This window comes from Pleurodeles waltl, chromosome 1_1 (assembly GCF_031143425.1).
Source record: "Pleurodeles waltl isolate 20211129_DDA chromosome 1_1, aPleWal1.hap1.20221129, whole genome shotgun sequence".
Lineage (NCBI taxonomy): Eukaryota > Metazoa > Chordata > Amphibia > Caudata > Salamandridae > Pleurodeles > Pleurodeles waltl.
Window position 1 is genome coordinate 779,635,460 of NC_090436.1, and position 72,089 is coordinate 779,707,548.

A 72,089-nucleotide genomic window follows, 5' to 3' on the forward strand; every position below is an offset into this window, starting at 1 on the left:
ATACACTGGTCTCCAAATTTGGCTTGGACACTCGTTTTTTTACGCTGGCTAGCATGCAGCTATGCTGGTCCACAAGCTGGGGTCAGAGTCAATGGAATGATGTATCAACCGGGTGGCAGGGCGTTGTCCACTGTCCCTGTTATTGTTCGCCCTTTATATAGAGCCCTTTGCGGAACACATAAGGAGACATCCTTAAGTAGCAGCATATGATTGGGAGGTAGAGAGCATAAACTAGTGATGTATGCCGATGATGTGATTCTTGCTGTGGCACAGCCCTTTATTTCCCTCCTGCAAATCTGGCTTGAAATGTAGGAATTCGGACAAGCTTTCAGGTTTAAAATTATTCTGCAGAAGACACAGGCACTTAACCTCACTATCTCCCAAAACGACCAAGCCAAGCTCGAGCACTTGTTCTCCTTTGAATGGGCCACTCAGAGTCAAATATCTAGGCCTACAGATGCACTCCACTACCGGGGGCACCTCACTGGCTAACTATACCGCCCTCCTCTCAAACATTAGATCTGATCTCTCATCTTGGAAGAAATATATTATATTGTAATTGGGAGGCTAGCAGCAGTCATGATGACCTTGCTCCCTAAAATCCTTTGTCATGCAAACACTACCTTTGCAACCTCCTGCACACATGTTAGACAAATTACAACACCCATAACAATTTTGTCTGGGTCTGGAATATCGGAGATGCAGGCTTATTTGAGTCAGGTGGAAGAAGAATTGGGCATACCCCATCTGAAATTATATTACAAGGTGGCCCAGCTTAGATATCTAGCGGAATGGTCTAGAACAGAAACAGAGAAACATTGGTGCTTACTGATCAAGCTATCGCGGGACTACACATTTGGAAGGTATCATGGCTCCCCAAAGGGTCCCGCCCTCATGGGGTTTATGTTTCGCTAATCACGAGAGACACAGTAGGGGTTTGAGATAGGGTGCAGGAGGCGTACCGCCTTTCCTCCTGAACATCGCTTCTGACTCCTTTCATAGAAACCCTGACTTTCCTTTAGCACTCCAGGGATCTGTTTTTATACAATGGCAAGAAGCCAACTGCAAGAAGGCGGGTGACTTTCTAATGCAAATGGGATTTTGGACTTCCCCCAATTCTGAGAGAACTAAGACCCCCCCCCCCCCCCCCACACACACACACACACAGAGCTTATTGGCGATACATTGCCATGGAACACGATCATGCTAGCCTTCTCCTCACTCGTTTTGAAAAATGGCTCAGCACACGCCATTTGGATAAACACATCCTCCTGGATACATACACTGTCTTCTGTACTCCTATGACCCATAATGAATCTCCAGCACAAAAAAGATGATAGCAAGAATGTGAGTGCCCCTTCACACCAAAGGAATTGCATGATATTCACAGAGCATAGGCATCAGCATGCAGCATGTCAGGTAAAGAATGTTTCTCATTATAGTTCACTACTGGTACTACACTCCAGCTAGGGTGGCTCAGGGGAGACTGGATTGAAATTCCAATTGCTGGAGGCAATGTGGACAGACACGAACTCAGAAGTATTTGCTTTGGCAGTGCTCCCAAAATACAGCAATTGTGGTCAGAGGTTCCGGCAGACAGATGAAATGCACAACCCTGGACTGCCACGATTCCCCAGTTAATTCCTATTGGGACTCCCAAATGACCTGACCTATCCCTTGAAATCAGCAAGGGGGCGCTATCACACTCACAGTGGGAGTGGCAAAGCAAGTTCTGCTGTTCCGATGGGGTACAGATGCCATCCCGACAAGGCTAAATTGGTTACACCAATTGTTGGACCTTTTAGTAATGGAAAAACGGATAGCAGTGGCCACACACACACTGCCTCAGTTTGAAAAAACATGGGGACCCTGCATATGATTCCTGTTAGATGAATTTAGGGAACTGATTCGCCCACTCTAGCGATGTATACTTCGACATACGCTGCTGACACACACAACTTCTTCATATGGAGGACAGATTCTCTCGCTCCCTCTCACACAAATGATGACTTCTAAATAACCAAAGAGAGAGAAAGGTCAGTCGAAAATACTCGGGTCTGGATGGGGCCTATCTCGCAAAGACTGATGATGAATCTGATGACTGTGACATCGATGAGCCTCCATGAGAGCAGGGCAACTGCAAAAGGGAAGACATTTACTCAAATCACTGAAAAATGTTTAAATGGCAGCTAGAGAGCTAGGGTAAAGTTCAGAGGATATTCTAGCCTTAGGCCTCATGCTGACGCAGAATAAAAACCACTGTAGCTTTCGACATAGGGTAGTGAGGATAGGGTAGCAATCAAGGAACTAACTGCTTCACAGTGAGGTTTCAATCTCTTTTCTTGATTTAGGCTAACGTGGTGCGGCAACACTGCAAAAATTTTACTCCTAGCTCTGGCAGTTGGCATTTCTGTTTCTTTGGATGGATGGCTGTTGGACATCTTACTGCTAGATGGAGAGATTCCTCGTACCCCAGCAAACACCTTGATTAAACTTGCTGTCAGTAAGTCAGCGCAACATAACAGTTTCATAAATCCCACAGCATGAGAATGTTTATAGCTATAATTTTTATTTTCAATTATTATTCGAGTCTGTGAAATTTATGCAGATAGAAGATTCATATGTCTGCTCCTACCTTCCAGCCTCTGCAGCTGTAGGGGTGTCGTAGGTTGGCCGATCAAGTACACCAGACTGCTTGTCTATTTAGGTAAGTATGATTTATTGTTCTTTTTACAGAGTAATTTTCTTTTCTGTTGGGTAAGTCTGAGGTAGGTGGTGGTAGATGTCTTCTCTCGTCTGGGCGCTAATCTCGTCTTCTTTCTTTCCTCTCCATAGGCCTCTCGGGAAGAGGGTGGAGACAGAAGAATAGGTACGGTAAGTTATTGTTTAAACTCTCTCTATCTCTTCTCTCCACTCTAATGGCTCAACACTTATTTTCTCTGTCTCTCTTCGTCTCTTCTGCCCTTATCTCGTCTTTTCGTACTGGTTCTTCCTTAACCCTGTTTTCCTTGTCTTACTCTTCTTCCCTGTTTCCTGTGGGGAGGGTTTCTTTTTTCTCTCTTCTCCCTGTCTATTTGCATAATTCCGCTACCCGGTTTTTTCTCTTCTCCTGTCTCTTTCTTTCTTCTCCTCTTTCTCTTTAGTTTCTGGAGTGGTCTGTTTCTTCATTAATATTCGCCCTCTTTTGTTCCCGCCGGGTCTGCTTTTGTTTCCTTTCCTCTCATTCTATTTCATGCTCATAAAATCTTCCTGTTTTTTATCTTTTCTTCCCTCCCCTCCTTTCTACACTATTTTCTCACCCGTCCGTGCTCGTTGCGTTTGTGCCCGTGTATCCCCTCCTTCTCCCGCCCCTTTACCAGTGTTGAACTCTGTACCTGGCTTGGCCATGCTTCTCCTGAAGCGTGGAGGGTCCTAGGCGTGTGCTCCCCGGGGCCAGCGGTCTTCGTCCCAGGGTCGGGACTGTGAGGGTGTCTGCTCCGGACTGCTCTTCTCCGAGGAATTCCGGACGTCTCCCAATTCTGCTCTTCCGTGGTCGCTTTCCGTCTTTCCGATCCTCTCGCCGGTCGGCTCCTTCAGGATTCTCCTCCTGATGGTCTCTCTCTGACATTTCGGGGCCTCCCCTTGTACGGCCCATCCTCCCCGCGAACACTGCTGGCAGCCAATAGGAAGGCCGGCTCTTCGGGCTGCTTCTGTGACGCTAGGGGCAGAGACAGCACAAGCCGCATTGGAGTGCGGGTCGGCCTGGTCCGACCTGTCACAAGGGGTGACATTTTAATTTGCCTTTGTCTTTCTCATTTTATTGTTCTGTGTTCTTAACTTATATTACCAGCAGAGCTCAGTTAAATTATTTTGTTCTGATTACGACAAGCCTCTAAATAATGCACCAATTGTGACAGATGGCTACTAAACATGTTTCTTGTTATTCCAAAGCCTTTAAATTAAAGATCAGCATGAGCATATGATGAAATTCTTTACTCCATTAACTAACATGAGTGCTAACCAAAGCATGCATGATGTAACCTGTAGAATCAACAAAGAAAGATTTTTTGTAAATAAGTTGAACGAAAGAATAAGATCAGACGAGAAAGGGGAAAAGAAAATTGGTTCAGAGCACATTATTGGGAGAGGAAATTAGATTTTAAAGGAACCATCTCCTAGGTTAAGCAATGATGTTGCCAAGACAGGATTCTTATGTACACTAAGGAAGTAAGAGGGAAACCAGACTGCTGACATATTGGAATGGAGTGAGTGTGAGCATAGTTACTTGGCCAAAGGCAGAATCTTTGTGGAATTAGAGGTATTAAAAATTGAAGGCATCTATTACATATGTGTTAGGTCAGCTTACAGCCTGTTACCACATAACTGGGTAGGTATTTATGCCTCTTTAGTGTTCCCTTGAATGCATCACAAGAACGAACTAGATGTTCTGCTTGATCGTTACATTAAACGAAGTAAGGGAAGCTTTAGACATATCCTTAGCAATATATTCGGAGCACATACACCTTCTATAGGAGTTGCTCTAAGCAATGTTAAGATTAGAAAGCTATCAACACTAGTATATAGTCTTGCCGCTAATACCGCAGGAGCATTAACTGTTAAAAAAAAGAAAAAAAAAAGGAATTGCTTGCTATGAGAGCTGTGATAATGCAGAACAGTTTTGCACTAGATTTGTTTCTCACAATGGAAGGTGAGAGTCTGAAAGGTCATTCATGCAAGGGAACGTTGTGCATATATTCTGAAAATAGATAATCAGCTTGATAGTTACATCACTCACATTAAATGTGCAGCTTGATAGTTAGATCACTAATATTACAAATATTATGCATGAATTAAATGAATTGAAAGACAGGTGCGTGGGAAGGAATAGGCTGAATACTTGGATCAACTGGAACAAGATTTGCTAAGACAGGTGAATGGTTAAGGAATGTGGGTGGAGGAATACTGAAATTGCTTTAAACTCCTATCTTGATTATACTAATTGGCATTGCATGTGTGCTTCTCTTCCTAAGATTTTGCAAAGCAATGTCATTGAGCAGTGGTTTTGGCTGTGGCTATAAGAAGCTGTCCGTAACAATAGGGAAAAAAGAGAACTGATGTTAAGGCTGAAGAAATGCAAACTGAAATCTATTTGCATTTGGGAAAATCCAAAGAGAAGAACCCCATGTTGATTAAATCTGTGTTGTAATGAAGATGTGATGATTTAGATATCAGAGGGGGTGCTGTGAACATTTGTTTCATTATTTGTGCTTCTAAAATGGTTAAAATCTAACCAGTGCTAACATAACCCAAGATGTACTGTCCTCCATTTTGAAGTGATGCTGTACCATATGTGACCATTGTTGCTATTTCTCTGCAAAATAAAGAATTACGAGCTTCCCTTTTGAAGGCAGGGGGTGCCCAGGAACTTCACCATGTTGTACCCAACCAACGACATCCCAACTGCCCCAAGTTGTTATTTAGAATGTGTCAACTAAAATTCTTGAATTCTGTGAGTGACCGTATTCAATGTAATGATATGAGAGAAGCTTCAAATGTATTCTGTAAGAAAATCTTTCTTATTTTTCTTTATTGGTGCATATCCTGAGAAGCATGCATTAGTAATGTATGAAACCCTTTGTCTAAAGTCCTGAAAATGATGTACTTTTCCTCTGTTACTAGGATACCCAATTCCCCACTTTGTAAGGTAAATCTATGCAGGACTTTGCATTGAATGTTAATGAGCTCTCTGTACTTATGATTTGTATTCTTTATTTCTAATCATGCTTGTGAGATACTTCGTGTATTTTGCTTAACGATACTTTAGATAAAACTCTTGAAATCTTGACCTATGTCTGTCATTGTTACTCAGGAGGCTATAATTCTGATTCTGGTATTGGTCTGTATAAAAGAGCAGTGTCCAGTTCGGGAGCACCAAAGTCTGTCCAAGGACAACACCACTCCCGGTCCGAGCCGCTACAGTGCCCTTGATAAGGCTACAAGACCAATTTGTGAGCTTACACATGGCAATGTGCCATTTGGCACACAAGAATGCATGGCAATATGGTTTCCAATGTTCTGCTTTTTTTTTGGTGAACAGACAAGGGTTAAACAGACCCTTAAGCAGCTAAGTGGCAGGGGGGTAAGAGTGCATAGATGTTCTTTCATATGCAGGCAAATTGTATCATAGCTAAGCAGGCTAATATTAAAACTCCAGGTAAAAACAAACAGGCATGCTAAAAAGAATAACGTATATGCCTCAACAATGGGAGCAGCAGCTGAACGTGTCTAAAAAGACTGAGAAAAGAAAATCAATGTGCTGGCACCCTTTTCCCTGAGCCCATCTTCCTTAGAGGTTGGTGGGATTTAGGTGGCGATCCTGCGACACCAGTGATGATGCCGCCACCTTGAAGAAGTGAAGATTGTGCTGCTCCCTGAGGGGCCCCAGTGATCTACCATTTCGGACCATGAAACTTTACATCCCGGGTGATCAAATCTAAGTGAGAGAATTGTGATCAGGCCCCAAAAGATAATTAAGAATCATAATACTAATCACTAACATGAGAATGAATCGCTAGGCCCAAAACTGTTGTTACTTAAAAACATTTACAAGCATTCTCTGAACTGTGTGTAAATCGTGCTGCATGTTTCTTCTATAACCTCTTTTTGACTTGAGAAATGATAAAATTTTCTTTCAAACAATAGAACCAGTATTACTAACAGCCTTACCCACCCACTAAACTGCTCTGGAATGCGCTGCCATGTATTTAGAAAATATAATTTGCTTAATGAATTGAAACACTAATACTGTATGAATGATAAAAGTAGGCATTATACTTATGTATATAAAATTGTTCTTATAGAAGTCAAAGGGGTATGGATAAGGAAGCACATGTATCCGATCCTTGCCATTTAACAAATGATGCATTGCCTACTGTTGCAACATCTCAAGAGTTTCATAACATTAACAATGTTATCAAATTACATAAGGTGTACTAGGGAAAGGGAAGGGGGGGCAGATCTTCAGAGGGTCGATTCGAGAGACCCATGATTTGACCAACTGAGAGACAGACGATTATCTGAACAATATATAGGTAATGAGGAGAGACTTTAGAGAGACTATACTGAGCTTATTTCAGCTGCTGAGGGAAATAGGATCAACTTTAGGAAGAGTTGTTGTAACTGTCCAGCTACTGAGTTACTACATACAAAAGTTATTCATTCTGCTGCTGAGATTGTATTGGGTCTTAGAGAGAGTTGATAAATTGTTTCAGAATAGTATGATAGCTATAAGCACACGAGACAGATAACCATGAGAATCTTGGTTAATGAAACAGACTGAATGTTCTTTCCTAACTTCCCCAGACTCGGAAACAGTATCATTTAGACATACTACAATTGTGGGACTAAGACGAACGGAGTGGGGACAGATTCAGGACACACTTCATGTGTTTCTGTAACTCAATATTTTTATAAACTATATTCTTTAAATAAATAATTAAAAACTATTAGGACTGCATTTGACTCAAAAGGAACCAAATTTTTAATTAAGTGACTTATTGCAGTTTATACATTTTGTCAGCCCCTCTCAGATTAAGTTCCATACTGAGGGTCCAGCTAAAAATGTGAGATTTAGAAAGGTGAACTGTGTACTGAGCAAGTGAAATGAGCCTGCTGAAAGGGTAAAAAAGAACCATAAAACACATGACAATTTTCAAAAGACAATGACTCGCAAAACAAAATCTGTCTAGAATTTAAGCCCTAGACTGGGGCATTCTTTTCAAACCTATCTGGTCCCGCCCAATAAACCAAGTCACTCCTTAATCACCAGCTGTAATGCCATTAGCTTTTATTAGTCTTGGTGTGTGATCCCTTTAAAGGGTAAATCACGTGTGAATGGAAGGCGAAAAAAGACGTTTTATGACAGGGCGCGCGGGAAACATATTCTTGAGTCTAACTGCCGTGCTCAGAGGCTCGAGTACGTCTCAGGCCCCGTCAGCGTTCACAGCACGCGACCGCCTCTCGTGTCGACCCCTTGTCGCCCCCACTAAACACAATATAATCGATTTAGGTGGCCCTAATTTGAACACAGGCACCGGCCAGCCCCCTTCCAATAGAGGCGGACAACCCTGCCTCCTCTCCCACACGCGCAGCAACAAAACATGCTTCTCGACACGCCCACACCATACATGCCCAAGCGTATTGGCTTAAGGCTGCTGTCAGTCACTTGACGGGCCCGGCCCACGACTTAGCGCCAAAGGTGATTCGTTCTTGCCGGGCGCGAAACGTAGCGCGGGAAAAGGGAAGAGGTGAAGGGAGCTCTGTGCTGCCCGCCAGCCTGACCTGTCAGAGCCGCCGATCACCGCTTGGCTCGCCCGCCACCACCTTCCACCTGTCAGCGCACAGTAGGGGAACCCAAGTGCCAAAGCGGAAGAGAAGCGCTTGTGGACAACTGGGGTATTCGATCGCCTTAGAGGCACAGGTGACAAGAACCGGCGCGGGACAATCAGTTTGAGGTAGTATTTCACTCGGATCGACAGCTGCCGGCCGAACAAGTGCAGCAGACAGGCGCGTCTGCACTGGAGAATGATGGCTGAGCTGCCGCCCGCTCCTCTCCAGCCACCGGTCGTTTTCTGCCACGATTCACCGAAGCGAGTCTTGGTGTCTGTCATCCGGAGCGCCACCACGCCCATCAAGCCCAAGCGGCCGGCCGAAGCCCCAACCAGCCCAGGCTTCAGCGACTTCATGGTGTACCCGTGGCGCTGGGGTGAGAACGCGCACAACGTGACGCTCAGCCCGGGTCCACCGGGAGTGGTGGCGCGTGATCCTAGCGGCAGCGCGAGTGGACCGACGTCGACTGCCAGCCCCTGCTGCTCCCCAGAGTCCTACAGTCGAGCACCTCGGGGAGAAGGGAGCTGCGTGGAGGGTGATTCTGCCAGCAGCCCAGACAGCGCCAGCTACAAGGTAAGACTGTTGCCGGCGGTGCCTGATTATTCTGTTTTTTTTATTTTTACCGTACGTGCGCCCTTTTCGCGGGGATGAATGGATTTAAATAATGTCTGTGGGCGGTGTTAACTGGGTGTTTATGATGTCACCTTCGCGCGCCAAATCACTCCAATACATCTGCGCGTGTTGTCTGGTTGCTATGGGCGTTTTCTGACAGGTTCCGGAGCCAGGAGCATACACACCAGAGCCTGTGTCTGTTGAGAGGCGTCACAACTGTGCGCCTTCCTGCTAACACCAGGAGGGGGCTGTAAGCTCCGTGAAGCAATTGATAAGCGAGTTGCTTTGGTATTAAAATTGATGATAATGGCTTTTAGTTTTACGGTGTTAGTATATAGGGGTGTAATGCACTTATTCTGTGTTCGGTACGTGGACGAAGTTTCGTATTATATATTTCCCTCGCCGTCTTTTTTGTTTTGTGGTACGTTGGTTGTGGTATGGGTACTAGTGCACCTAGGGAGACTGGTAGGCCTTATTTACCCCAATTCCTATTTTTATTTATTTCATGTAGCGCGAACACCTGAAAGAGTTTTGTGTGGTGTGCGAATCAGGTGTGTTAAGAGAGAAACGTGTTCACAGATCCGCAGGCACAATCGGCTGTTAGGGAAATTCGACGCCTTTAGGTATTTATGAGATGCTAGTTCAAAAAGAGACCTACTCCACTCAAACAGCAGTATACGGATTCCAACTTGGAGGCTGCAACAAAGCAGTTTGAGGGCAACGGGCAATGTAGATTATGAACTCTATTAATGTACTGCAGAGGTCTGTGTACGTGACCGGAGGGCCACAGAATTGGATCCTTGTTTGTGCGGTGGAGAATAGTGACTTGTGTATGGTTAGTGCCACAAGGTCCCAGTCTGGCAGAAAGCGCTATGATTATGTAAGTCATTATTTTAAACTTGCATTACACACAGTATACTATCAGTGCTTTAAATGGAAAAATACAAGTGCAGGTACTCTGTACCAGAGTACCTGCTTGTTTCTGAGAAGTGCCGGTACTCTCCAATTAAAAGTATTACGTTTTTCTTGAGATATGCCGGTTCTCTCCCTCTCAAAATAAAAAAGTGCCGGTACTCAGTACCGGAGAGTACCGGCCCATTTAAAGCACTGTATACTATAGGCTGCTAAAATGATTAGGTTAAAAAATGCTTCCAAAATATAGATTTTTAGTAGTACCCGAACTGTATGTAGTGCAATTCTTATAAATGTCACTCCTTATTCCTAGCGATAGTGTCCTGCTTAAAACACATGGTGGTTGGTTATTCAGGAATGGAGGAAGGCATGACCGAGCCCGCTCTATATCCGGTCATAGCGGGGCTGGGCAGGCCAAAGTTCATAAGGCAGGCAGCGGCAGTGAGGATTAACTTAAACCTCCTAAATAAAACGGGTGGTGGAGATTTTGGCATTGAGGTGGGCAAGCCATTGAAAGCTTAAGCCAGATTCCTGTCTCAGCTCAAACTCTTTCTTTTCCTGTCTCAGCTATGGACTCCTGAACATAATTCGAGCTGAGCTTTCACATGGCTTTTGCCTGCCAACGACGCCCTAACCTCCTGCACCAATCATCACAGCATTAGCTGTAAAACAAGAGAGAGAAATGGATATCCATCTAGTGGCTGAATTGCAAAACGTGAAACTAGTAAACCTATGATCAATCCTGGCTTACCTGCATGAAAAAACTGTGGGATCTTAGGCAATTTCTATTTCGCTGAGCTTCCTTTTTCTTTATTATCACATAATAGAGCTCCTTCAGATACGTAAGTTCCAAATTTATGAGGTGCCAAACAACTGTTTTATTTAGTACGCTATAATCTTTCTCCACGTATACACATAATCTGTGTCACATTGAGTGTACATAGCTAACTTCTTAGCTTACTAATGGCATTTTCGTTAGTTAAGGGCCGAGAGCTTCAAGCGCAGCCAATATTATAATGAATTGCAGCACTATTTTTTGGAGGGGCTGGGGCAGGGTGCGTAGAACACAAGTCCTAGATATGAAGATAGATATCAAAATGATGAGAAAAATGATAAACTGCGGCATGAACATGCACACCAAAGAGCTTTTATAAAGTTACCTTGATTAACAGACTCCATTTATCAGGATTCCACAATATGCATCACACAGCCAACATGAACATGCAGGCGGGTCAATCTGTCAGTCCGAGAGATTGGAACAGCTCTCGTCAAAAAAAAAATACCCCTCTTTAAAGATTTTGTTTTCGGCTATGCCTCATGTACTGTTAGTTTCGTCTAATCTCTGCTGGGGTGGCCACCTAATGCACTATGATCAGCATTATAAGAGGGTTATTTGTTTACACTTCATGTGAGCGCTGTATGGCACTAAGCCATCGGAGCCCTATGCTTCATTCATTTGGCTGCAGTCCGCTGGCAATATTTAGCACAGCAATTCAGACACTGGGTCACTCAACAGATGGGGCCAGTAGCGGGGGACCTCTCGTACTGGAGGAAAAAAAACTGACGCCGTCGTGTCATTTTTGTGGCCTGCTTCAACCTACCGTTATCACGACCCCTAATCCCCACGCTCGACAAAGGCAATACATGGCATGTTGTGTCTGTGCATCTGCATACCTCATAGGTAACCCCAACTCCTCGATGGCATAGTAAATCAGAAAGTCAAAATGTTACCTGAACTCCAAGGTGGCAGCATAGGACCATATTACACATTACCCAGTATGTTATTTTTTTCATGTTTATTTTGGGGTCTGCTACGGGAAAACGCTGTTTTCTCCAAAGTACAGCTAACAATTGGAATTCATTGGAATTGCAATGTTTAGGTTTATCTTAATCAATACATGGTTGATAAAACAATGTACAGTGGGGAGTCCCAGCGGGTTTAAGTGATTCTTGTGACATATCCTTTACCACATAACTATGAGTTTGACCTTTACCACATAATTAACATACTTGGACTAACTCACATTTTTACCTAAAATGGATGAAAATAAAACTGCAAGAGAATGTCAAACATAATTTGACGTTTGCCACATAACTATGATCCTAGTGTCCCTGAAAACGGTAAAGCTCTGCAGAATGGGTTAGGTGCTCTCATTATTATGAGGAAACCTATATTTCACAAGGTACTTTGAACTATTTTCCAAATTTCAGGGTTTCTAATGAGAGGATATCAATTAAAGTCTGCTAACTTGCTGGAGAAGCTAAAGGTCTGCTTATCCCCTAGAAGCCTGCCTGCTCAGAGAGGGTAGGGAAATGTCTGACCCTGCAGGAGCAGATAATTACAGAGAAGAAGCCACCAGTGTTCCTAATGTGAAGTGAAACGAAAAGTTGCTGACTTTCCCTGAGAGTGCAGCTGCCCTGCATTGTACTCCGAAATCAATCTGTTCTGTCAGGCACCATTCTGGTTCATGAAGACTTGGTGCTGTTCTGTACAACCCCCCCTCCCTCTCAAGTCTCCGCAGCTAAACCTAAAGAGGAGTTGACATCACTACAGGGGCCGGTCCTGGAGGTAGCAACTGCCTGATGAAGTACCTTCCGATGCCTTCACCCTGGATGAACGCAGCCTGGAGACCACAACTACCAAATGGGCATATTTTGGTTTTCAGTTGGAGCTGGCACCTGCTGGTCATCCTGTTGTGCAGCTCTCACTGTGTCTTATGTCCCACGCAAAACCACCACCCTGTGCCAACAGAGAGACCACTGAGCGCGTCAGCGCAAGGAGCACCCACCAATAGCTACTGACCATTGGAACATAAGCAGGCAACTGGGCCTCAAACGAGACTAAAGCAGACTTGTTAGACATCATTTTCATGCCAGTAGCATAATATTTATCTGGGCTTACTTTCGCTTGGATCTGGGAAGGGTATCAGCTCGACTGGAGAAGCTGTTGCTTGCTAGTGTCCGTTTTGCTGGTGTTTGGTTAGTGGATAATTTGTACAGTGTTTAAGATTCGAAATGCTTCATTGATGTGCATGTAAAGTAACTTTGATTTAAGAGGCTCTTTGTCGTATGTGTAGACAGTTGTGCCAACTCTTTCTTTCAACTTTTGGGGAATCCGTTGTTCTTCGATCAGCAGTGTATGCAGGGCTTTTTTTATTGTAGTGGTACATTAGATCAGTGACATGCAATTCATGCTTCTACATGTGAAGTTGTTTTAAGCTAATATTACCTGCATTTTTCGAAAGTCTGAGTTGGTGTGGTTAATGGCTATGCCAGTGATTTTTAGGGTGCTTTGCCAGCCATGCAGCTTTGTAGTCGTGTTGTGCACATGTGGGTGTAGGGTCTATCTAAGATGCGTTTTGATTCTGCTGATTATTGGGGAGGAGTACAATAGTAGTACATGTTACAGTTGACTGTAGAGTACTGTTGGGTAACAGATAAAGGCCCGAACGTTTGTTGTGGTTTTTTTGTGTGGTAAGCGATGTCCATCTCCTTTTGAACGCAAATTGTGTTTAGTTTTGAACTTGAACGGTTAGAGTAGTCCTGTATAAATCTAAAGTCTCCAAAAGAGTCACTTTTGTACATTTGTGCGGTATTGGTTGGCACCCCTTCAGAGTGAGTAGTTGAGAAATCTGCCCTGTTGAAGAAAAGCAGGAGGTGCAGTGCAATCTTCAGTCATAGATATACAAATCCCAGCGCAGTCATGGTCAAATCGTTAAACACTGAATATGTGATATCGAGGCATTTGTTAAAAAAAGAGAGTTTGAAACCGAGAAAGAGAGGTGTCTGTGTATCTGACTGAATACGAAATTGTTGGAGAATCAACGTTTAGCTAGACTACTGGTTGGCTGCTTAGCCCAGTTGAGTCCTGGAGGAATAAGATACAATGACTCGTCCCTCTGCCTGTTCCAGCTGCCTTTCTTCCTTTGACATATTTGCCTATGGGCAGACCCCCTTACATCCTGTGATTTTGGTGTCATGGGGTGCCAGTGGAGAATATTATGCACCTTCAAGAGAGAGAATGCGTGCAGAGCAGTGCAGTGAGTCTCCTAAGTTGGTAGGACATAGCCCACAATGCTAGAGGTCTGGTAAAGACTGTAACAATAATTTAATTACACATCAGGTCCACTAAATTAAATGTCAAATTAACTTAAAGATCAGAAGCTTTTCCCCCATACTAAATTACTTCAACAAACCTGAACAAAGAAGTAGCAGTACTGTGTCAACAGTTTAAGAAGCAACGTTCACATAGATAGGGCAGTTTGTTGCAAATGTAAGCATCCAAAGTACACAGAAACGTGCATTTGATGCATGCAGTATGAGCATTTATATTATTATAATGCCATTATATCCTCTTCGGCAGTTGATGATGCATCCCCAGTAGAAAGCAAAGAGAGTGAACTTGTATTGGCATAAGTACGTTGCATTAACATGTTCTACATTTTGGGTCCACGTTTTCACCTCTGCAGAAATTGGCACTGTAAATCAATCCAGGACCTGGAGATTTTGTCACTGTTTATGCACTGAATATTGTGGTACACATATTCAAAGCCTCTGCATTGCCAGTAACGCCTTGACTATCGAAGTCAAATAATGCTGACACTTCTGTCAGTGACATACCTATTGATGGTTTGGCTCGCCAACATATTGTTGCAAATTATTGCCTAATAATTGTAACAGCATATGCAGGATCAGTCTCATCGTCATTCTGCTTTCTGTACCGTGCAATAGAAAGGAAATGTTAAGAATCCAATCTCTTGCGCGCACACATAACTTAACTAACTCGCAGCTCCCGTATAACTGTTCAGTGTCCAGAATCATTCCTTGCCATTTGAATGTGATTGATCAGCTATGGTCAGATACATGGCAGGAATTTTCTATTTGGACCAGCCCCTTCCCCTTGTTTTTGTGTTCCTTTTCCCCGTATCATCCTCTATTTCTATTTAGAGATGAACTGACTGGAATCCAACAAGGAAGAACATAGTGTAAATTAGTACTATGTTTTGGGAAAAGGAACAGTTTTCATTTGCTCTCCTTTTTTGTTAAGCAGGATGGTACTCGCCGGGGCAGACCAAGAGCAGACACTGTTCGAGAACTGATAAATGAGGGGGAGAATTCCTCCAGCAGAATCCGTTGCAACATCTGCAACCGGGTGTTCCCACGAGAGAAGTCACTGCAAGCTCATAAAAGAACCCACACCGGTAAGTCGAGCATGCCTAGTACTAATGCCAAAAGTAAAAGCGTGTACTGCAAGCATGCAGTCCTAATTGACTATAAATTGTTGGAATGCTATGTAACAGTGTTAACATTTTCTATGCTAGAACCCACTTGAAATCTGGGACTATATTATGCGAAGTGCAGTTATGCCATACCAAACGATCCCAGGGCAGTCTGCAGACACACTTGTAGCTCCTTCTGTTGCACAGATTGCAGCGGCGCACATAGATAGTGGCAGTGCAGCCCAAATGGGCCTGTCCTTCCCTAGTTGATGGTGTGGCCCCAAGAAAAGGAGAAAACGCTGTGCTGCTGTACCCACTCATTATTGACAGTTTGAAGACCCCTGCTTTAGAGCATGGGCATATTCATGACTGCCCTAGTAACCATACATTATCTGTAGTAGGGTGTCCTGACCAAGTCAGTGCCTGGTGCACCCAGTTAAAGATGTCCCTCAACGCACACTGGAGACAGTGCACCCTATACATAATAGGGGCCTAAGTCATTTTTTTTTTTTTTAATCTACTTCTTTTGTATATGGGTTCCTGGCCTATCAAGTGTTCACAGCTGTGCTTTTCAGATTTCGAGATGGAATGCCTTCCTGCCAGATTTAGAGATCGCTGCCTGCTTTTTGGAGAATTCTGCATGCCTTTAATGCATCCACTTGTATGAAGACTGAACTGAAGACAAAGTTGAATGGGAAGGGGCCACTCAGCATACTGATCTCAGAAGGTTGGAATTTTTTTTGGAAAAAAAAAACAGTGGCCCTGATGCCAAGGGAATCGCCTCTTTGTGAATCAAGGGCCAGCGTTTGTTTGCTCTGCCCAGATCTGCTATATCTTGCATGCAGGTTCTTTGGTTGGAAAATTCAAGGACTGTTGGCCTTCCCTGAGTAGGAGGGGCGGACAGACTACTTGCTAATGGGTCTTCGCAAGTAGAGCTGAGCTAGGCTTCATCAGTAGAAACCCATCATTTCGCCACTGCTAAAAGGGACAGGGGACCCACAGAGTTGGCTGACTGGGCATCCACCATTTTTAGGTCTCGGCTCTAGGCTGTGCCCATGCACTGTCTCGAACCCAGACATGCTGTATCTACTTCATGGACTTCAGCCTACCCATAAGCTTCTAAATTGCTTGCTCCATTGTCACTCTGCTAATCTTGCTCCTCATTTGTTATGGCATGCATGTGTCATGCCTCTTCCTGTCTTTATCCCTTCACCGAGAGTGGGGACCCAGACTACCAATCATCCACTCCTCCCATTTTAGATTAGTGTTTATGGACTACTTTATTCCGTTTTTTTTTCAGCACTCAACACAAGCGCTTGTGCTTGCAGCCACTCTACGTGAATCCCATTGCTTCTCCTGAGCGCTCAGCATGAGTGTCTGTCTTCCCCGTCTTCGGCCGAAAACACAAGCGCCCAGACCAAGTGCTGAAAACACACCAAACACTGTTGAGAACTTGAGTCTATGACTTTAACCAGACACTTTTCAAACCCGAAGCGTCTGACTCACACACCCTAAGTCACATTTGAGGGGTCTGTAGTTACTCTTCAGCGGGCGTTGCATGAACAAGCCGGGCTGCCTTTTAAAATCACGGTGTAAACACTGCCTTGTCTAGTGTGGCAGCCTCGCATTGCAAGTTGGACTTGTTCGGGGCTTCTTTTGGCAGGTGGGTCTAGTTGCCCCGACGGAGCCTCTGCTCCTCTTGGCATGCTCTGTCTGTCCCATCACACTCCTTGTGCTGCTGCTGGCAGAAGTGATTCCCGGAGACCATCTTGCTGGATTTATGCCGCCTTGAACTTTTTATCTGCGTTCCACAAGGGAAAAACGACAGGCGGATTTAACGTTGGCCAGGCTTGTTTGGAGAAAGTTTTGGGTACTGTAATCTTGCGCGCAGACGGACCACTGGAAGGAGAATGTGGCTGACTATGATTTAGGATCCAAGAACTATAGGCATTGACTATGTTAATGCATTGTGTATATTATTAAAATCAGCCCCAGAGCTGTACACAAATGCATTCACATTGGCAACGGCTATAGATCTTGGATTGCCAAGACCTATGGGCACTGCCAATGCTTTTTGGTGGATGCCTTTCATCTGACAAATTGTGTGATTTCTCCCACCCCCAAAGGTCGTGGTTTTGCCAGTTTGTGTTGTTAAGTGCATTGGTGCTTTTGTACGACAGTTCATCACTCTCAAGGACTTTTCTAACATAATGGTGTAAGGATGTTTCCAGCTTTAAAACTTGCCCTACCAGCAGCCCAATCTTCACGTCTACCAGAGGAACACTATAAGAGGGAAAGGATGATGGCAACTGTCCTCCGCAGAAAAGCTCTCCTGTAGTTTTGAAAAGTAGCAAAATTACCGAACTACAAATTCATTGTTGGTGTGAGCCCTGAGGTTCAAAGCATCACTTTCAAACTTCCCTCCCACAAAATCAGAGTAGTTCCTCATACTTACAAAGTTAACCGGCGATAAAATAAGCGCCAGTGGCATCACAAGGACAAAAGTATTCGCTTGTGTTAAGTCCTGTTAAGAAAAGGGGGCAACAAAATAATAAAGTAGTGTCATGACATTAATAACTGCTAATAAGCCAGTGAAGAAATGAGTGGTGGTTAAACTAAAAAATGAAGGGCTCTTAGTCCAACATTACCTATGTGTTCTCCTGCAGAAGGGCAACTTGTTACACAAAGTATTTCAACATTGTCAGGCATCCCTGAGAGCGGTGCAAAGCCTTGATCCCCATACGGACTGTGACAAGTTGAAACTCTTCTCCTTTGCTGAAAATATCCTACTTCCATTAACGTAAAGCAAAAACGTGTCCTTCTGAGGAGTGACCTGACTTACTATTACATTAATATTCTTTTCATTCGGTGAATCTTCGCCATTATTAATATTTTAATTCTTTGTTGAAGGTTGACTGTACCCACAGAATTACAGTAGCAGAACAGCTTTCCTTTTTAGTTTCACAGCGTCAGGAAGAGTTGAGTAAACACAGTAGAACTTGGGACTTTAAACTTGCCGCGTGTATTGCCAATCACAAGGACACAGAACAGACTCTGATTAAATAATACCGTAGATTTAGAAATTTCAGCCATAACTGAACGTTCCACTATACTCTGTCTTGGCAACCCACACGTTCAGGTGGGGTGCAAAACCAAGGTATGATTCCTCTGTCACAGCCACATTTATGTGTATATCACACATTGAGTCGGTCTTACTCGACATAGATTTCTATTGCCATATTTACAATGTTTATCCATAATTTTCATATCCAGACGCCTCAGAGACCCTCCCTGATATTCAGTGTGTTGGGTATGTAGCATTTGCCAAAGGGCATACCCAGTGCTAGAAAACAACCTTAGCAATTGAGAGCAAACCTACACTGTTCAACCTTTACCTGAGGTCCTTTTCCAATTTTGTTCTCATTTTCCTTCTTGGATCTTCTTTTTATTCTATTTGCTGTTCGTGTTTCCCCTTTCTTACTTCGCCTTCTCATCAGTCTGTCATCAGTTTTCCAGAGCACCTTACTTATGCCTCCCAGTTCTCTCTTTAACCTGTGATTAGCTCTTGTCTTTTCATACCCCAATTGTCACCTCACATTTTGGTGCACCAGCGCCCCTCGCCCTATTTCATCTTATGTTTACATCTTATCTTTCCTTGCATCTATCCTCCATATTCTGTTATCAGTTTTTGGTAAACTAAACCTATTTGAAAGAACTGCCTGGACTATCTTGAATACTGTTAGACCACACACTTGAAGTTATTAGGCTGGTGAAATTGGAAGACACCTTCCATGGTCCTCTTGTTCAAATGATGGTCTGTCAATCAATCAGGAATTTGTAAAGTGTACTACTTACCTGTCAGATCTGCCTCCAGTTGTAGTTCTGCCGATGTGTGGGACGGTTGCGAGGTCGGTGGAGCGGAGATGCCGGGTTGGGGTGTAGGAGAGCCATCTGAGGCATTCTGGTCTGGTGCTGTGCACAGCTTTGTGAGCGTGGGTGAGGAGTTTGAAGGTGATTCGCTTGTTGACTGGGAGCCAGTGCAGGCCATGTCAGATGGCCTGTGATGTGGCAGGGGATGTCCAGGATGAGGCGTGCAGATGTGTTCTGGATGCGTTGCAGCCTCTTTTGGAGTTTGGCCGTGGTTCCTGCGTAGAGAGCATTGCTGTAGTCCAGTTTGCTGCTTGGGTGACTGTTCATATGGTTTCAGTGGGGATCCATTTGTAGATCTTTCAGAGCACGAGGAGCGTGTTGAAGCAGGAGGAGGAGATGGCGTTTACTTGCTGGGTCATGGATAATGAGGAGGCCAAGATGAATCCTAGGTTGCGTGCGTGGTCGGTGGGAGTCGGAACAGCTCGGAGAGTGGCAGGCCACCAGGAGTCAATTCATGCGGCGGGGGAGCCGAAGATGAGAACTTCCGTCTTGTCGGAATTGAGTTTGAGACATCTGTTCTTCATCCATTCGGCGATGGCCTTCATTCCTTCGTGGAGGTTGGTCTTGGCGGAGTCCTTGGTGAGGTAGAGGATCAGCTGGGTGTCATCGGCGTATGAGATGAGGTTGTGGGATCGGACGATGTTAGCGAGCGGGCCATGTAGACGTTGAAGAGGGTCAGGCTGAGGGACGAACCAGGGCGTACACCGCAGATGATTTTGGTGGCCTCTGAGCGGAATGGGGGGAGGCCGACTCTCTGGGTTCTGCCAGTGAGAAAGGAGGTGACCCAGTCTAGGGCTCTGTCGCGGATTCCTGCATTGCTGAGGCATGAGCGTAGGGTGTGGTGGCAGACGGTGTAGAATGCGGCCGAGATGTCCAGAAGGATGAGGACTGCGGTTTCGCCGTTGTCCAGTATGGTTCTGATGTTGTTGGTTGCGGCGATGAGGGCAGTTTTGGTACTGTGGTTGCTCCGCAAACCGGATTGGGAAGGGTCTAGAGAGCTGTTCTCCTCGAGGAATCAGGTTTGTTGTCTGTTGACATCCTTCTCAATGACTTTTGCCGGGAAGGGGAGCAGGGAGATAGGCTGGAAGTTCTTGAGGTCATTTGGGTCCGCCTTGGGTTTTTTGAGGAGGGTGTTGATCTCTGCATTTTTCCAGCTCGCTGGGAAGGTGGCAGACTCGAAGGAGCTGTTGACGGTCTTCCCTAGTTGGGGTGCGATGACGGAGCTTTGCTTTGTTGAGGATGTGGTGAGGGCAGGGTTCAAATGGAGAGCTGGAGTGGATGGTGTTCATGATTTCGATAGTGACGTTGACGGGGGTCCAGGAGAGCAGGAGGTTGGTCGGAGGTGAGTCTGTGGTGTTGGTAGTTGCCGGGGGGGGAGAGTGGGATCTGGGTGCTGAAGCTGTCGTGGATGTCTGCAGTCTTGCAGTGGAAGTAGAAGTCGCAGAGGCCTTGAGATGGTGGGATGTCGGCTGTAGCTTTTATACCTTGCTGGTGACCAGAAAGCTAACATTCTGATGGATACACCTACCTGTGGATTCCTCCCCTAAATAATTTTCCCCAACGTGCCAGCTTCGACGGAAATTTTTCTTCTAGCTCTGCACGTCAACGACGTCACAATCGCCCGACTCCACGCGACGCCGTATGACATAATCCAGGCAATAAGAAGCCCTCGTCGACGTGCAGACGTCAGTTCCCTTTTTTCTGTGCCTTCGAGTAACGTTTTTTTCGTCGAGGCTACCAGGGAGCTACAGTTTAACTTCGGTGTAACTATGTCTCAGCGGAGGAAAATCTGGTTTTAAACCTTGTAACCAGTGTGGGGGTCGAATGTCGGTCACTGACCCCCATGGAAATTGTTATTGGTGCCTTAGTTCCGACCATGAGGTCGAGTCATGCGGCTTATGCCAACGCATGAATCCTAAGGCCCTTAAGGAACGATAGGCAAAATTGTTTCTTGCCTGTTCGAAGAAGAGGAAGGAGAGGCGTCATCGGAGAGAGTCTTCTTCGTGATCTTCGAAGACTCATCAACATCATGGGGACTCTCGGCGTCGTCACAAATCAGGGTGCCGATCGAGCAGGGACCAATCCAGATCTCTGCCAGCTCGGCGCCGGCCAACGTGGGAGATTAGCCTGACTTTCACGCCTCCACCTCTGAAGACTCCGGCTTCTACGACGTCTCCTTTGTCGGTGTTTGAAGTCGAGCCTCATCAGGAGCCGACGGCTTCTATGGAGCAGGAGATGCCTGGTTCATCATCGGCTTCTCCTCCGGCGCCGGTTCCTCAGACTTATCTGGCTTTCCCGGCGCCGGGTACGGATCCAGCTGCATTTTTAAATGCAATGTTTAACATCTTTGCCACCATGGCTCCTGGTGGAGGGCATGCGGGTCCGTCAGGTCCTTTTGCCTTTAACTTGGGTGCTCCGGCTCCTTACAAGCCCTTTCTTTATGGGCTTTCTTCCTTCTGGAGCTGCTTCGGCGCCGATGCCCTTTGTGTTGCCCAGAAGGCCTGTGAGTCCCGGCGCCGATGGATTCACCACGGATCCCGTTGTCTGTGAAGTTGCCTGTGGCGCCGGAGGGTCCGGCGTCGGATGTATCCGAGGAGCAGCGCCGGTGCCTTATCGACGCCGGGGCTCAAATCCAGACTCCGATCCACGAGATTGGCTTTACGACTCCTGGAGGAAGAGGAGTATAGCAGGCAGCATTTAGAGGAAGGTGAGATCATGGAGCCTTCAAGGGATCTACAAGGCTTAGATACAGCAAGTGGCCTGGACACTTCCCCTGAATGGGATCTGGCCTCCCCAGGGCGGTATACGGAGGAGGCTGCTTCATTTCATGCTGTAGTGAGGAAGGCTGCAGACTTTTTAGACCTTCCTCTTCTGGCTGCGGAGGTGAAGACAAACCTTCTGACCGAAGTGCTGCATCCAGTGTTGGTGATGGCAGAGCCTCTCTTGCCCTTCAATGAGGCTCTTTTGGACCCCATTAAGGACATCTGGAAGAAGCCAGTGACTTCAGCAGCTGTCAACCGGGCGGTAGCGAGACGCTATCGTGTGGCCCCGGGTGATCTGGACTTTCTCACCAAGCATCCAACTCCGGAGAGTTTGGTTGTTCAGGCATCGTGCTCCTCCCGTTCAGCTCCTGGTTCGTTCCCCGGGGCCCCTGCGGATAGGGAGTCTAAGAAAATAGACCAGGCAGCAACAAATACCTTTTCTTCTTGCAGCATGGCATTAAAGTCTACCAATGCGACTTGCATTTTGGGACATTGTATTCATGCCCTTATGGAGGAGGCTAAGGGTCACTCTGGTTTGCCACAGGAGGTATTGCACCTATTGCTGGACGGTCAGGCGGCGGCGGCAACCCAGGTGATTCAATCTGGGCTGGACACCTCGGATTCAGTGGCAAGATCTATGGGCACATCCATAGCGACGAGGCGGCAGGCTTGGCTGCGTTCATCAGGCTTCTCCCCGGATGTATAGACTGCTCTCCTGGACCTGCCATTTGACGGATATAAACTTTTTGGGGCAAAAGCCGATTCTGCTCTTGAACGCTTTAAAGAGAGTAGAGCCACGGCGAGGTCGTTGGGACTTCAGGCAGCCACTTCCTCCTTTAAGGAAATGTAGAGCTTTTGTTTGTTGCACCTCCTTTCGTGGCAGGCTCCATGCGGCAGGACAACAACCTGCAGGAACCCTACCATACAGATCCTTCAGGGGCAGGGGTAGAGTACGAACTAGAGGAGCTACCCAGCAGCACTCTGCCTCTTCCTCTTCCTCAGGAGGGGTGCAGCAGGGAAAGCAGCCTTAGTCCTCCACCACCCCCTGCTCACATGTCTCTGGTAGGGGGAGACTTGCCCATTTTCTTCCCACGTGGGAGTCTATAACATCAGACTCCTGGGTCATCGGCATCGTGAAGAAGGGGTATGCTCTTCCCTTTCGGGAATGTCCTCCTCCCTTCGGGCAACCATTTTCTGTTATTGCAACAGGAGGTAATGTCCCTTTTGTCGAAAGGCGTAGTGGAGTTGGTTCCAGAGCAGGAGAGGGGGTCAGGGCTGCTATTCAAGGTACTTCCTGATCCCCAAAAAGGATGGTCGGTTACGTCCAATCTTGGACCTGAGGATTTTGAATTGGTTCCTCAAGCAGGAAAAGTTCAAGATATGCTGACCCTTTCACAGGTTCTTTTGGTGTTGAACGAAGGAGATTGGATGGTGTCTGTCGTTTTGCAGGATGCGTACTTCCACATTCCGATCCTCAAGTCGCACAGGAAGTATCTCCGGTTTGTGGTGGGGTCGAAGCACTATCAGTTTGCGGTCCTTCCGTTTGGTCTTACTTCAGCACCTCGAGTCTTCACGAAGGTGATGGCGGTGGTTGCAGCAGAGCTCAGAAGAAGGGGGATAGCAGTATTTCCTTATCTGGACGATTGGTTGATCAAAGCCAAGTCTCCAGAGCTCTTGCGGCGTCACCTGCAGTCGGCCACTCAGTTGTTGTTCGACCTGGGATTTTCAGTGAATGTGCCCAAATCTCACCTGGAGCCCTCTCAACGCCTCCTGTTTATAGGGGCAGTACTGGACACAACATTGAATCGGGCCTTTCCTCCGCCCCAGCAGGTTCAGGACATTTAGGCGTTGATTCCAATGTTTCGAAATGGAGCGGTAGTTCCAGTCCTCAAGGTCCTTCGTCTGCTCGGTCTGTTCGCTTCTTGCATTCTGCTGGTCACTCATGCACGCTGGCACATGACGGCTCTTCAGTGGTGCGTCCGCAGGCAGTGGTTTCAACACAAAGGAGATCTTGAGGATTCGATCACGATCTCCAGAGACACTGCAGCGGATCTTCGATGGTGGGGTGCGGTCGGAAACCTGTTGCAAGGAAGGCCGTTCTCGCTGCCTCTGCCAGTGGCCACAGTTGTAATGGATGCTTCCACTCTAGGGTGTGGAGCTCATCTGGGGGACCTGGAGATCAAAGGCCTTTGGTCTCCAGTGGAACAGAGGTTTCACATAAATCTGTTGGAATTGCGGGCGATACGTCTGGCTCTAAAGGCCTTTCTCCCTTCCCTTCGCAGTCAGTCGGTTCCGGTCCTGACTGACGACACTACTGCGATGTGGTATACAAACAAGCAGGGAGGGGTGGGGTCGTATCTTCTCTGCAGAGAAGCTCTTCAACTCTGGTCCTGGCTTCAGGACCACAAGATTTGCTTGGTAGCAAATCATTTGGCTGGAGTTCTGAACGTGCATGCGGATGTTCTCAGCCGACTCATCTTGATCGATCACGAGTGGCGTCTTCATCCGGATCTGGTTCTTTATATCTTCCAGATGTGGAGATACCCGCAGATCGATCTGTTTGCCACTCGGGAGAACACGCACTGCCCGTTGTATTGCAGCCTCCAGTATCCGGTGCAAGGAGCTTTGGGGGGCGCTTTTCAGATGTCCTGGAAGGGTCAGTTGCTTTACGCGTTTCCCCCCCCCCATACCCTTGATTCCTCGGGTTCTGAGGAAGATCCGTCAAGACCGTGCCCTAGTCATCTTAATAGCCCCGCATTGGCCAAGAAGGTTGTGGTATTCAGACCTTCTCCAACTCTCTATGTCCTCTGCTCCGTCTCCCTTACAGGGCAGACCTCCTCTCGCAGTCGCTGGGGCAGGTTCTACACCCCCACCTCCAGAGCCTGGACCTTCATGCCTGTAGATTGAACGGGGCAATCTGAGTTCCTTTTCTCTCCCGCCGGAGGTGGTGGGTGTTATTTTATCGGCCAGGCAACACTCTACCAAATCGATCTATGCAAGCAGGTAGGCCAGGTTTGTCAGTTGGTGTGGGGAGAACCAAATTAATCCCTTGAAGGCTCACTTGTCTGACGTATTATTTGCTCTTTCCGTGGCACAGAAGGGTTGTGCAGTTGCCACAGTTAAGGGCTATTTATCAGCACTGACGGCTTTTCTGTGCCTCCCAGACCAGCCCTCTGTTTTAATCACCTTTGGTATTGAGGTTCATTAAGGGTCTCACGAATAAGTTTCCGCCCACTCCGTTTGTTATGCCACAGTGGGATCTTAATTTAGTATTGACATTTCTAATGGGATCGCCATTTGAGCTGGTGCACTCTTGTTCTTAACGTTTTGTAGTTTTAAAGACTGTTTCTAGTGGCCATAACATTGGCCAGAAGAGTGAGTGAGCTCCAGTCTCTTAGTGTAGAGTCCCCTTATCTTTCCTTTTTAGAGACAAAGTGGTGTTAAGGACCAAGGCGGCTTTCCTCCCGAAGGTTGTTACACCCTTTCACTTGGGGCAGTCTATTACTCTCTCTTCCTTTTACCCTCCGCCTCATCCATCCAAGAGGAAGAGAGGCTTCACCGGTTGGATCCACGAAGAGCATTGAGCTTCTTTGTCGACAGGACGAGGGAGTTCAGGCAAGACGAGCAGCTCTTCGTTGGCTACATAGGTAAGAGGAGAGGCAGAGCAGTCCACAAGAGAACGCTGTCCAGGCGGATCATTCTCTGTATCAAACTTTGTTATTCCTTAGCAAACAACGAACCACCTGTGGGGCTTCAAGCTCATTCCACCAGAGCAAAGGCTGCTTCATCTGCCTTGGCTAGGGGTGTTCCTGTGGTTGACATCTGCAAGGCGGCAACTTGGGCATCCCTCCATACTTTTGTCAAACATTATTGTTTGGACTCTGAGGTCAGGAGGGATGGCCATTTTGCACACTCAGTGCTGCAGGATTTCTTGGTTTGACCATTCAGGTACCCACCTCCGGAGGTAGTACTGCTTTGGGACTCTATTCTTTAGGTTAGTAATCCACAGGTAGGTGTATCCATCAGAAGAACAAGTTACTTACCTTCGGTAACTCCTTTTCTGGTGGATACATTAACTACCTGTGGATTGCTCACGGTCCCACCTGCCTCCCCGTTGCCTGATTGGTCTTACCACGAATTCCTTGGGTGAGCACCGTTTTCTTATATATTTGTATATAATGATGACGTATAAATGTATTTCTTTCTATATATGGCATTTTTAAAAGGAAACATGTTTGAACTTAAAAATATATGGCTTTTGTCATTTTACAGCTCGGCAAGGATGACACTATGTCAATCCTATGCTTAAAGATTTTGCTGTACAAATGGCAAAAGACTTTGTCACTATCTAGCTCGGCGAGGATAGCACTGTGCTAATCCTATGCTTAAAGACTTTGCTAGATAAGCAGACATTTGAGGTGAGCAAATCTAGAGTGTCGCTGGTGTTGCAGGGTGCTCCTTACTAGAGCAGCTCTCCACCTAAAATTGGGAACTTCCCAGAGTTCTCCTTTGTTTTTTGCATATATATATATATTTTTTTTTTTTCTACATGAGGGTGTTGTTGCCATTAGTTTCATGTTCTCTTGTTGCAATAAATGTTGCTATATAATTTTGCTTGATGTAATTGTTTCTCTGCAAGGTCAATGTTCGCCTCAAAGGCACGTAAAAAATGGTGATAACTGACGTCTGCACGTCGACGAGGGCTTCTTATTGCCTGGATGATGTCATACGGCGTCAGGTGGAGTCTGGCGATTGTGACGTCATCGTCGACGTGCAGAGCTAGAAGAAAAATTTCCGTCGAAGCTGGCGCGTGGGGGAAAATTCTTTAGGTGAGTAATTCACAGGTAGTTAATGTATCCACCAGAAAAGGCGTTACCGAAGGTAAGTAACTTGTTCTTTTGTGCAATTTAAAAAAAAAAATATATATATATATATATTTTTATGGTTTGCGATGAAACTAGATTGAAAAGGGAGACTTTTATACAATATAGCGACTTCAACTTGTTTGCGTTTTGTAAAACCCATATCAAGAATGGACCATGTTGCATTTCGGATGCCTACCCACACATTTTGTAAAGTTAGCTGTGTTCTTCACAGTTCTTTATTTCAGTACATTTGAAGCCATCATAGCTTTTGTTCATTAGTGTGATTACAATCCAGCAGTTGAATAGATGGTCTTGGTGTTAAGATATGGTATGGTGCCAGAAACAAGCCAATGTTGCAAATCTCCATACCGATGTCTATCACTAAAGGATCTTTTTATGATGTCTTCGTTGCCCAATTCGTTGTACTAAAAAGAATTGATAGGACAGTCTTTAGTGTGCTGTTAAGTGGAGGTACTCATGTGACATACTAAGTGTAAGATTAAATAGACGACCTGCTGAGTTTTAGGCTTACTAATATATATTTTTTTCTTTTCTCAGGAGAAAGACCATATTTGTGCGACTACCCAGACTGCGGGAAGGCCTTTGTGCAGAGTGGGCAACTCAAAACACACCAGCGTCTTCACACGGGGGAAAAACCTTTTGTTTGCTCTGAAAATGGTGAGCTGTTTATAAACCCTAGGGGGGGGTGTGCGTGTGGGGGGGGGGAGGTTGGAAGGGGAGGTGTGTGTGTTAAGGGCAGCCGTATTTGTTACAGGCTCACCAATTGCACTATGAACTGGATATGAGTGTTTTTAAGGGCTTGATTACTGGACATTATTTATGGTGGTTATGGCCTTTCGTACTACTGCACGGTACTACTAAAGAAGTCACTCCTAATGGACATTTAGCACTCCATGGGTAGTTTAGTAGCTGAGGTATAATCCTGGAGGTGAGTTAAATGTGGCATAAACTAATTTTCCAGTCCTTCATTCTGAAAACATCTGCATTTCCATACAAGTTAAAACCGTTCTAAAACTCATCGAACCGTGTATGATCGACTTAGTGGGATAACTTGGAATACTGTGGTCTGGAAGGACAGGGGTAGGAGGCCCCGTGCACAGTTCAAACGTGAGTCCAGTTTGAGAACTAAGTATTCTTGCCATCGGTGAGCTGGATACTAGTTGGTAAAGGCACACACAATGTTCCCAGAGTGTAACCAATTTGTGGGGGTGTCAATATTCAGTAAAATTGAATTTTGTTATGGTGTCTAAAAAGTAGGTGGGCCTGAGAACGTGTCAGAAAGAATTGGCACTTCTATTTTCTTCTTGAAGTGCAGTTACCTGACATTACCACTTAATGGGAACTTCTTTGTCTGGCAATTTTTTATTTTTCAGCGATGGGACTATCTCCTCGGTGGACGCTGCCTTCAAAGGCCCTCGCTGTAAGTCCTATGCTGAATCGTTCAGACATATACCGAAATGCAAGGAATGTGGCCATACCCCATTCATTTTGCTGTCCACCCTGGACACTTACGGCCCTGGAATTCTCATCAGTACGTTCTACAGAATTGGGCCAGTTTTTCACTTAGACCTGTTAGTTCCTCAAGTGCCAGTGAGGCCACTAAGATCCTTGCCATCCGCTTTTTAAAATCTCCTGCTTTAAACGTTCCGTTTGTGGAGGTAGAATGTTTGCCGCCTTTGATCCCAGACTATGGAAGAGTCTTGCATTTGAATTTTGCATTGGGGGCCACCTACAGTTTCTTGGAGCACTAAAATGCATCTGTTCTCTTAACTTTGGTTAAAAGTTGTTTGTTGTTTGGTTGTTCTCTTCGGTCTGTCCTAGAGCCATAATGCCTGAGGGCAGTGGCACGCTTTATAAGTAAGTAAATAAATCAATTCAGTCTTAAGTACTCGATCAGATACACTGATTGATCTACAAGTACTCAAACTCAAGATACGTTCTTTGGTTAAGTTAGAGAATCGTTGTTGGCAATTTTTTTACATTTTGTAATTAGCAAAAATTCTTGTGTTGCTGGCAAGGCTTTAGATCATGAAGTGCTAACATATTTTTTTCCACAGAAAAGATGGTAATCCATAGAAGCCCGTTCAACGACAGTAGGTATCCCTTTACTGACCACTTTTTTGACTGCACCCTAGGTGGGTCATTTTTTTTTTTTTTTTTGTGCAATCACATATTTTGTTCATTTTTATGGATATGGAATATTCCACTGTGTGCATTGTATATCTGACTGCAGTCCCTCTCCAGTATATCAACCTATAACCTCGTTTCAGTATACGTTTTGTTGGCTTCATCTATTTTGTGCAATTTTTCTTGTTACAAATTTCAAAACATCTTTCGTAGTTGTGAATGTTTTTTTCTCTAAAGAATATAGACAATTAGGAGTTACATAACGTCTCTTGTGGACTTTTACGATCTAAAACAAATTGCTAAACAGTAATTGTCCTCCGGATTGCTATTTCAGATATGCACATCTATAGTTTATTCATCCAGTTGAAATCATTGCAATTAAGTACATTTTCTTTCTTTTATTGGCATCTCCGGACTCTGTGGCTTGTGTTTTCTTTCATATTTGTAAGTGATTATTTTTATTTTTAGTTAGGATGCTGGTGTGATTAAATTTCTCATGCTGCAGTTTCTCTTTTTCAGGTTGTTTCAGCCGTTTTACTCATGCAAATCGGCATTGTCCTAAGCATCCCTACTCAAGACTGAAAAGAGAAGAGCCCACTGATGACTTGAGCAAAAGCCAGTCAGCCGATAATAAGGCTGTTGCTGAATGGCTGACAAAGTGAGTCAATACTTCGTGTTTGTTTAAAGTTGTCTCTGAATGTTCTCTAAAAATGTTAGTCACCTGACCACCTCCACTCCTCACCATCTGAGCTAATACTGTTTATCACTGTGGTACTGAGCAGTTATCAAACAATGGCCGCCTTCCACCAAGGAGATAATTTAGTCATTAAGTGCACAAAGTACAATTCCCTGTTTAGTCACCAGTCGGATTGCTTCATGAATTATTGTAGCTCCCCATTTAACTCTAAATGATACCTATTTACAATTTTAGTACTTTCTAGTACCTCAGTTGTAGTCTTTGCACCGTGAAACCGGACCAACTCTTTGAATAGAGGCTCCGTTTCCATTTCTATGTCCACCTCCATGTCGGTGTCCTAAATATGAAGGTGGTACTTCGTTGTCGAAAGGTTTCCCATACTGACAACTACGGCTCTTACCGTGGAACTGGATGGCACCCATGCTCTCTGTTTGTTGGCAGGCAGAGAAAGTGTAAGAGGGGAAGTGTGGTGTTTTTTTTTTTTCTTTTTTTTCCCAGCTGACTAAGAAGAAAATGTCACCTTTCATCATCCTAATCCTTCAGCTACCTTGCCAGCTATTTTCGACACATGCCCTTGTAGGGCGAACAAGGCCTGTAAGAATGAGTGTATCACCTGCTTCATTTGCCTTTCATATTAACTCCATTAAGAACTTGCAGGTGGCTCTAGGATAGGGAAGGTCTATGCCTTAAGGCTAAATGGGGAAACTTGGGATGAGTCTTTGTGAGCCACTAGCTTCTGCAGTTAAATGAGCCATCACAAACGTCATCTGTAATGGAGAGAGTACGTGTGACTTCTATTACCAAGTAACCCCCAGATCTTTCTTCATGTCACTGGTGCTCCAGATTTTTGATGACCTTGAATTATTCACTGTAAAAGCATTCTACAAATAGACTCTTGAAATTGAGACATCGGGCACTAAGTTTCAAGGATCTCTCCATCAATGCGGAGTTCTCTTGCTTTTCAGAAACATTGCAACCTTGAGCCTCTGAGTCCAGGAGAGGGTGTCCCTGCCACCTTTTAACAACCAGGGTGGTTATCGGACATCTAATTAAAAGAGGAATCTGGAGGCTCATCATAAATGTTCCTCCTTTGATGGCTCCACAACCCTCTTCAGAATAAGTGAAGGCCATTCCTTGGGTGGAGGATGACATCGCAACTACGTGCTTTGAAGAGGGTCTTACTACTGCAGCATTATCTCCTTCTACATTGCACAGTATTCAACTCCTTCTGCAAAAGAGAATAAAAGGGTGGACTTTTGTCAGCAGTTGCTGATACAGAGATTTGACACACACTTTAGACCATGACCCATTACCTAGACAGCATTGGGATAAATGAAAGGGCACATTTAAGGATGGCATGATAACGTATAGCCAAACAGAACTGCCAATGATTCGGCTGCCTGAGAAGCATACTTTACCTGTCGGGGTCACTTTACTAGATGTTCCCAGTGGCTTGGATTCATGATGTTGACTCTTACAGCCCAACAAAAAAAAGTTTTTGACACTTCTTTGTCTTCCACCTGTATGCTAAAGAAATCCACAAACCATGAAGATGGAGGTATGAGTCCTGAAACCGGTGGGTCTTCAGAAACGCAAGAATTTTCCAAGGTTCAGTTTTATGAATGTGTTCGAATTAAACAAAGTTATCAAACTGCTTTTTTGGCAAAGACTGCACAGCTGCCTCCCTAGGAATACCAGCCTCCTCATAGGCAGCATTTCCAAAGGCAGAAAGCAGTCCTTAGCATCCTCCTAGAGCTGCGGACAGGATTTCCACCTCCAAACTACTACTGTGACTATGCCAGGGCACCGTTGGTGCATGTTGAGTACACAAGGAGGCAAGCAACTTTTCTCAAAGGGACTCTCTGCTGCCAGTTTGTACACTATCCCTCGGAAATTGAGCTCCTTTCTACCCCTTCTCATCCTGGTAAAAATTCACTTTTTGGGGCATTCTTGTTCTCAAAGACGTCCCATACATGCCATTCTGTAATAGCATCCGGTCCACAGTTATGTCTGCTGAGTTTGTACCCACTCTGCAAGAAGCGAGGGCACATCTGTAGTATTCTTCACACGTGCCTTTCCAGGATATGTATGGTTTAGCTGCTGTATCATCTGCGTTCTCTTGAGGTCATTGTTGTATACAGGTATTCAAGTGCTGATGTTGGCTTCCGTTCAAGTCCTCAGAAATGTCTGCTTAGTTGATTGGTGCCTGATGCCATCGCCTTCTACCATTTCACACTGTCTCGAAATTCCCACCATGATGTGGAATAGAGACTGAGGAAGTCCAAGTAAGAATGTTACTTTGTAGTTACTTCAGTAATCTCTGCTGCCATTCACTCCAAATTGCATTCGTTTTATTTTTTTCTCGAAAAAAGATGCCTACATCTTTATGTTGGTCATGAGTAGTGGCCTTTCTGTGCATGTTATTTGTGCGTGGTTGTGGCTTTTTTTTTTTTTTTTTTCTCCCTCTTTTGGCTTTAGCATATCGGTTAAGTGTGTAAACAGTGAATATGGGCAAGTAAGAGCTTACAAATGGGGGAGCGGGGTTTCTCATATCTGAATTAAATTTACATCTGAGGAGATGGCTGATTCTGTTGTATTGTTATTGTTGTTCCAGTTGTCATTATTATAATTATACAATGGGTTGATCAAGTTCAGATTCGGCTAAAATGTTTTTATATGGTTTCCAACAGGTATTGGGAAACTAGGGAGCATCGCACACCGACCATGAAGGAAAAAAACGACCAGAAAGCTGACCAGGAACAACAGGATCCTATGGAATACCTTCAGTCAGATGAAGAGGAGGAGGAAAAAAATGGTGCCCACTCGGCTGCCCGTCGGCGTCTCCAGGAGCAGCGGGAACGCCTCCATGGTGCCCTTGCTCTTATTGAGCTGGCTAACTTGGCTGGTGCCCAGTTGCGCCAGTAAGCCAACAAACTGAACATAAACAAATTTTACTGCCCATTGGTTTCTTGGCCGCGTAGAATTTGGGCACCAAGCTAAGCACCTTATTTGCTTCTCCTAGGCTGCTATTCTGTAGAATTATTATGAAGAATGTTGTTGTCTCACAATGTGAGGCGAGAGAATTGCACTTTTTTGTATGGTAAAAGATAGATGTAAAGTTTAAGTATTTTGTAAATATTGGAAAAGCAGTGTGGTTAAACGTCACAGTGTTGAAAGCTAGGTTTTGCAAGCTTAATGCGTTCATTTATAGCGGCCCTTGTGGGGGAGGCAACTGAACCAAAAGCACTGCTACACATAGCAAGGACGGTACTTGTGACCAAAGAAAAATGGCACAGTATAAACGCTATTTATGTTTTATCAGTTCTGAAAGTATTTCTAGTACTAGTCATAGCAGGCATTTATAGTTAATAAAATAATCTGAATGACAGTATCATCTATGCAGCAGTAATGACATGGCTGTATAAAAGTTTATAAATTGCCACCCACGTCTCACTTATGATCACAAAACACATTCCTCATCTTCTGGTGTGGTGGAATGTGAAGAAAGTCAGACCCAAAGCACTTAAGACTGAATTTGTTATTGTTCTGGGATGATGGTCATTAGGTTGCTTGAATTTCACAGAAGCACTTAAAATCCCAGCATTTTAAGCTAGGAAGTATTGCACATGTCCAGCAAATTCAAGGTTGTTAAAAACTGAGGAATTAGGCTTGCAAAGTCGATACATGATAACAGTGTTGGCACTTGTTTTTTGTTTTTATAAAAGGGTCTATATACAGGGTAGTATGGATCGAATAGTAAACTATTGTAGATTTTGTTGCCGAACACTACATTTTATTGCATTGCTTCTTTAGGAGTGTCCGCAAATATAACCAGTAAAGTGTGCATATCCTCACCAAATACTTAGCTCAAAGATAAAACCCCAAATCATTTTGTGGTCACTTCTTTTAATGTACCTAATACTTGCGCTATTTGAAATATTCTGGCTTATTTACATAGACGCCGGTGTCCCAGAGTCTTTATTTAATATTTCACAGTGTACACAGTTTTTTCCCCTCAAGTCAGTAAATTTTTCATCTTCATAAGACCTGGGCCCAAACCAAATATACAAATACGCAGTCCACCTCAAATGCATTCTTATAACTTGTCATGACATTTACTAGATAGTCTCAAAACTTACAATGCAAACACCTCCTTTGCCAAAAAACATATAGACCCCTAAAAAAAATCTCAAACATATATTTTTGCCGAAATTGCGATTGGTGCCTAATCCAACTATCCCGCATTTGCCTTGGCATATGCTAGTACGGGAGTTAGAAAAAGCAAATTAACCAATCCATATTATATGGTGGAAATAAGTTACTGGTCGAAGTTTTTGTAGGGATCTGTTTGTGCACGCTTGGGATTTTGGCAAGGTATATTTTGTAGCTGATGGTTTTGTAAAATTACTTTCTAAGTCAGTTTTCATAAAGAACCTCTGAAACTGCCGTCAGACCTTTGAAGAAAGCACATCTAGGAAACATTGCTTAATACTATCTGACTGTAAAGTCGTTATTTATCAGACCAGTCTCAGTTGCATAGACCTGGATAGACTTCTGTCTGTTTTTTTTGTGTATATAGTGATGGTTAAAGGCAAGTGGAAAAGGAGGCATGTGTCCGGTGTTTGTCTTAATAGGAATGACAATTTTAACAGACCTAATTTTAAATGTAAATTGCCACCTGTGCCTCAAGTGATGTATAACCCAGCCGTTTAGGCGCATGACAGTTGTATGCCAAAATGTTCAGTTTTGATCACAAATGAAACACTTACAAATTATTGATTTGGACCCGTCCATTCATGTGTACAAACATTTGACTTTTTAGATTTTGAAAAACGATGTTTATCATACTGAAATACGATTGAGTTTCACCTAGCCTGTGCTGGGAATCTGATCATTTTGGAGCACTTAACTTAAAACATTGTAAGATTGTCTTTGGAAACTTTAGTGACATTTCTGGAGGCTTTAGTCCTAGCAATATATTTTACACTGAATAGTTAACCCGTGGTTGTTACTGTTTTTAAATCTAAAAATGTTCAAAATGTTTCAAATTTCATAAATTGGCAGCGCTACTATGGAAAAGTCAACGTTCTTCTCTGTTACCTTTTTATTTTCATAGAGCACAATTTGTTTATCCGTTTTGTCTCATGTTGGACACAATATATTATAAATGTAAAAGATGGGTACTTAATCCCTGCACCCCTTTTTATATACTATACAAGTATAGTAAAATTAAACTATGTATGAATTGTCTTGTCAAAAAAAATCTAATGTAAAAAAAAATATCGGTGATTTTTATAAGACTGCTTTTTGTTTTAAAAATGTGGTTGTTACCCAAGTAAACTGTTTTATCCTACCAATGGCTAAATTGTAGTTGGCATTATTTTTTTATGCAATACAACAGTCATCAAGTGTTGTATTCCCCACAAATGAATACACAATCCTTCGAAAGATCACATGCAGCCCTAGCAATCACCACATTTATTTTCTTAGTCCCATTCTTTGTCCTACAAGGCAGGTGTCTGTTAACAAACACCGTGTCATATGGCAGTACCCAAGCACCCACTATTAAGCCCTCAATGCTTCACTGATTTAAAATTATTTCTACAATTATGACAGTGACTGGTTCAAATGTCTTCTCTGAAATTTTCAGGGTTTAAACCCAGCTGTAAATGCAATAAGTGGATGTCTTTATCGGGTCCACATGACATCTGTATGTGGCCTGCAATTTGTGTTCTCTGATGGCACCAGAAGGCCATAAGGAAGGGCGGGGCTAAGTTGTATGTGCCCAAGCCTCAGAGGGGCATAGCTAAGCATACCCAGTTAAGTATTCTGTGATGAAATGCTTTGTCCAAAAAGGGTTAACAAAAAATGGCATCATAGGAAGCAAAAGCCCCCTTCCTTGAAACTCCCATTTTCAAGTCCTTCAGAGTTGCTGCGCTGTTCTCAGAGCCTGAACTTTCTTGAGCAAATTCAAAATTTGCAGAGAATTCAGCTGAAATTTGAAACTCTTCCGAAACCCATCCTGTTGAGGGGTTCCATCAGGCTGTGTTAGACATCTTTAGAATGGCCCCAGTACCCTGTGGTCCACCACCCAGTGGTTGAACCACTCCTTTGGGTCTTGCAGGTCTGATTCCTCTTTACTGTGCTCCTCCACTGGCTCCAGTCTCAGTGTCTACAAAGAATCCCCGTAACACAGCATCTCCCCTGTCCAGCCTCAATGTTTCCCACAAAGCCAGTCATTGTTCAGCCTTTAGAGTCATTACCAGCGCTGTCCTCAAGCTTCCTTAAGTTATCCAGGTGGGAAAGAGATCAGAAGTTGTATTAAAGAACAGTCTCTCCTTAGGACCCAGAAATTTGCTTGAATGGAAGAGTTGGCAGACTGACGACCGCCACTTACTGTTAAGGATTATGGGTGTACAAAAGATTACTCCGTCATCTACAATCTTCTTCCGCCGCACTCGAATGAAGAGCTTCCTATTGATTTACAAAATGTCAGCGGCCTGGATGCCTCCTGAGAAAAAGAGGACTTTTACTGGGGCCCAACAGAGGAATACCATTCTTTACAACAGAGGTTTCTGGTTTTACTTCCTTCTGAGGTGCCCAAATCTAACGTCTTGAGGGAAACCTGGATCCCATTTAATGAGGCTTTACTGGAGCAAGTGTCTTGGGAGAAACCCTTCGTCCTTGCAGTCCACAGTCAAAGTTCCAGACACCATAAGTTAACTTAGGGGCAACCAAAAATTCTTGTCCTCGCATCTATTACCTGAAAGCTTAGTAGTGCAGGCTTCATCTTGTGAACTGAATTCCAATGCCTTATCTGCAGCTTCTTCAGACCGAATCTAAAAAAACTGGATGCCATAGGCTGGAAGGTTTTTGCTTTAGACAGTCACACATCATACAGCAAATGTTAAATGCCTACCAGGCAGCTATGTCCATGCCTGTTGAGAATTGCTCAAGCGGCTGTTGCGAGCCTACCAGAACTCATCCAAAAACCCTTTTCTAAATTGCTCAATGATAACTTGAATGCCGCAAAACAGATACTGAAATACAGCTAGTGTTCTGTTGATATCGTGGCCTTTTCTATGAGCATGGCAATAATGTTATGATGGTGTGCCTGGATGCATTCTATTGGCAATTTTGAGGTGTCTCTAATTGATATACCCTTCAGTGTGAGGAGCGTTTTTGTGAAATGTCCAACTTCTCCTGGGAGCACCTCAGAAATAGTAGGGCTATGACCTGCTTTCTGGACCTGGCTTCTCTTGTGACACCTCCTTTTAAGACTGATGAATAAAAAGGTCGCCATCACCAGTAGCCATTGCAGACCCATTTCTATCTTCTGCAGAATATGCTATATCAAAACCTCACTGACTCCTCCACTTAGACCACCTTCTGTGTTCTGGGGGATTGGGACAGTTCTTGAGCTTTTCTCCCATTTGAGAGTTTATCATGATGGGCCACTGGGTCATTTAGTTACTCCACAAGGGCTAGCCCTCCTCCCTCTTCCACCCCCCCCCCCCCCAAAAAAAAGGACCAGTACTGTGGCTCACATCTCAATTATGAGAGCAGCTGACATTGCTGAACTAAGAGGCCAGATAATTGGTGCCGCATTGGGCATATTTTACTTCCTGGGCTCCAGGAAGAAAAGTCTGAGACCCAACCTTGATCGCTGCCTTTTGAACTTGTTAGTTCTGCAGGAATGGTTCAAAATGTGTTCTTTAAGCCAAGTCTGCTGTCCCTGAAAGTGGGGGATTGGTTGGAGTCTCTAGATCACTAGTAGACCTACTTTCAATTCTCCCTAATCAAAGATGTTACTTGAGGTTCACTGTGGGATCTCGGCACTACCAGCTTGTGGTTTTGCAGTTCTTGCTTACAACCGCACCCGATCTCTTCACTAAAGTGCTGGTAGTTGTGGCTGCTTTACTGAGACTTCAATTTAGCATATTTCGTCACTTAGACGACTTGCTGGTGAAGCAAGTCACTGGCGCTGGTAGAGGAACATGATTGATGCACAATTACTCTTCTCTGACTTAAGCTTTACTATCAACGTCCAAAGGTCTCCCCTCACTCCAACGTGAAGGTTGGCCTTCATAGGTGTGATTCTAGATATGACCTACATGAAGCCCTTTCCTCCTCAGAGAATCATGGCTATTCATGAGATGATTCAGAAATTTCTGACTTCAGTGCATCTCCCAGTCCTACAGGTCTTATGTGTCCGGAATCCCCAAGGTGCCTCCTTCGTTATGTCAGCATCCCCAGGGATTAGGGTTAAATCATATCTCTGTTCTTGGTTAAACCTTCATGTTTCTAAGTAAACATAATGTGCTGTTACACAATTGGTTTTATCAATGCTTGTTTTACCAATGCTTGTTTGCTCATGTGAGCAGGTGTAGACATGTGCTTCTAATTGGGTGTGGTGACTCATCCACATGTGGAAACTCAACTGCTTTCCTGATTGGCTATAAATAGCAGAGTGACGCATGCCTCCCAGCTTGGCTTTGTTTTGCTTCCTGAGCTCAGCATCTGATTTGGCAGTCCAGCCCCTGCTGTCATCCTCGTATTCAGGACTTTTGAGGTAATTCTTTTCTTTGTTCCTGTACCAGCTGACACCAGGCATTCCTCCAGCACTCTGGACAAGACTGCAGCTAAGTGACTTGTATTCTCCAGGGAGTTTGTTCTTTAAGCGCTACGCTTCCCTAGGACAGCTGGTGTATTTCAGACCTTGTATTTTGGCAGAGTGCTTATCTTAAAGAGACAAATGCATTTCTGATTCTACATTATTATTGTAGTTACTTATCTAAATGTGCTTCAGGAAATCTGCTTGAGCTCAAGTACTACAAAAAGTGACTGCAATTTTAAAAGAGCATTTACGTGACCTTTCTTTCTCCAATAGCATAACTTTTGGATTTAAATTGTCATTCATGCCTGTGTTTCAGATTTGAGGAATTTGCTTTTGAAGGGTTTTTCACACACACAGTGAAACCAAACTGTGCCACCCTAACTGTTTAAACCCAGAGTGGACATTTGTATTTCTTGGATTGTTTTTGTTCCTTTTAGTTTACCCCTATGCATGCAGGAAAGTTATATGTGATATAATTAATGCCCTTTTTTGTCTTTTGCATGATAAGTGTAACCACAGTTCTAATTGTAGTGTGCAACAGTGAATCTCTGTGAAGCCAGCTCTAGTGTCGCAGTACTTATTGTTATGATACTCAGTTTGGGTTTTTGATAATGCAGTGTTAGTTATTGTGCCAACAGTTATTAGCAAAGAAAAGTGCTGAAGCATCCCAGTGTTGTTCTACAGCTCCCGTGCCCATATCAGAAAGAGATTCAGTTTTAAGGAAGTTGAGTGTACTAACTCTATCACTCTGTCAACAACGATCTGCCCCCCGAAGATACAGGGGGCTTGGCTGGACTGGCAAGACATGGCAGTATTTTGTCTCTTTCACTCCCCTTTCCTTTTGGGACACCTGCCGGGGTTTCTGTGTCCACCAGGAAGTGCTGAGAGGTGTTCCAGGAGGTCGGGGGGCATACCATCGCTCCTGCAGATATCCTGCTTTTCAGGTGAGTGGCCGGTCTCAACATAAAGCCAAGCCACAACATACAGGGCTGCCTGGGTGATGGATTCCTCAATGGGTACTTTAAAAGGTTTATCACAGGCTTTACCAGCTGGTCAGGATGCTCCATCTTTATTAGATTTAACTAGGGCCCTAGCAGGATTACAGAAGGAAGTTCTTTCCTTAAAGCAAGAGAACCTGGAGTTGTACACTGAACTACAGCGGTATAAACCACAAGACACCCCCTAAGGAGGAGTAAAAAAAACAAACAAAGATCTCCAGTACTACAGGCCCCTCGGTTTGACCTGTCTAATCATGTTCCTAGACCTGATACAGGACCAACGACTTCCACCACTCAACCCATGCAGGTAATGGTCACAACACCAACCCCTGTGCCCTTAGCTCCTCCAGAAAGGTTTTTTGGAGATAGTGCCAAGTTCAAAATTTTTCTGAACCAGTGCCAGCTACTGTTTTTGTGTCAGGCAGCTGCATTCCCCAACGATGATGCAAAGGTAGCTTTTATTATCTCTTATTTGAGAGGCAATGCAGCTAATTGGTCTATTCTACTGGTGGAGCGCAATGACCCTATACTGTATGATTTCAACTGGTTCAAGGAAGCCTTGCAGAAACTGTTTGCCAAATATCTCTTTGTGCAAGCCAGTGACAATGAGTTGCTGAATTTGTGCAAGGGAAACAAGGGTCCACTGTCCTATAATCACCTCTTTTAATCGGTTGGTGGCAGAGACCTGAGTGGCCCGAGAAGAGGACGTCCCTCTTCTATCATGGCCTTCGGGACGATCTCAAGGATGTTCTAGCCCAAATTGTGGAACCTCCTATGGAGTGTTCAGAGTTCATTGACCTGGTGGTACGATTGGATCACCGCTTGAGTGAATGTAAGGGAGAAAAATTCTGGGGTGACACAGGCTTAGTGGTGCTCAAAACTGAGAAAAAGGAGTCCACCATTCCCACTCATGATACACCTGAGCCCATGCAAATTGGCAGTGTGCGGGGCCCACTATCTAAGGAAGAGAAAGAACGTAGGAAAAAATTGAAACTGTTCATACTGCAGTAAGGCAGGGCATTTTGCTCCGGAATGTACTAACAAGCCTACTGCTCCAAAGAAAGCCATCAAAGCGGTAACAGGGCCTGAATTATTTCTTCCTGACCAGGCGGAAAACTAACTGGCTTGATAACTTCTGAGACCATTTTATTGAGTGCTTCTTTCAATATGGTCTTGCATCTTCTGGCTAATACCACCAGTACAGTAACTCGACATTTAACTCTTATTGTAACGTTAGTATTGTCCCCTCAGGTTCGTAAGGTCATTCCCATATTGCTTGACACTGGGGCTACCGGAAACCTTTTAGTCTTGGGTTTGGCTAAAACCCTAAATATTATGACGGTCAGAAAAGACGTCCCTGAACCAGTCAGAGCTTTGAATGGCTCAGGATTGTCCTCCGGGCTTATCGTTTATCAAACAACACCCTTGTCCATGCTTTGTGCAAACAACCATACAGAACAAATTCAGTTTGACCTCATAGATACCCCAGTATTTGGAGCCATTTTGGGGATACCCTGGCTTAAGTTACACAATCCCAAAATTGACTGGGCAGCAAGGACAGTGACATTAGACTCTAAACATTGCCGGCACTCCTGTTACCAAGACAAACCATTACCAGTGACACCCTTGCATTGTGGGTCCACACATAGTACGGCTATCAAGCTGGACGACACACTGGCCATTCCTGCACCGTCTAAAGACTTCCATGATGTCTTTAGTGAACAGAAGGCCACCCAGCTGCCGCCACATAGGTCATACAATTGTCGTATAGACTTGAGTCCAGGGGCAATGCTACCATGTAGTAGGGTGTATGCTCTTTCTGAGCATGAGAATCGATACCTGCGAGCCTATCTGGATGATCTATTGGCTAAGGGTTTCATTCATCATTCAACATTACCAGTATCGTCATCTTTGTTCTTTGTGTCCAAGAAGAATCGCGAGCTGCGTGCCATGTAGAGAATATCGCGCAGTGAACAAAGTGACCATAAAAAATCGGTATCCACTTCCATTGATCCCGGTACTTTTAGATGAGGTACGTCAGTCGACCATTAAACTAAACTCAACTTCCGGGGTGCCTACCACTTGATCCGAGTGATGAAGGGGGATGAGTGGAAGACGGTGTTCCGAACTAAATTTGGACTCTTCAAGTACACAGTGATGCCCTTTGGGTTGTGTAACACGCATGCAGTGTTTCAATTTTTCATCATTGAAGTGCTGCAGGAGTTTCTGGATATGTGTGTAGTGGTATACATAGATGACATTTTGATCTATTCGTCTTCCACTGAGGAACATATAGGGCATGTAAGAGCGGTTTTACAACAGCATCATCTCTTCGCCAAGCTGGAAAAATGTGTTTTTTCACACTACAACTGTAAAATTCCTGGGATATGTGATCACTCCTGCTGGAATTTCTATGGCTAGGTCCATGGTACAGTACACCCTGGATTGTGTAGCCCCAAGATCCATCAAGAAAGTGCACAGTTTTTGGGCTTCACAAATTTTTATCGGAGATTTATACCCCACTTTTCTACCGTGGTATCTCCCATAACTCGTCTCCTATGAAAGGGGGTTAAGTTCCTCTGGGATGCAGAAGCTGAGAAAGCCTTCCAACATCTTAAAAACACATTCACTGAAGCACCCATTCTCCATCATCCCGACCCGGCTCAGCCATTTTTCCCAAATGGCAGTGGGTGGTGTCTTGTCCCAATGAGATCCTGAGTCTGTGCATTTCTGCAGAGCAAAATTACACGTTGGCGGAGTGGGAACTTCTGGCCATCAAGCTTGCCTTCCAGGAATGGCATCACCACCTACTAGGAGATAGACACACCATAACTATTTACACAGATCACCGTAATTTACAGTTTTTTCATGCGACCAAGGCCCTGACACTGCGTCAATTATGCTGGCTTCTATTATTTAATGAGTTTGACTTCGTAATCACCTATAGGCCCGGTACTACACAACAAAAGGCAGACACGTTGTCTAAGATGGGTTTCTCCTCTGATGTTGCACTAGAACAGGTCAGAAGCATTATTCCCCCAGAACAAATCGTGGCTGTGTGCACTTCCCAAGAGTTCCTTGAGAAAATACGGGTAGCCCAACGCTAGGTTCCCTGTTTAACTGATGTGTATAAAAAAGAGGGTTTACTATATCATGCTGATCAGTTGTACGTCCCTACCAAAGAATTACGGGATATAGTGTTACATTGAGGACATGATTCTGTCCTTGCAGGTCACCCTGGTGAGAAAAAGATGTTAGAGCTCTGTCAAGGATGGTCACACTGTCATATGGGTGGTTGTAGATTACCTAACAAAAATGACTCATTTTGTTCCATTAAAATACCTCCCTACGGCTTCCAAGCTCTCTGATTTGTTTGTCCAACACATTGTACGGCTTCATGGGTTGCCCACCACAATTGTTTCTGATCGTTACCCCCAATTTATATCACGGTTTTGGCGTAGCTTCTGTTCCTCTGTCGGTATGGACGTCCGCTTGTCCTCTGCCTATCATCCACAAACGGATGGGCAGACGGAACGTGGCAACCAATCACTGGAGCAAATCCTGAGATGTTACATTGACACATGGTCTACTGAGTGGGATAAGGCTTTACCTCTTGTTGAATTTGTGTGTAACAGTGTCCTCCTGGCTACAGGAGTATCCCCATTTTAATGTTTGTTTGGTCTGCACCCAAGAATGCTACCTATAACTGGGTCCCAAGTATCCACAAGAGTCCCATCAGTACAGAAACACCATAAAGAGTTACAGGTGATTCAAAAACAAGTACAACACAATTTAAAACTCTACCAAGCTCAAGTAAAAAAACCAAGCAGATAAAAGGAGACCTGCTCCCTCTTATCAGATAGATCAGGTGTGGCTCTCATCCAAAAAATCTCTATCTCGCAGGATCCAGAAAATTAAACCCCCGAGTTCTAGGCCCCTTTCCTATTGCCAAAATCATCAATCCTGTGGTAGTAGAACTGACATTGCCAGATGATTTCAAGGTACACCCCGTGTTTCATGTGTCCTTACTCTGTCCCTATACCCACAATGCCCCACCACTTCCCCCCGGTAAAAGTACATGGGCAATGGGAATTTGAAGTGGCTAAAATTCTTGACTACAGGCACGTCCGTGGTGTTATACACTATTTATTGGCTTTGAAAGGCTATGGGCCTGAGGACAATTCCTGGGAACCCACGTGCACAGTTCATGCTCCATGTCTTACTAAAAAAATCCATCTCCTGCATTCTTCCAAGTCCCGCCCTTTGAGTGGGTCCTTGGTGGGGAGGACTGTCAGGATTCCCCAATGTGCCTCCTGCATTATCTGTCAGCATCCCCAGGGATTAGGGTTAAATCATATCTCTGTTCTTGGTTAAACCTTCATGTTTCTAAGTAAACATAATGCGCTGTGTTACACAGTTGGTTTTATCAATGCTTGTTTTAGCAGTGCTTGTTTGCTAATGTGAGCAGGTGTAGGCGTGCTTCTAATTGGGTGTGGTGACTCATCCATATGTGGAAACTCAACTGATTTCCTGATTGGCTATAAATAGCAGAGTAAAGCATGCCTCCCTGCTTGGCTTTGTTTTGCTTCCTGAGCTCAGCATTTGATTTGGCAGTCCAGTCCCTGCTGTCATCCTCGTATTCAGGAGTTTTGAGGCAATTCTTTTCTTCGTTCCTGTACCAGCTGACACCAGGCATTCCTCTAGCACTCCGGAAAAGACTGCAGCTAAGTGACTAGTATTCTCCAGGGAGTTTGTTCTTTGAGCGCTGCGCTTTCCTAGAACAGCTGGTGTGTTTCAGACCTCGTATTTTGGCAGAGTGCTTACCTGGAAGAGACACATGCATTTCTGAACATTCTACATTATTATTGTAGTTAATTTCCTAAATGTGCTTCAGGAAATCTGCTAGAGCTCAAGTACTACAAAAATGACAGTGCAATTTTAAAAGAGCATTTACTTGACTTCTTTCTCTAATAGCATAACTCTTGGATTTAAATTGTGTCATTCATGCCTGTGTTTCATTTTTGAGGAATTTGCTTTTGAAGGGTTTCTCACACACACACACACACACACACACGCCCCCCCCCCCCCTCTCTCTCTCTCTCTCTGTCCCTCTCTGAATCCAGCCCTAGTGTAGCAGTACTTATTGTTATGGTACTCAGTTTGGGTTTTTGGTAATGCAGTGTTAGTAATTGTGCCAAGAGTTATTATTATTCAAGAAAAGCGATGGAGCATCCCAGTGTTGTTCTACCGCTCCCGTGCCCATATCAGAAAGCGAGATTCTGTTTCAAGGAAGTTGAGTGCACTAACTCTATCACTCTGTCAACAACGACCTGCCCCCCTGAAGATACAGGGTGCCTGGCTGGACCGGCAAGACGTGGCAGTGTTTTGTCTCTTTCTCTTCCACTCCCCTTTCCTTTTGGGACACCTGCTGGGGATTCTGTGTCCATCAGGAAGTGCTGAGAGGTGTTCCAGGAGGTCGAGGGGGCATACCATTGCCCCTGCAGACATCCTGCTTTTCAAGCGAGTGGCCCGTCTCATCATTATGGTGGTCATTAGAACCCTGGCAGACGGTGTTAAAGCGGCGGTAAGACCGCCAACAGGCCGGCGGTGAAAAATTAGCAATTACGACTGTGGCGGAAACCGCCAACATAGACAGCCACTTTAATACTCCGACCGCCACAGCGGTACAAACAAACAGCTTGGCGGTCACCACCAACATGCAGGCGGGAAACAATGTACCGCCCACACTATTATGACAGGCCAATCCGCCACCTTTTCCGGGACGGATTCACAGCGGATAAAAACACGGCGGAAACAGGAATTTCGAAGGGAAAATGCTCACCTCTACACACCCCACGAGGACACCATGGACCCGGAACTCCAAATTCTACCTGTGATAGTCTTCCTGCTCCTGTACCAGGAGCATGAACGCCGGCGGCGAAGACCACGGTGAGTACTGCACCTACAACACAGGGGAGGCAAAAAACAGGGACACACACGCAACACCCCCACCCACTACAACACACACACACACTAATACATGTTAATACATTACAGTAACACCCCCCCAAGCCACCGCGGAAGAATGCAAAGACAAAAGGAAATGATTGTAACCATTGTAATCTATTAAAATCCAGTACTCCAAAACATGTATACACAATAAACAAATATATACACCAATAATACAAGTCCAGGTATTGCACCATTTATAGTCCGTGGACCACTGGGCCCAAAATGCTTGGGCAAGGCCCACACCCGATACCAGATCAAAAAAGAGAGAATACTGCAGGGGCATCAGATAGAAATACAACAGGCACCTCAGGAGGAAGGGAAAGGGGGGGGGGGGGCACCTCAGCCAGATGAGTCCATGACGCCAGACCCACGAGGGGGCCCAATGCCCACTGTTCAATCCTGGGGAGTGCAAAGCCACAGTCTCTCAAGTCTCTACAGTGGGTGGCTTGCCCACTGTTCAATCCTGGGGAGTGCAAAGCCACAGTCTCTCAAGTGGATAACAGTCTCCACTGGTTCTGAAGGGGGACTGGTGCCCAGAGTGCTTCATCCTGTGAAGGACAGAGGTAGTGGATGGATGTCTCCACTGGTTCTGGAGGGGGACTGGTGCCCAGAGTGCATCACTCACCCCGTGACGGACCCAGTTGCGTCAGTGCCCCTGCCGCTCATGGGCTAGCGGTGCTTGAGTTGGCGGTGCCCTGTTCAGCGGTGCTTGAGTTGGCGGTGCCCTGTTCAGCGGTGCTTGAGTTGGCGGTGCCCTGTGCAGCGGTGCTTGAGTTGGCGGTGCCCTGTGCAGCGGTGCTTGAGTTGGCGGTGCCCTGTTCAGCGGTGCTTGAGTTAGCGGTCCTTCATGGCCCAGCGGGGCTTGTGCTGGCGGTCCTTCATGGCCCAGCGGGGCTGGGGCTGGCGGGGCCCTCCTGGGCAGCTGGGCTGGGGCTGGCGGGGCCCTCCTGGGCAGCTGGGCTGGGGCTGGCGTGCCCTCCTGGGCAGCTGGGCTGGGGCTGGCAGGGACCTCCTGGGCAGCTGGGCTGGGGCTGGGGCTGGCGGGGCCCTCCTGGGCAGCTGGGCTGGGGCTGGCGGGGCCCTCCTGGGCAGCTGGGCTGGGGCTGGCGGGGCCCTCCTGGGCAGCGGGGATGATGGCGGTCTTTTCCGCCGTGCTGCTCTTCCCAGACTTTCCAGGTTTATTGTGGTCCTTCCCCACCTTGGGAGGTGTAACAGCTGACTCCACACTCCCACCGGGACCCCTGGGAGCGGCTTTGGTGGCTGGAGTCTTCCCCCTCTCCCACCGGGCACTGGCCAACTTCTGATGCTTCACAGGGCTGGCTGTGCTGTGGCTCCGTGCCACATTGGCTGTCCTGGTGGCCGGTGCACTCCACATACCTGTGACAACAGGCGCCACTGGTCCCGGAGATGTTGTGGCTGAGGTGCTACTTCGGGACCTATGAGATGGACGTGGTGGGTGAGGTGTGGGAAAAAGGTCAAGGCTGGACAGGAACATTCTTTTGGACACACTGGGACGGGTAGCTGGAGGGGGTTTGGGAGTGGAGGAAGAGGTGGTGGTAGTAGGAGGTGTACGTTTGGTGATTTTGGGTGCAGGTGCATGCGCCGGAGGCTGTCGTGAGGTGGATGGCTATTGGGTGGGTACCTGTGTTTGTGTATCTTCGGAGGGGGCGTCACAGACACACTGGGAAAGGACACAGGGGACGTGTGAATGGTAGTGGGGGTAGTGACTGCACGTGAGCGGGGTGTGCTGGTGGGTGTGCTGGTGATGGCCGTAGTGGCTGTAGAGGTAGTGCATGCAGGTGTGTGTGTAGACGAGACTAGGAGGGAGGAGGGAGACGACGACGAGGGGGACACAGTGGAGGCAGTGGATGTTGGTGTGTCTGCATGTGTGTGATGCTTGCGTGAGTGCCTGTGGGATTTGTGGTGCTTATGTTTGCCTGAGCTTCCCTTGAGTGGTGAGGTGTGTGCAGGCTGGTCTGATGGTGTGCTTGGGATAGGCATAGGTACAGGGGATTGGGTCTGGGTGGAGGAAGTTGGAGGGGGGAGGCTAGAGTCGGGGACAATGGCTGCCATCAGTGCTGAGGCCAGAGTTTGAAAAGCTTGGTGAAGGGCCGTCTGACCAGAATGAATGCCCTCCAGGAATGCATTAGTTTGTTGCAACTGCCTTTCTACACCCTGGATGGCATTCAAAATGGTAGACTGCCCAACAGTGAGGGACCTGAGGAGGTCAATGGCCTCCTCACTGAGGGCAGCAGGGGTGACTGGGGCAGGGCCTGAGGTGCCTGGAGCGAAGGTGATGCCCACCCTCCTGGGTGAGCGGGCACGGGGCGAAGGCTGAGGGGCTGCTGGGAGGGCGGTGCTGGTAGGGGGTGTGGCGGCTGTACCTGTAGATGCAGGGGGCACAGATGTTGCCGCCACCAACAGGGAGCTCCCATCAGAGGACGAGTCTGTGTCGCTGGTCTCAGCTCCTGTCCCCGCCGTGGAGCTCCCCTCGCCCTCCGTCCCACTGGTGAATTCAGAGTCCGTAGTCTCGGCCTCCAGGGCCATGTGGGATGCAGCTCCCTCGTGCTCCGGTGCCACTGCTCCTCCGCCTGATGATGCTAAGGCACACAAGAACAGGAAGACTACAAAAAGGGGGGGGAGACAGAAGAAAGACATGTTGAGTGCATGGATTACCACTACCGTTGGCGGACAAGACAGACACAGAAGCCCCCTGCACTACACCGCGCTCTTGGGCTCTACAGTGCAATTCCTGGGAAATGGCCTACTAGGCTATGGACGACATAGATGACACAGGGGCATGAATAGCTGTACTTGGCACTCTACAGAGGTGGGGGGCCACAGGGCCATGCCTTACGGAGGGGCCTAGCCTACGGAACTCCCCCTGGCCTAGGGAAACCAACAGCCCTCCTACCCGACCCAGACACCTCCACTGCGCGCAAAGTCAGCAGAATGAGAGTGTACTCACCCCCTTGTGTCTGCTGTGATGCCCTCAAGCGCCCATCCAACTCCGGGTAGGCCACCGCCAGGATCCTGAACATCAGGGGGGTCATGGTTCGACGGGAACCCCTCCCACGTTGGGAGGCCATCCCCAGCTGAGCCTCCGCTGTCTTCTTGCTCCAACAGTGAATGTCCTCCCATCTTTTCCGGCAGTGGGTGCTCCGTCTGTGGTAGACTCCCAGGGTCCGGACGTCCTTGGCGATGGCACGCCAAATATCTTTCTTCTGGTGGGCGGTGACCTACATGAAATGTACAGGGGAAGAAGAGGAGTCATTACCAACTGCACCGTCAAAGTGAGTGGCCCCCATCCCTACCCTAGCCATGTGGCACATGCACCCACCTTCTTTCATGCACGCAGCACTCTGCCCCCTTCCTTCTTACATCCAGCCCTCTCCACACAGGCATAGCCCATACAACATGCTCCCTGTGTACTTACCTGTTTGTCTAGAGGACTGTAGAGTAGCGTGTACTGGGGGAGGACCCCATCAACGAGCTTCTCCAACTCCTCCGATGTGAAGGCAGGGGCCCTTTCCCCAGACGCACGAGCCATTGTCTCTTCCAGACTGAGGTCACAGCAGCACTTACAGTGTAGGTCCTCTCCTGTCGAAGATCAGGTATCGAGTGATTGAACAGATAGAAAATGGCGGTCACGTCCGTGGCGGTGTGTACCATCACCGCCGGCGTACATCGTCATTGGCTCCTGGGACCCATAAGGTCCAATGTTAACCAATGCAGCATTGTGCCGCAGTCTCCGACCGCCTACCGTGACAGTGTACAACGCCAGCGCAGTTACCTCACATCCCATTGTCCCACTTTAGAGGTCAGGCAGCCGCCATTTCAGGGGCCCACATGGCCTCATTTAAACTGCGTCACACATACCTAGGCCTAGTCTCAACACACATACAGGCCACCTTTTGTGTATGATTGGTGTTCTGTGTAAACTGTGGTACGTACCTCTGAGTTGTTTGACTCTGTGCTCGCTGTTGTCCTTCATAGGCACCGTCCGCTGGGACATGTGAGGAGATGGCGGCATCCTCCGGTGTACCGACCGTTGGTGGAGCTGTCGACAGTGGAGGAGCGACATTTGATCATCACCTACAGGTTTGACCGTGCCACAATCCGGGAACTGTGTACCCAGTTGGAGCCAGACCGGATGTCAGCAATCCGCCATCCCACAGGAATCCCCCCTCAGGTGCAGGTATTGTCAGTGCTCCATTTCCTTGCAAGTGGGTCTTTTCAAACAAAAGTGGCCATAGCATCAGGGATGTCCCAGCCTATGTTTTCCAACGTATTGTCCAGAGTGTTGTCTGCCCTTCTGAAACACATGCAGAGCTACATTGTTTTCCCTCAGGTGGAGGATTTGCCTACAGTGAAAGGTGATTTCTATGCCTTGGGACATATCCCCAACATCATAGGTGCCATTGATGGGACACATGTGGCTTTGGTCCCCCCCCACAGAAGTGAACAGGTGTACAGAATTCGGAAGAGCTATCATTCTATGAATGTACAGAAGGTATGTTTGGTCGACCAGTATATCTCCCATGTGAATGCCATGTTCCCTGGCTCACTGTATGACGCCTACATCCTGCGGAATAGCAGCATCCCTTATGTGATGGGGCAACTCTAGAGGCACCGTGTGTGGCTATTAGGTGAGCCCCTGGAAGCAAGACAGTGGGAATGGTTGTCTGGGGTTATCCCTCCAGGTTAGTGTGTGTCTAACAGTTGTCCCTCGCCATTTGCAGGTGACTCTGGGTACCCCAACCTGTCATGGCTACTGACCCCAGTGAGGAATACCAGGACCAGGGCAGAGGAACTTTACAATGAGGCCCATGGGCGAACTAGGAGGGTGATCAAGCGGACCTTCGGCCTCCTGAAGGCCAGGTTCAGGTGCCTCCATATGACAGGTGGATCCCTATTCTACTAACCAAAGAAGGTGTGCCAGATCATCGTGGCCTGCTGTATGCTTCACAACTTGGCTTTGCGACGACAGGTGCCTTTTCTGCGGGAGGATGGTCCAGATGACGGTGTTGTGGCAGCTGTGGAGCCTGTGGACAGTGATGAGGAGGAAGCAGAGGAAGAAGACATGCAGAACAGGGAATCAGTGATCCAGAAATATTTCCATTGAAACACAGGTGAGAATACATTCCTGCATACTACATGTACTTTTACAATACTACCTCTATCCTGTCTGTCGTTTTCACCCAGTGTATGGTCACTGAGTTGTCACTTTCCCTTATGGTTTCACAGATGTGGGTCCCACTGTGTGTCATCTGCTTAAATTCCTCATGGACTAGAGCTGTGTGACATAGGTATGTTGACATTACTATTTCAAGAACATTTTGTCACTGTAATTGTAAATACACTATTTCGAAATCACAGACAGACTCAAGATCATTTTGTGCTTTAGGTGTGTTTATTTAAATGTAAAATATTGGAGGGGGTAGTGAAATGGTTAGGGGTGATGGCGGAGGAATGTCCATGGCAGAGTCCAGTCTATTAGTCTCACAAGTGCATTGCCCATATGGGCAAAGGAAGTGGAGCTGGGGCAGTATAATTATGGACAGGGTGACAAAGTGGGACAATGGGATGACAATCAGGGTGGTCTCATTTCTTGGCGGGGGTCTTGGCATCGTGCTCTGTCGTGTTCTTGGATCTCAGGGCCCATTTGCGGGGTGGTTCTCCCTCTGCAGGGGGTGGGGTGCTGGTGTGGTGGTCCTGTGGTGGGGCCTCCTGTCCACTAGCGCCGGTGGAGGTGGTGGGCAGTTCGTCGTCCATGCTAGTGTCAGGGGCCCCTTGGAGTGCCACAGTGTCCCTCCTGGTGTTGAGTAGTTCCTTCAGTACCCCTATGATGGTGCCCAGGGTGGAGCTGATGGTTCTGAGTTCCTCCCTGAAGCCCATATACTGTTCCTCCTGCATGCGCTGGGTCTCCTGAAACTTGGCCAGTACCGTTGCTATCGTCTCCTGGGAGTGGTGGTATGCTCCCATGATGGAGGAGAGGCCTCGTGGATAGTGGGTTCCCTTGGCCTGTCCGCCCTCTGTCGCACGGCAGCCCTCCCAGTTCCCCTGTGTTCCTGTGCCTCCTCCCCTGGACCGTGTGCCCACTGCCACTGCCCCCAGGTCCCTGTTGTTGTTGGGGTGGTGGGTTATCCTGGGTTCCCTGTAGTGGTGGACACATAGCTGATTGACGTGTCCTGGGGACGGAGGTATGGGCCCACTGGGTGGGTGCTGTGCTGGTGTTTCCAGAGGGGGAAAGGTCTGTGGTGGCCTGTGCCTGTGTGAGGGGAACCGACTGTCCAGAGGTCCCCGATGGTCCGGGCTGGTCATCTAGATCCAGTTGGACAGAGCTGCTGTCATCACTGTGGGCCTCTTCTGTGGGTGGACATGTCTGAAGCCTCCTGTCTGGTGACGTTGGGTAAGGGTCCTGCAGGGGTGGAAAGGCATGATTATTGCATCTGTGTGTGGCATGGTGTGCAATGGGTGGGTGACCGTGTACCCCAGTGCTGGCATTCCTGTGTGGGACCTTGTGTGATGATGGTTTAGGGGGTTGTATGGGTATGTGCAGTGGGCATGCTTTGGTGATGGGTGTCCATGCTTTGTTGTTGCATGCAGGGGTTGGTGTTGGGATGGGTGGTTTGTGATATTGGTACATTTGTGAGGGGTTGGTGTGATAGGGGTGAGGGTGGGGGTATGTGATAGCATGCAGGTAGGGTGGGGGATGTAATAGTTAAGATTTGACTTACCAGAGTCCATTCCTCCACCTACTCCTGCGAGGCCCTCAGGATCCAGAATCGTCAAGCCCTGCTCCTCCCATGTTGTTAGTTGTGGATGAGGAGGTGGGGGTCCGCCGCCAGTCTGCTGAACCGCCAGGTGGTGTCTTGAGACCACGGAACGCACCTTCCCCCGTAGGTCGTTCCACCTCTTCCTGATGTCCTCCCGATTTCTTGGGTGCTGTCCCACTGCGTTGACCCTGTCCACTATTCTTCGCCATAGCTCCATCTTCCTTGCTTTTGAGGTGTGCTGCACCTGTGCTCCGAATAGCTGTGGCTCTACCCGGACGATTTCCTCCACCATGACCCTGAGCTCCTCCTCCGAGAACCTGGTGTGTCTTTGCCGTGCCATGAGGTGGTGTAGGTGATGCGTGGGGTGGAGTGTGTGGTGATAAGTGTGGTGATATGTACTGGTGTGTTGTGTGAGGTGCGTGGAAGTTGTGTGGGTGATGGTGTTGTGTGCCTGTGGATGCGGTTGGACTTGCTGGTGGTGTCTCTCTCTGTGCTTCTTTCTCAATTGTGGTCGTTGGGGTTTGTGGGTGATGTGGGTGTGTGTTTTATATTGTATTGGGTGTGTGGGAGTGGTGTGTGTATGTGTATCAGGTGTGTGTATTTCGAATTGTCCAATGTGGGGATGTTTTGTAAGAGTGTGTGTATTTTGAGCGCGGCAGTGTGTACCGCCAATGGAATACCGCGGTTGAAAGACCACTGCGTGGATTCGTGTGTTGTGATAGTGTGGGCGTATTTCTGTTGCCGTGACGGTGGAGGTTTTGTTTTCACCAGTGTATCACTGACCTTTGGTGTGGCGGACTTGTGTGGGTGTCTGAATTATGGCGGGTTCCGAGATGTGGGTCATTATGGCTGTGGCGGAATTCCGCAGCCGCAGCGGTGTGTTGGCGGTCTTCTGCACGGCGGTAAGTGGCTTTTACCACCAATTTTGTAATGAGGGCCTATGTCTGCTCAGCTTCGCCATCCTTCTGATTACGCACTCCAGTCTCAACGTTGGTTTTGCTCAGCCCTCTGCAAGTGCAGGTTACAGTAGTCATGGATGCCTCCTCACTGGGTGGGGGTGCCCATTAGAGAGAAATGATAGCACATGGCATTTGGGCCACATCGGAGCTGTGCCTGCACAAAAATGGAGTAGAGGTGCAGGTGGTCTCTACTGCCATGAAGGCATTGCTCCCTTCAGGATCAAGAGGCACCACCATTCAGATCTTGTTGGACATCACCGCCACCATTCGTTATATCAACAGATGGAGTTGATAGGCCTGTGGCAGTAGGTACAGGAAAGGGGATTGTTCCCAGTACAGGCACATCAGTCAGGGGGTCTCCATATGAGAGCAACTGCTTTGCCACCTCTTACTGGGCGATAACGCCCCCAAAATGATTGGGGTGATCTTATCAAGACTTTGGGTGTCTTTGCCATGACTCAGAACATATAGGCCCTCTTTACAACCCTGGTGTTACAGGCCTCTGCCTGCCATGCTGACGGCCGCCAACATACTGTGATCTAGAAATCCTCCACAATACAGACATCCACACAAGTCTGCCACACCAAAGGTCACTGATAAACTGGCGATAGCAAAACCCACACTGTTACGCCAACAGGAATACGTCCACACTATCAGGAATCAACGCAGTGGTCGTTCAACCGCGGTAATCCATTGACGGTACACAACGCCGCACTCAAAATACACACACACACTTACAAAATGCAACCACATTGGACAATTCAAAATACACACACCTGACACACATACACACCCCACACACTCACACCACTATAAAACACACACCCACATTACCCACAACCCCTTACAACGACATTTTTGGAAGAAGCAGAGAGAGAATAGCAAAGACAACACCAGCATCCAGAGGCACACAACACCATCACTTATACACCATCCACACACCTCAAATAACACACCCCAACACATCAACAAAAAGTCAGGGCACTCGTGATAAAAGTTCAATCAATCATATGCTCCGTGTCTTGGTATCTTGTTCTCAATCGTCCAGAAAAAGTCGGACCAGGATATACGTGAAGAGAGTTCAGTTTATTCTTGAAATGAAATGTCCATTTGGAGCAAAATTAACCATGAAGTGTCCTTTTAGAACAACAACACCCAACACCTGTTTCGTCTTGTGAGGAAATTAATCCCAAAAAGGCTTTATCAGGGCTGTAACAAATACAAATTGTAACCAACGTTATGAACAGAAAACAACCTATTAGTCATTCTATATTGTCATCCCCGTGACATTTGTGAATCATAAACTTAAAGTGTGACAATTCGTGAGACGGATGAAGCCACATTAATAAGCACACATATCAATAAACAATACTCTTGTCGCGTGGTGTATGATGAATTAGCTGTGTGAAAACATTAGGTTGGAAGAGGAGAATATATGCGAAACAATGATGTGCACATGAAAGACCACAGCTCCTAAGGTTTATTAAGCCGCTCTCCTAGTAATATATTGGCATATCTCTACAGAAAAACAGATAAGCAGTGAGTCAATTGGCCACAAACACCCATTAAAATGCCCAAACCACGATGTACCTAAAGTGAGTTAAGCCTATACATAAAAAGAAAACCTACCCCATAATGTCACGTCCATAATCAAACACATATCCCCAAACGGTGTGTGTATACGCCCATATGTTTCTAAAAAGCATATAATGATCAAATCTTAATGTAACACAACGTCATTTCGGGTAGGAAATGAAAAAATCTAAGCCCAAAATGCCACTCTCACCTGTAGAAATTGAGAGGAGAAGGATCCCCGTGCCTTGTCTCCTACGGCGCTCTCATGTATCGAAGAGAGACGCCGAGACAAGTAAAGTCCCTCTTTTATGTTCCTACACAGCCTCTCTTAATGGAAACTGAAAGAGGACTAGACGTTCCTCATTCGTACGTGCCCCGTTTTAATTACGGGCGCGTAAGGCGTCAAGGTAAAGGAAAGACCGTCTCCGCAAATGAGGCGGCCTGAGAACCGCCAAGTTCCTTATCCCTTATTGTAGATCCATAACTATCATCCAATATTATCAACGGATGTTAAAAACCGGGACTAAGGTTGTAAGAGCTTCAAATTCAAAAGTGGACGCCATATTGGATCTCCTATTACGTCCGTGTATGTCACCACTTAATACTTTCAGTAATTGACCCAAAAAAAGGACTATTTCTTGAGTCAAAACGCAAATACCATCTCACATAAGAATAAAATCATTCGATTTGGGCAAAATCCGGGATATAAGCCATGTTGGATTTACTATTACGTCCATGTATGTCACCACTTAATATTTCCAGCTACTGAAACTAAAAAAGGACTATTTATTGGGTAAAGTACCATCTTACATGAGAATAAAATCATTCGATGTGGCCAAAATCCGGGATATAAACCTTGGTGGCCCAAGAGATCATAAACAACTGCTAAAATAAATAAATAGTATGCCTCAAAGTGCAATTGCTAGAATGATACTTCTGACTATTAAAGCGAAATAACGCACCGTGTCATTTTGTTTGTAGAGAAACATCAAAGAAAGTACACCCAAAGTTGTGCTCAGAAACGAAACGACCTCATTATTTACATATCATGATTCTCATATGTTGACAGGGGCAGCTGGTCACCCTCAAATAGTACATCTTGATAGCAGTTCCAAAGTCAGAATTGACAAATAGGCAGTACATATTATCCTGATTATGCAGACAGGATACATTTGGATGCTAATTTAACGTAGTGGTCTATGAACAAAACATCTTGTGAACAGGTATGTTGATGAGACCATTGTCCTACCTTACCCACTTGTTCTAAGCATTCCTATCCTAGGGAAATCAGACCCTTTGGGTAATATCTCATTACTCTAAATCAGATATTTAGAATCGTAATAACTCATGCACATACAGAATCATTCTCCCAAGTAGTACTCCATTTCAAAGTTTGTATTGAGACCCCGTTCCACCGCCCTCAGTTTAAGGATCCAGTAACATTCACGTTTCCTTAGAGCTAGTTCCCTGTTACCTCCTCTGGGGTCTCTGGCCACGTGATCAAAGCCGAAAAATTCAAAGCTTTTCGTCTGGCCTTGTTTGGTACAAAGTCTCATATGGGTGACTATAGGATATCTTTCATCATCCTGTCTTAAGGCCCTGTAGTGTTCACTGACTCTAACCTTGGGTGATCTGATGGTACTACCTATATAGTAGAGTCCACATTTGCAAATAATCATGTAAATGATAAATTAGCTGTCACACGTAATGTAATGCTTGATAAAGAATTGTTCCCCCGAAATACTCCTGAAGCTAGAAATGCCCGTTTTAGTCCATCTGCACATGCCACAGTGTCCACATTTGTGGAACCCCTTATTGTGGCTGGTAAGCCAGTTTTTCTGTTGAGGTGCAATTCGGTAACTAGGGCACAACAAATTCTTGAGGGTCCTGCCTCTACGATATGTTAGGGCCGGGGTATCAGAGACTAACCTTTTGATGTTTGTGTCCGCTGTGAGTACATGCCAGTGCTTATTCATGCATTTTCGTAACAGTGAATCCGTTTTTGTGTAGTTCACTATGCACCGAACCTTGGCTTCCCTTGGTCTGGTTTTGTGTTTGAGTGTGTCATTTCTGTTCAAGCGCATTACTCTAACCCGTGCCTTATCGATAATCCGGGGCGAATATCCTCGTGACTGAAATCTATCTCCCATATCACCTATGCATTGTAAGAAATCAGTCTCTAGGCTGCAATTCCTTCTGGCCCGTACAATTTCACCATAAGGTATTGAGTTCATCTGGTGTGAGGGATGTGAGCTACGTGCATGTAGTACTGAGTTGCAAGCAGTACTTTTCCTAAAGAGACAGCTCTCAATCTGATTGTTGTGGATAAACAATTCAACATCCAGAAACGCTATGCTGGTCGTGCTATGTTCTGAGGTAAATCTAATGTTTAGATCGTTGGAATTAAGATAGGCCAAGAAAGCATTGAGTTTTGGTACATCTCCTGTCCAGATCATTAGACAATCATCAATATATCTACCCCAAAATAGTATATCTGTGTTCCATGTGTTATCCTCCTTACGCCAGATGATTTTTTGCTCAAAGAATCCCATGAATAGGTTTCATAGGCTGGCGAAAATCTAGAACCCATGGCCACACCACGTGTCTGACGGTACCAATCCTTCCCAAACAGAAAAAGTTGTTGTTCAAGATCATCTCCACCATGTTCAATAGCATATCAGTGTGACCATATAAACTTGCTGTTCTTGTTTGGAGGAAGTGACGTAAAGCTGTCATTCCCCAAACGTGATCAATACTTGTGTAAAGAGAAGTCACATCTAATGTTACTAGTGTCATTCCTGGTTCCCAACAGGTGTCAGTCAGTATACTCAGTATATGTTTGGTGTCCTTAATGAAAGAAGGGAGGTTAACAACAAAGGGCTGCAAAAAGATGTCGACATATTCCGAAAGTCTCTCTGTGGGACCACCTATACCTGAGACAATGGGCCTACCTGGTGGATGAGTAGAATTCTGATGTATTTTAGGTAGCGCGTAAATGCAAGGGTTTTTAGGTCTATAAACTCTAAGGTACAGTAGTTCATCTTCTTTCAACAGTGATTGCTCAAAACATTTTTGCAAAAATGTGTTAATTTTATTTGCTAGTGCAGGTATAGGATCTGAACCAATTCTCTCATAGCAAGAGGCATCATTAAGTTGTCTCAAAATCTCTTGTTCGTAATCTATGGTATTCATGACTACAATATTGCCACCTTTGTCCGCCTTCTTGATCGTAATGTCTGTGCATACTTGTAAGTGCTTTAAGGTCATGCATTCTTCAGGACTCAGATTATCATGATGATTGACAAAGCAAGTCTTTCTACTAGATTCAAATGTATTTAAATCACGCCAAACTAATTTAAAAAACGTATCAATACAATTACCACTACTGAGAGTGGGTGTCCATCTAGATTTATTTCTTAATCCACTATATACTGTGTCCGTTGGGATATCCAAATCTGCTAGTATTTTTGATACAATAGTGGGATCTTGTTCCATATTCGCAATGGCCAAAAGTGTTGCAGTGTCTTGAATGTCCTTAATAGAGAGAGAGTAATGGTTCCTATCATTGTCAGAGAGAGTATTGCCGTCTCTATTGTCAGTGTGAATAGCAAAATATTTCTTTATTTTAAGATGTCTAATAAAGTTTAAAAAATCAATCTTAGTCTTTTGGAAGTCACCAAAGTACCCCGGACAAAACCCAAGACCTTTGCTCAATAATGAAATACCATGAGTAGTAAGTTGACTGTCCGAAAGGTTAACAATTACAATAGGATTGTTATTAATATTGTTTGTTTTTCCTTCTTCCATGACCTGGTCCTCATTCCCAATCTTCCTTCTATGTGTTCCTCCTCTCCTGCCCCTCCTTGTTTTCCGGGGTCTACTATTGAGTGATGATGAGGGACCTGCATCTTGAGCTTGTATATATTCCCCCTTTTTTATTAGGTGATCATATTTTTGGGAAAATGTAAATATTCTTCCATTTTTATAATCTAGTTTATCTCGTTTAAGCTTACGTGCTTTTCTTTGTGTGATGTCATTATGGTGTTGTTCTATAACCTCATTCAATATTCTATAATTCTTTTCAGTTGCTTCTTCTAGTTTCATATTTTTAATCTCTGATTCCAAAGAGGATATTTCTGCTTGTAATTTGCTAACCTTCCTCTCTGAGTTTTCAATCAAAATATTCATGAGCCTTAAAGAACTTGAGATTAATTATTTCTCCCAACTGTCTAATAGGTCTGGATCCAGATCATCAAAGGTAGGGAAAATATGGGATCTTAATCCCCTAGGTATTCTGTTTAACTTCACATACTGTTTCAATGTGGCTCCATCCGACCATTTAGAAAACTCCTGTTTTTTCAGTTTTTCAAGCCTAATAAATTTATCACGTAAGCCAATAGTGGCTTGATGAGTACCGGATGTACAGGGTTTCTGTGTTGACCCCGTACGTTCTAGGTTATCGAATAAGTCTGCAGAAAATTTTTCCCGGTCCATACTTAAAACAAAGTTACAAGATTGCTATACGGTAAAGGTATCTGGAGCAGCTCTCCTATATGTAACATAGACAAAACAGAAATGTGCAATGGAAGAAATGACATAGGAGTCAGCGCTCACAGTAAGTTACCAAAATTAACAGTAGTGACACCAATTAAGTACATGAACGGTGCTCATGACAGGAGGATCTCCTCCAAAACTCAATGATTTCTTGGCCTATCTGAACTCCAACGATCTAAACATTAGATTTACCTCAGAACATAGCACGACCAGCATAGCAGTTCTGGATGTTGAGTTGTTTATCCACAACAATAAGATCGAGAGCCGTCTCTTTAGGAAAAGTACTGCTTGCAACTCAGTACTACATGCACGTAGCTCACATCCCTCACACCAGATGAACTCAATACCTTATGGTGAAATGGTACGGGCCAGAAGGAATTGCAGCCTAGAGACTGATTTCTTACAATGCATAGGTGATATGGGAGATAGATTTCAGTCACGAGGATATTCGCCCCGGATTATCGATAAGGCACGGGTTAGAGTATTGCGCTTGAACCGAAATGACACACTCAAACACAAAACCAGACCAAGGGAAGCCAAGGTTCGGTGCATAGTGAACTACACAAAAACGGCTTCACTGTTACGAAAATGCATGAATAAGCACTGGCATGTACTCACAGCGGACACAAACATCAAAAGGTTAGTCTCTGATACCCCGGCCCTGACATATCGTAGAGGCAGGACCCTCAAGAATTTGTTGTGCCCTAGTTACCGAATTGCACCTCAACAGGAAAACTGGCTCACCAGCCACAATAAGGGGTTCCACAAATGTGGATACTGTGGCATGTGCAGATGGACTAAAACGGGCATTTCTAGCTTCAGGAGTATTGCGGGGGAACAATTCTTTATCAAGCATTACATTACGTGTGACAGCAAATTTATCATTTACATGATTATTTGCAAATGTGGGCTCTACTATATAGGTAGTACCATCAGATCACTCAAGGTTAGAGTCAGTGAACACTACAGGGCCTTAAGACAGGATGATGAAAGATATCCTGTAGTCACCCATATGAGACTTTGTACCAAACAAGGCCAGACGAAAAGCTTTGAATTTTTCGGCTTTGATCACGTGGCCAGAGACCCCAGAGGAGGTAACAGGGAACTAGCTCTAAGGAAACGTGAATGTTACTGGATCCTTAAACTGACTGCGGTGGACCGGGGTCTCAATACAAACTTTGAAATGGAGTACTACTTGGGAGAATGATTCTGTATGTGCATGAGTTATTACGATTCTAAATATCTGATTTAGAGTAATGAGATAATACCCAAAGGGTCTGATTTCCCTAAGATAGGAATGCTTAGAACAAGTGGGTAAGGTAGGACAATGGTCTCATCAATATACCTGTTCACAAGATGTTTTGGTCACAGACCACTACGTTAAATTAGCATCCAAATGTATCCTGTCTGCATAATCAGGATAATATGTACTGCCTATTTGCCAATTCTGACTTTGGAACTGCTATCAAGATGTACTATTTGAGGGTGACCAGCTGCCCCTGTCAACATATGAGAATCATGATATGTAAATAATGAGGTCGTTTAGTTTCTGAGCACAACTTTGGGTGTACTTTCTTTGATGTTTCTCTACAAACAAAATTACACAGTGCGTTATTTCACTGTAATAGTCAGAAGTATCATTCTACCAATTGCACTTTGAGGCATACTATTTATTTATTTTAGCAGTTGTTTATGATCTCTTGGGCCACCAAGGTTTATATCCCGGATTTTGCCCAAATCGAATGATTCTATTCTCATGTAAGATGGTAGTTGACCCAGTAAATAGTCCTTTTTTAGTTTCAGTAGCTGGAAATATTAAGTGGTGACATACATGGACGTAATAGTAAATCCAACATGGCTTATATCCTGGATTTTGCCCAAATCGAATGATTTTATTCTTATGTGAGATGGTACTCGCGTTTTGATTCAAGAAATAGTCCTTTTTTAGTTTCAATTACTGAAAGTATTAAGTGGTGACATACACGGACGTAATAGGAGATCCAATATGGCGTCCACTTTTGAATTTGAAGCTCTTACAACCTTAGTCCCTGTTTTTAACATCCGTTGATAATATTGGATGATAGTTATGGATCTACAATAAGGGATAAGGAACTTGGCGGTTCTCAGGCCGCCTCATTTGCGGAGACGGTCTTTTCTTTACCTGGACGCCTTACGCGCCCGTAATTAAAACGGGGAACGTACAAATGAGGAACGTCTAGTCCTCTTTCAGTTTCCATTAAGACAGGCTGTGTAGGAACATAAAAGAAGGACTTTACTTGTCTCGTCGTCTCTCTTCGATACATGAGAGCGCCGTAGGAGACAAGGCACGGGGATCCTCCTCCTCTCAATTTCTACAGGTGAGAGTGGCATTTTGGGCTTAGATTTTTTCATTTTCTTCATTTCCTACCCGAAATGACGTCGTGTTACATTAAGATTTTATCTTTGTATGCTTTTTAGATGCATATGGGCGTATACACACACCGTTTGGGGATATGTGTTTGATTATGGACGTGACATTATGGGGTAGGTTTTCTTTTTATGTATAGGCTTAACTCACTTTAGGTACACCGTGGTTTGGGCATTTTAATGGGTGTTTATGGCCAATTGACTCACTGCTTATCTGTTTTTCTGTAGAGATATGCCAATATATTACTAGGAGAGCGGCTTAATAAACCTTAGGAGCTGTGGTCTCATAGAATAATAGCATAAGGTATGTTTTTGGACACAACGGTTAATTCTTAACTCAACTCTCATTTGTGGATTTCTTTGGGTTATGATTTCGCTTTGGAATTTTCTCTCCAACTTCTAGATACGGTCTTTAAGTCTTCTCTTTGTGACATTAGGGATACCATGTTGGGTCTCATCCTTCTCTGACTATCTACATATCGGTGACTGTGGGTCTTTCATGTGCACATCATTGTTTTGCATATATTCTCCTTTTCCAACCTAAATGTTTTCACACAGCTAATTCATCATACACCACGTGACAAGAATATTGTTTATAGATATGTGTGCTTATTAATGTGGCTTCATCCGTTTCACAAATTGTCACGCTTTAAGTTTATGATTCACAAATGTCACGGGGATGACAATATAGAATGACTAATAGGTTGTTTTCTGTTCATAACGTTGGTTACAATTTGTATTTGTTACAGCCCTGATGAAGTCTTTTTGGGATTAATTTCTTCACAAGACGAAACACGTGTTGGCTGTTGTTGTTCTAAAAGGACACTTCATGGTTAATTTTGCTCCAAATGGACATTTCATTTCAAGAATAAACTGAACTCTCTTCACGTATATCCTGGTCCGACTTTTTCTGGACGATTGAGAACAAGATACCAAGACACAGAGCATATGATTGATTGAACTTTTATCACGAGTGCCCTGACTTTTTGTTGCTCAGATTTGTTTCCTAGGAAACTTAGGAGGAGTTTGGGCGATGCTCCTGTCACGAGCACCGTGCATGTACTTAATTGGTGTCACTACTGTTAATTTTGGTAACTTACTGTGAGCGCTGACTCTTATGTCATTTCTTCCATTGTGCATTTCTGTTTTGTCTACACCCCAACACATCACCCACACCACATCATGGCACCTCAAAGACACCCCAGATTTTCTGTGGAGGAGGTCAGGGTCATGGTGTAGGAATAATCCGGGTAGAGCCACAGCTATTCGGATCACAGGTGTAGCAGACATCCATTGCTAAGAAGATGGAGCTATGGCAGAGAATTGTCAACAGGGTCAATGCAATGGGACAGCACCCAAGAACACGGGATGACATCAGAAAGAGGTGGAACGACCTAAGGGGGAAGGTGCGCTCTGTGGTATGCAGACACCAGGTAGCCGTACAGAGGACTTGCGGTGAACCCCCACCTCCTTCCCCACAACAAATAACATGGGAGGAGCAAGGCTTGGCGATCATGCATCCTGAGGGCCTCGCAGGAGTAGCAGGAGGACTGGACTCTGGTAAGTCAAATCTTTACTATTATATGCCCCACCCTACCTGCATGCCATCACAAACATCTACCCCTACCCTCACACCCATCACCCCAACACCTCACAGATACCCCACTATCACAACCCATGCATTCCAATACCAAGCCCTGCATGTGACAACACTGCATGGACACCCATCACAGACCTGCATGGACACCCATCACCAAAGCATGTCCAGTAGAGAGACTCAGCCAGGGCACACAATCTCCACTCACACAAGGGCCAAGGCGATAATGCAAGCACAGGAGTAGAATGAAAATCATCCTATGCATTTACACCCCCACAAGACCCCTACTCAACGTCACCGGACAGGAGGTGCCAGCCATATTCAGCCCCCCCCACAGAAGAGGCCCACAGTGACAACAGCAGCTCTGCATGCCTGGATCAAGATGACCAGCCCGGCCCATCAGGGACCTCTGGACAGTCGGTTCCCCTGCCACAGTCCCAAACCACCACAGAACCTCCCCCCTCAGGAAACACCAGCACAGCACCCACCCAGCGGGCCCATGCCACTGTCCCCAGGACACGCCAATCAGCAGTGTGTCCACCACTACAGGGACCTCAGTCAAACCGACTCACACAGGACGATCAGGGACCTGGGGTCAGTGGCAGTGGGCACACAGTTCAGGGGACAGAGGCACAGGACAACAGGGAAGCTGAGAGGACTGCTGTGCTACAGGGGGCGGACAGGCCCAGGGAACCCACTCTCCACGAGGCACTCTCCAACATCATGGGAGCATACCACCATTCCCAGGAGACCATGGGCCTGGTACTGGCCAAGTTTCAGGAGACCCAGTTGCTGCAGGAGGAACAGTACTTGGGGATCACGAAGGACTTGAAGTCCATTTAAACCCCCCTGGTCACCATTTCAGGGGTGCTGGCAGACATGGCCAACACCATGAGGGAGACAGTGGCATACCACCGGGCCATTGACACCAGCCCGAACGATGAACAGCCCTCTATGGCCACCGGCGCTAGTGGACAGGAGATCCTACCACAGGACCAACAGACCACCAGCACACCACCCCGCAAACAGTCCCTGCGATCGAGGCACAAGACAGAGAACATTGCCAAGACCCCTGCCAGGAAATTAGACTCACCTGACTGTCACCCTTCTGTCCCACTATGTCACCCTGACCACCTTGGACTGCCATTGCTCTACTTCCCATGCCCCCTTGGACAATGCACCTGTGATACAAAGTGACTGGACTCTACCATGGATATTCCTCCACCATGACCCAGCCCATTGCACATCCCCCTCCACTTATTAGCACTTAAACACCCTTGAATCACAAAACAATCTGGAGTCAGTCTGTACTTTCACAAATGTGTTATTACAACCTCTTTGACAAATATCAATGTTAATGTTCATTTGCACATACCAAAGTATGACAGTTGTTGGGCAGCAGTAAACATAGCAGAAGGCAGAATGTGGTACCCAGATCTGTTAAAAGGAAAGGCAAAGTGAACTGTCAGGGTCCATACACAGAGGTGAAAAGGCAGAATCATGCAATGTCCTTCAGTAGTCTGATATGAGATGAGCAGTGCCAGTCTCTTACCTGTGTCTCTCTGGAAGTACTGCATGATGATGTTGTTTCGGTTGTCAATATCTTCTTCTTCTGCCTCCTCTTCTTCACTGTCCCCAGGCTCCACAGCTGCCACAAGACCAACATCAGGCCCATCCTGCAGAAAAGGCACCTGGCGTTGCAAAGCTAGGTTGTACAACATACAGCATGCCACGATGATCTGGCACACCTTTTTCGGTGAGTAGTATAGGGAGCCACCTGTTAAATGGAGGCACTGGAATCTGGCCTTCAGGAGGCCGAACGTCCACTCTATAATCCTCCTAGTTCGCCCATGTGCCTCATTGTAGCGTTCCTCTGCCCTTGTCCTGGGATTCCTCACTGGGGTCAGTAGCCATGATAGGTTGGGGTACCCAGAGTCACCTGCAAATGTAGAGGGATATCTGTTAGACATACACCAACCCTTAGGGAATATCCCATACCCAGACACCTAGTCATAATGTGTGGGGACCTTGGGCTCACCTATTAGCCACACACAGTGCCTCTGGAGTTGCCCCATCACATAAGGGATGCTGCTATTCCTCAAAATGTAAGCGTCATGCACAGAGCCAGGATACTTGGCATTCACATGAGAGATGTACTGGTCTGCCAAACACACCATGTGCACATTCATTGAATGGTAGCTTTTACGATTTCTGTACACCTGTTCATTTCTGTGGGGTGGGACAAATGCCACATGTGTAACATCAATGGCACCAATGATGTTGGGGATATGTCCCAGGGCGTAGAAGTCACCTTTCACTGTGGGCAAATCCTCCACCTGGGGGAAAACGATGTAGCTGCGCATGTGTTTCAGCAGGGCAAACACGTTAGAGAACATTGCCTGTGACATCCCTGATGCCATGGACACTATTGTTTGAAAGCAACCACTGGCCAGGAAAAGGAGCACTGACAGGACCTGCACTAGAGGGGGGGATACTGGTGGGATGGCTGATAGCTGACATCGGGTCACACAGTTCTTGGATTGTGGCACGATAAAGTCTGTAGGTGATAATGGTGTGTCTGTCTTCCATTGTCGACAGGTCCACCAGAGGTCTGTACACCGGAGGATGACGCCATCTCATCATCTGCCCTAGCGGATGTGCCCTAGGGAGGAGTGGTGAGCAGAGGGTCATATACCCCATAGGCTGCAAAAGGGTGTTTTGCACTAATGTGATTTAATCGGTGTGTGGCACTGTCTGTCCGTATTCCTGCCCAAATGTGCTGTGACGCAGTTAGGTGCCCTGCCATGTGCCCCCCTGAAATGGTGGCTTCCTGACCTGTAAGGAGGGACAAGGGGAAATGAGGTAACTGCGCTGGTGTTGTGCAGCGTCGCGGTAGGCAGTTGAAGACCGCTGCACAATTCAGCATTGGTTAGCATTGGGCCCTATGGGTTCCAGGAGCCAATGACGATGTACACCGGCAATGACTGTACGCACCGCCACAGACGTGACCGCCATTTTCTATCTGTTCATTCACTTAATACCTGACCTTCAACAGGAGAGGACCTACACTGCAAGTGCTGCTGTGACCTGAGTCTGGAAGTGACAATGGCTACAGTGTCTGGGGAAAGGGCCCCTGCCTTCACCGCAGAGGAGTTGGACAAATTGGTGGATGGGGTCCTCCCCCAGTACACGCTACTCTACGGTCCTCCAGACAAACCAGTGAGTACACTGTGAGCATGATGGATGGGACATGAATGTATGGAAAGGTCTGGATGTAAGATACATGTTGTGGGGGGGACTGTGGCCTGCATGTGAGGATGGTCAGTGTATGTGTTTCAGGGCATGGGTGGGAACTGGTGGCCAATGAGTAAGAAGAACCGGACGGGGGAGTAAGTTCCATTCTTACTTTACCTTTCCTCTAGGTCAGCACCCACAAGAAGAAGGGCCATCGCCAAAGAAGTGCGGACCCTGGGGGTCTATCATAGACAGAGCACCCACTGCCGCAAGAGATGGGAGGACCTGCGCCGCTGGAGCAAGAAGACGGCGGAGGCCCAGCTGTGGATGGCCTCCCAACGTGGAAGGGGTGCCCGTCGCACCATGACCCCCCTGATGTTCCGGATCCTGGCGGTGGCATATCCGGAGTTGGATGGGCGCTTGAGGACATCACAGCAGCCACAAGGGGGTGAGTACAGTCTCATTCAGCGGACTCTGCGCGCTTTACGAGGTGTCCGAGTGGGGGATGTGGGCTGTGGGTTCCCCTAGGCCAGGACGAACGTGGTAGGGTAGGTCCCTTGTTAGGTAGGCTCTGTGCTACTCCAACCCCAATAGTGGTAGTGGCCATCTACAACTAGTCAGGCTCCTGTGGGTTCCAGGTGTGCAGCAAATGAGGTTAGGCATAGTCCCCCATGGGCAGGTGATTTTCCCAAGAACTGTTAGTGCATGGGCTAATGCATAGGGCTGCTCTGTGTGTGTTGTGTCCACCAACGGTAGTGGTGTTGCTGGCATTGACCATATGTCTCCTCTGTCTTCCCCCCCTTTTTGTTTTGTCACCCTCTCCTTGTGTGCATTAGCATCATCTGGCGGAGGAGCAGTGGCACCAGAGTTGGAGGGAGCTGCAACCCACATGGCGCAGGAGGATGAATGTATGGAGTCTGAAGGCACCAGTGGGACGAAGGGCGAGGGGAGCTCCACGACAGGGACAGGAGGGGACACCAGCGACAGCGACTCCTTCTCCGATGGGAGCTCCCTTTAGGTGGCAGGCACATCTGTGCCCACCGCAACAACAGATACAGCCGCCACCCTCACCTACCAGCACAGCCCTCCCAGCAGCCCCTCAGCGTGTTTCCCGTGCCTGCTCACCCAGGAGGGTGGGCATCTCCTTCGCCCCAGGCACCTCAGGCCCTGCCCCAGTCAGCCCTGCTGCCCTCAGTGAGGAGGCTATTGACCTTCTGAGATCCCTCACAGTTGGGCAGTCAACCATTTTGAATGCCATCCAGGGGGTCGAGAGGCATTTGCAGCAAACAAATGCATACCTAGAGGGCATTCATTCTGGCGTAGCGGCCCAACAGAGAGCATTTCAGGCTCTGGCCTCAGCACTGATGGCAGCCATTGTCCATGTGTCCAGCCTCCCTTCTCCAACCTCCACTACCCAGACCCAATCCCCTCTACCTCAGCCTATCCCAAGCACACCATCAGACCAGCATGCACACACATCAACACACAAAAGTGGCTCAGGCAAACATAAGCACCACACATCCCCCAGGTACTCACACAAGCACCATACGCATGCAGACACACCAACATCCACTGCCTCCACTGTGTTCCCCTCCTCCACCTCCCTCCCAGTCTCGTCTCCACTCACACCTGCATGCACTACATCCTCAGCCACTTCCTCTATCACCAGCACTCCCATCACTACACATCGCTCACGTGCAATCATCACCCCCACTACCATTCACTCGTCCCCTGTATTCTCTCCCAGTGTGTCTGTGAGCCCTCCTCCCAAAGTACACAAACGCAGGTACACACCCACTCAACAGCCATCCACCTCACAACATCCTCCAACCCATGCACCTTCACCCAAACTCAGCAGACGTACACCTCCTACAACTACTACCTCTTCTTCCACTCCCAAACCCCCTCCATTTTCCCGTCCCAGTGTGTCTAAGAAACTTTTCCTGACTAGCATTGACCTCTTCCCTGCACCTCCCTGTCCTTCCCCTAGGGCCAGGTTGAATCGAGCCCTGACCAGCACCTCAGCCACCAAGTCCTCGTCCAGTGTGGTCCCTGCAAGTCTGGGAACATCGAAGGGGGCACCCATCAGGGTAGCCAGTGTGCCACCTAGTGAAGCCAAGGACCACCCTATTCCACCACCTGCCAAGGTAAAGAAGGGGCCAGCATGCAGAAGAGAAAAGCCGCACCAACCACCCAGCAAGGCCTCTTCCAGAACCAAAGAGGACAGTGCCAAGGTCCCAGCAGTGACTTCTATGGTGGAGAAGGGGGACACAAGAGCAAAGGGAAGTCAGCTCAGGGCACGAAGCCTCCAGATGAGGGACTAGTTTCACCCCTTTCGCAACACAGCCCAGCAACTTGCCCGCCACCTGCACGGCAGCTGCCTCAACTACAGTCACCAGCATCATTCCCAGTGGTCAGCCTTCCGAGGCTGCAGGAGATGGCCTGGTGTCTCCCTCCAAAAGTGCAGACACCTGCACCACCGGCATCATCGGCCGGACACTGCCGCAGCCACCAGGCCCCCTCCAGAACCAGTGGAGAACAGCATCCGCTGGAGAGACTGTGGCTTTGCAGTCCCCAGGACCAAGCAGTGAGCAAACCACCCACTTGAGAGACTGGCTTTACACTCCCCAGGACCAAGCAGTGGGCAAACCACCCACTTGAGAGACTGTGGCTTTGCACTCCCCAGGACCAAGCAGTGGGCGAACCACCCACTTGAGAGACAGTGGCTTTGCGCTTCCCAGGACCAAGCAGTGGGCAAACCACCCACTTGAGAGACTGTGACTTTGCACTCCCCATGACCACGCAGTGAGCAAACCTCCTACTTGAGAGACTGTGGCTTTGCACTCCCCAGGAGCAAGCAGTGGGCAAACCACCCTCTTGAGAGACTGTGGCTTTGCACTCCCCATGTCCAAACAGTGGGCATGGAGCCCCCTCGAGGAGCAGTGGTGTCGTCCCATCATCCGGCTGAGGTGCCCCCCCCTTCCCTCTGAGGTGCCTGTGTTTTTTCGACCTGATGCCCCTGCAGTGTTCTCTCCATTTTAGAGGCAGGTGTCAGGTGTGGGCTTCGCCCATGCTTTTCTGGACCGCTGGTCCACGGACATTTAATGGGACAGTGTACGGACATGTATATTTGCTGTAAATATTTGTATATACTGATGATTTCAAGTTATCTTGGGCTATCTGATTGTTTGATTATTACACTTGTTAAACTCATTTCATTTGGTCCTTGCGTTCTTCCAGGGGGTGACTGGGTGTATCTGTGATGTTATTGGATGTGTGTGTGTATGTTGTTGTGGGTGGGGGTGTTGTGTGTTGCATGTGTGTGTCACTCTCTTTTTCCTCCCCCCTCCCCTGTGTACTAGGTGCAGTACTTGCTGTCGTCGTCGCCGCCGTCTTTGATGTTCCTGGTAGATGAGGAGGTAAACCAACATGGGAAGGACTTGTAACTCGGGCTCCATGGCGTCCTTGTTCCTCGTTGGGTGTCGATGGGTGAGTGGTTTCCCTTCCAAAGACTGTTTCCGCCATGCTTTTGATGGCGTTGGTACCGCCCCGGAAAAGCTGGCGGATTGGTGCCTTGTAATGGTGTGGGTGGTACATTGTCTCCCGCCTGTCTGTTGGCAGTTACCACTGCGGTGTTTGTTTCTACTGCCGTGGCGGTCGGAGTGTTAAAGTGTCTGTCTGTGTTGGCGGTTTCTGCCATGGTCGTGATTCCATTTTTTTTTACAGCCGGCCTGTTGGCGGTATGACCGCCGCTTTATCACCGACCGTCAGGGTTGTAATGAGGGCCATAGTGTCGTTGATTTTTGTGCCGTGTCCTTCTCTGTGGGACTCCTTCAGTTTCAGCTTCTCTTGGGACCTCTATGGCTTCTCACCAATTTCTCTTCTGCCATAAGTCATGTGGACGGTGTGAAACGATCAAGCACAGCTAACCCCACCAGTTGCCTCTTCCTGTCCCACAGAGTGGACATGCTCTCCAAGCAAGATGGTCCGGTCCGCTACACCAATCCTTTGGTCTCCCTGATGAATTTGCAGAAACCATTTTGTCTGTCAGAAAACAGCTATGAAATCCACTTAATGCAGGCTGCTGGAACAAATTTATGCAGATCCCTTTAAGTCAAGCTTTTCTGACAGACCCTGATTAAGAGTATAGGTGGCATTTATCGCCCATGATAAATAACAATATCACTGGGTATGTCATTTATCGGATGCAATAAATAACTTATTACAAGTTGTTGGGGAATAATATGTGGATTTTGGTGCATAATGCACTGCATGATACAGTAAATACCGTATGGTTTTTCCCTGTTAAATTTCTGCAGGTTTGACCTACTGAAAATTATTGAAGGTTGTTAGTTAATGCATCTGATCATTATCAGATGTTAAATATCTAACACCTCCCAATTCCAAACTGTGCGTAAACAGGTTTATGCACAGGATGGAATTTAACAAGCAACTCTTAATCCGGTCCTGTGTTTTGCTCTGTCTCTTGTACAGCCAGGGCTGGCAATGGCTACCATCAAGGGTTACCTAACAGCCTTCTGCTTTCATAGGTCTTGCAAATAATTGTTTAGATTCTTCCTCTGTTTCCTATCACTCCGTTTAGTGTTCCTTTGTGGGATATGAATCTCTTATTGACATTCTTGACATCTCCCTTTGAGCTGATGCTCGGTTGTGCAGTTTGACTTCCTGCCTCGATGACAGTGCTGTTATCTGCCATTACTTGTCAATTTGTCAACCTTTTAGTTTTGTACCCAGGCAAATTGCTCTTGCATACCTGTCCAGCCTTCTTGCCCAAGGTGTTTTTGGCAGATGTAGCCATCATAAGTAAGTTAATTACCTTTGGTAATGACATTTCTGGCGGAGAAATGATCTTCCTGCAGATTCCTCACTGCCCCTCCCCTACCTCCCCCCCCAATGAGCCGGATGCATATACAAAAAGACTGTTGGGTATGAAAATCTTTTGTGTTTTGTGTTTATGCTTGATTGGCTCATATTGACAAGGCTCACGGAGGGGTAGGAAAGGGCAGCACGAAGGTCGGTGTATCATATGCTGATGCTATCATGTCTGGTAGGCAGAGTCACATTGTTGGAGTGCTACCAATTGGAAAGCTTTTATGGGCCAGTCTGATACCAGGGGTAGGGGTGATGATATGGTAGGATGATCCATAGCCACAAAAAATAGTGTTATGGATAAGTAATTTTTACTGTTTATATTATATATGTATGTAGGTGTAAAGACTCCTCATAAGATGGACATTGTTTTTATTTTGTCAAAAGCCGCATTGGTTTGATCAAGTAAGATGAAAAGCGAATGGGCAGAAAGGCATCTGAATGTGAACAAAACACAAACACAGCTCTAAATACGTCAGCATGTCCACTATCTCAAAGCTCTGAGTCAGTTCATTTTCCACCTTTCAGAAAAAGCATTTGCAATACAATAGCTCTCTCATTTGCTTGGATTAGAGCTATTGGCTTTGTGAATTCATAACTGGACTTTTCTTGCCACATAAATTGGTCAACCCTGCCTCCATTTTGTCTTTCTCCTGCCATATAATTCCGGTGGCCCTGCATATAATTAAAGCACTTCCATTTACCTTCTTCCTCTTTCTGCAGAAAAAAAATGAAAATGTTGCCATTTGGCATCCTAATTTAAATCTGCCATGCTAATTCCAATATAAAACCACTTTTACCACCCCACCATCAGAGTTGCTGGCTGGCTAACACGTTTCCTCAAAAAAAGACACAAAACAGCCACAGAGGAGAAATCACCTGGGATGCTCACCCAAACATACCAAGAGTGTTCACACAGTCATAGTGTAATAAGGATGTTAAGTTGGCATGAATCA

The 72,089-nt window shown here is 46.2% G+C and overlaps 1 protein-coding gene across 1 annotated transcript; it reads left to right on the plus strand.

Moving 5' to 3' along the window:
• Nucleotides 1-8,243: 8,243 nt before the first annotated feature.
• Nucleotides 8,244-34,865, plus strand: ZNF367 (zinc finger protein 367). The gene is made up of 5 exons (XM_069227850.1): nucleotides 8,244-8,940; nucleotides 14,942-15,092; nucleotides 27,226-27,345; nucleotides 29,335-29,473; nucleotides 32,203-34,865. The coding sequence occupies exons 1-5, from the start codon at nucleotides 8,563-8,565 to the stop codon at nucleotides 32,435-32,437; spliced, it is 1,023 nt and encodes a 340-aa protein (XP_069083951.1). The 5' UTR covers nucleotides 8,244-8,562; the 3' UTR covers nucleotides 32,438-34,865.
• The last annotated feature ends 37,224 nt before the right edge of the window (nucleotides 34,866-72,089 follow it).

Coding starts and splice junctions, on each gene's coding strand:
- ZNF367 (XM_069227850.1), top strand. CDS start 8,563: ATGATGGCTGAGCTGCCGCCCGCTCCTCTCCAGCCACCGGTCGTTTTC. Junction 8,941..14,941: donor CAGACAGCGCCAGCTACAAG/GTAAGACTGTTG, acceptor TTTGTTAAGCAG/GATGGTACTCGCCGGGGCAG. Junction 15,093..27,225: donor TCATAAAAGAACCCACACCG/GTAAGTCGAGCA, acceptor TTCTTTTCTCAG/GAGAAAGACCATATTTGTGC.